Source organism: Pristiophorus japonicus, chromosome 12, assembly GCF_044704955.1.
Source record: "Pristiophorus japonicus isolate sPriJap1 chromosome 12, sPriJap1.hap1, whole genome shotgun sequence".
NCBI classification, from domain to species: domain Eukaryota; kingdom Metazoa; phylum Chordata; class Chondrichthyes; family Pristiophoridae; genus Pristiophorus; species Pristiophorus japonicus.
Window position 1 is genome coordinate 197,230,982 of NC_091988.1, and position 72,089 is coordinate 197,303,070.

Here is a 72,089-nt window from a genome sequence, read left to right on the forward strand (position 1 = left end):
AGATTCAAGACCCTCTGAGAGAAGAAATTCCTCCGCATTTTTGTTTTAAATGGGCGACCCCTTATTCTGAAACTATGCCCCCTAGTTCTAGATTCCCCCACGAGGAGAAACATCCTCTCTGCATCCAACCTGTCAAGCCCCCTCAGAATCTTATACGTTTCGATAAGATCACCTCTCAATCTTCTAAACTCCAATGAGTGCAGGCCCAACCTACTCAACCTTTCTTCAGCAGACAACCCCTTCATCTCAGGAATCAACCTCGTGAACCTTCTCTGAGCTGCCTCCAATGCAAGTATATCCCTCTTTAAGTCAGGAGACCAAAACTGTACGCAGTACTCTAGGTGTGGCCTCACCAATACCCTGTACAGTTGTAGCAGGACTTCTCTGCTTTTATACTCTATCCCCCTTGCAATAAAGGCCAACATTCCATTTGCCTTCCTGATTACTTGCTGTACCTGCATACTAACTGTTTCATGTACAAGGACCTCCAGATCCCTCTGTACCACAGCATTTTGTAATCTCTCTCCATTTAAATAATAATTAGCTTTTCTATTTTTCCTACCAAAGTGGATAACCTCACACTTTCCCACATTATACTCCCGAAGGTGGTGGTGAGCTGCCTTCTTGAACCGCTGCAGTCCATGTGGTGAAGGTGCTCCCACAGTGCTGTTAGGGAGGGAGTTCCAGGATTTTGAGCCAGCGGCGATGAAGGAACGGCCAATATATTTCCAAGTCGGGATGGTGTGTGACTTGGAGGGGAACTTTGAGGCGAAGATGTTCCCTTCTGTGTAGACTGTGCAGGGATGCACAAACTTCTCGGGCAACTGGTAAAATAGGAAATGAACAACTCCAGCTGCCCTTCCCCGTCGAGCTGCGAGGAGGATGCTATGAGGCTGCAGAGTGACTTGGATAGGTTAGGTGAGTCGACAAATGTATGGCAGATGAAGTATAATGTGGATAAATGTGAGGTTATCCACTTTGGTGGTAAAAACAGAGAGACAGACTATTATCTGAATGATGACAGATTAGGAAAAAGGGAGGTGCAACAAGACCTGGGTGTCATGGTACATCTGTCATTGAAGGTTGGCATGCAGGTACAGCAGGCGGTTAAGAAAGCAAATGGCATGTTGACCTTCATAGCGAGGGGATTTGAGTACAGGGGCAGGGAGGTGTTACTACAGTTGTACAGGGCCTTGGTGAGGCCACACCTGGAGTATTGTGTACAGTTTTGGTCTCCTAACTTGAGGAAGGACATTCTTGCTATTGAGGGAGTGCAGCGAAGGTTCACCAGACTGATTCCCGGGATGGCGGGACTGACATATCAAGAAAGACTGGATCAACTGGGCTTGTATTCACTGGAGTTCAGGAGAATGAGAGGGGACCTCATAGAAATGTTTAAAATTCTGACGGGTTTAGACAGGTTAGATGCAGGAAGAATGTTCCCAATGTTGGGGAAGTCCAGAACCAGGGGTCACAGTCTAAGGATAAGGGGTAAGCCATTTAGGACCGAGATGAGGAGAAACTTCTTCACCCAGAGAGTGGTGAACCTGTGGAATTCTCTACCACAGAAAGTAGTTGAGGCCAATTCACTAAATATATTCAAAAAGGAGTTAGATGTAGTCCTTACTACTAGGGGGATCAAGGGGTATGGTGAGAAAGCAGGAATGGGGTACTGAAGTTGCATGTTCAGCCATGAACTCATTGAATGGCGGTGCAGGCTAGAAGGGCCGAATGGCCTACTCCTGCACCTATTTTCTATGTTTCTATGACCCACCATTGGGCCATCAGCTGCCCAGGCCCCAGGCTTTCCTGCCTAAACCCTTCCACCTTCACCAATGTTCCCTCTCATTTTTGTTTCTGTGCGTGGCCCCTTTAATGGGCTGCATGGCCCATTCAAATCTTCGTGCATGCGCGGTTACTCCCGTGTAACAGGTGGTGAGCAGCCTGTGCGGGACCTCCAGACTATTGTGCAGCCACACAGCTTAGCGGGAACGTTGTTCTCCACCTCCCTCTCCTTTAACACCATTCTATTTGTCCAAGCTTTGTGTCACCCCTTCCCGATCGCCCCTTCTTTGTATCGGCATCCAGCTTTCTCACCTCGTCGCTGGGTCAGTATCCTCCAAACTCGGCTTTCATTCTGTTATGTATGCAATAAAGGTTCAAACTGAGTACTGTTTACTAAGCAAGGTACAACCTTGGCTCTGCTTTCTTTAGGCCCAAAGTGCCTGACTCTCAAATTGGCTGGCCTTTTATACCTGAGCAGCACCATGTGCGTGCTGCTCAGTGGCCTCCAACAATGGCGCCATCTGGTGGCTACATACAGCATGTACGTACATGACAATACCCCCCCTCTGAGATCTTATCACAGTCTTTCACAGGTTGCGACGGTCCGGTGCTTTGCGCTCCCGGGTTGACCGTCTCAGTTCGATTCCGGCCTTGGGTGAATGTGCGGAGTCTGTTGTGGCTGGGGGCTGGATGGCTGACTTGTTGGGGGTGGCAGTGGCCATGTCAGGAATTGCAAGTCCATTTTTATTGAACAGGTCCGTGATGGAAATTCCGGGTTCACTGATGACCCTTGAGTCCTCTGAAGGCTGCTGGTAGGTTGGTTGGTCGTCGACGGTTTCTTCGTCCGACTGCTCTGGTTCGTCTGTGTGCCTCAGCTTTGTCTGATCCATGTGTTTCCTGCAAGTTTGCCCATTCTTGAGCTTAATAACGAATACTTTGTTGCCCTCCTTGGCCATGACCGTACCAGCGATCCATTTGGGACCCTGACCCTAGTTCAACACATATACAAAATCATTAACAGAAATCTCGCGCGATCGTGTATCCTTGTTGACTTTGTCTTCTGTATTCAACATGATTATTTAAATCCGGGTGTACCAGAGATAGCTTGGTCTTAAGACCTCTTTTCATCATGAGTTCAGCAGGCGAGACCCCTATGAGTGCGTGGGGTCTTGTCCTGTAACTCAGCAGTATGCAGGACAAGCGGGTCTGCAGTGACCCTTGGGTTACTCTCCTCATGCTTTGCTTGATAATTTGTACCACACGTTCTGCTTGCCCGTTGGACGCGGGCTTGAACGGTGCTGACCTTACATGTTTTATACCATTAAGTTTCACAAACTCATGAAAGTCCTGACTGGTGAAGCACGACCCATTGTCACTCACCACTATGTCAGGCAGACCATGTGTCGCAAACATGACATTGAGATTCTCTATGGTTGCCGTGGACGTGCTGGATGACATGATTATGCATTCTATCCATTTCGGATAAGCGTCCACCACAACTAAAAACATCTTGCCCAGGAAGGGACCTGCAAAGTCTACATGGATCCTGGACCAAGGTTTGGATGGCCATGACCACAGACTCAGCGGCGATTCCGCTGGTGCTTTGCTGAGCTGCATGCAAGTGTTGCACTGATGCACGTATGCTTCCAGCTCAGAATCAATTCCTAGCCACCATACGTGGGACCTGGCGATGGCCTTCATCATCACTATACCCGGATATGTGCTGTGTAATTCACGCACAAACTTCTGTCTCCCTTTCTTAGGCGTTACAACTGAATTGGCCCACAATATGCAATCTGCTTGAATAGACAATTCATCCTTGCGACGAATGTACGGTTTGGCCTCCTCGCACATTTGCTTAGGTATGGCAGACCAATCCCCTTTGAGGATGCAACCCTTTACCACCGATAAAATCAGGTCCTGGCTGGTCCTGTTGAGCTGTGACAGGGGTTCCTTCACTCTCAAAAGCATCCATGATTAACATTAGATCCGCCGGTTGTGGCATTTCAACCTCCGGTGTGGGCAACGGCAACCGGCTCAAAGCATCGGCACAATTCCCTGTGCCAGCTCTGTGGTGGATGACATTATCATAGGCAGATAATGTCAGCGTCCACCTTTGGATGTGGGATGAAGCATTGGTATTGATATCTTTGCTCTCGGAAAACAATGAAATGAGCGGCTTGTGATCGGTCTCTAATTCGAACCTCAAACCGAACAGGTACTGATGTATCTTTTTAACACCATACACACATGCTAATGCTTCTTTTTTTACCATGCTGTAGGCTCTTTCTGCTTTAGACAAACTTTTGAATGCATATGCAACAGGTTGAAGTTTCCCCGACTCATTGGCTTGTTGGAGTACGCAACCAATTCCATATGACAATGCATCACAGGCCAAAACTAAATGTTTACATGGCTTATAATGTACCAGCAGCTTGTTCGAGCAAAGCAGATTGGTGGCTTTCTCGAAAGCTCTGTCTTGCGATGCGCCCCACACCCAGTTGTCGCCTTTTCTCAATAGTATGTGTAGTGGTTCTAGTAAGGTGCTCAATTTAGGTAGGAAGTTACCAAAGTAGTTGAGTAGACCCAGGAACGAACGCAGCTCCGTCACATTCTGCTGTTTGGGTGCATTCTTGATGGCTTTGGTTTTCACGTTAGAGGCAATTTTTCTCCTGAGGAATTTGATCTCCGGTGCCATGAAGACGCACTTCGAGCATTTCAGTTTGAGTCCCACTCTATCCAAACGCAATAGAACCTCTTCCAGGTTGTTCAGAAGTTCCTTGGAGTCACGACCGGTGATCAGGATGTCATCTTGGAACACGACGGTTCTGGGAACGGACTTCAATAGACCTTCCATATTCCTCTGGAATATTGCTGCAGCCGAGCGAATTCCGAAAGGGCACCTGTGGTAAATAAACAGTCCTTTGTGCGTGTTAATGTACGTAAGTCTCTTTGACATCTCGACCAACTCCTGTGTCATATAGGCCGACGTTAAGTCCCGTTTTGTGAACAACTTCCCTCCGGCTAGCATGGCAAACAAATCATCAGCCTTCGGTAATGGGTACTGATCTTGTTTCGAAACCCTGTTGATCGTAGCCTTGTAGTCTCCACAGGTTCTGACTGTGTCATCACTTTTCAGCACAGGAACAATGGGGTTGGCCCATTCATTAAATTCGACCGGTGATATGATCCCTTCACGCTGGAGTCTGTCCAATTCCAATTTCGACCTTCTCCCTCATCATATACGGCACTGCCCGAGCTTTATGATGGACGGGTCTTGCATCTGAGTCCACGTAGATCTGCACCTTGGCTCCCGCGAAGTTGCCGATACCCGGTTCGAACAGCGAGGGGAACTTGCTCAATACTTGGGCACATGTATCTTCCTCCGACTACAACGCCTTTATATCGTTCCAGTCGCATCTGATTTTCTCCAACCAGCTCCTGCCGAGCAGCGTTGGGCCATTGCCTGGAACAATCCACAGCGGTAACTCGTGAATCGCACCGTTATACGACACATTATGTGCACTGCCAATCACCTTTATCAGTTCTTTGGTGTACGTGCACAGCTTGGCGTTATCAGGGCTCAGCCTGGGCCTCACAGTCTTAGTATCCCACAGCTTATTAAATACCCTCTTGTTCATGATCGATTGACTCGCCCCCGTGTCCAGTTCCATAGATACTGGTATCCTGTTAAACTTCACATTAATTAAAATTGGTTTACTCTTGGCTATGAAAGAGTACAGTCCATACACTTCCTCCCCTGGCTTCTCGGATTGCGTATCCAGATCTGCGCTAGATCCTCCGTGTGGTGTGTCGCAGCACGCTTGCTCATCTGTGGACACTTGCGCTGGAGATGCCCCACTCTCAGACAACCTTTGCAACTATATTGCTTAAATCGGCACTGCTGGTGCCGATGATTTCCCCCACAACGCCAACACGGAGAAATCGGATACATTCCCGTTGGCGGACTTTGGGCAGCCACAGTTTTTGCGAACGCAGCCGGATAGGCCCTGCCATGTGCCGCTCTGCCGAACGCCGAATCAATTGCGTTTACCGTACTTGCCGAGGTTCGGTTCTTCACCGCTATTTGCTTTAGACTCCTGTCCGTCGTCGCACATGATTGAGCGATCTGGATGGCCCTTTTTAAATCCAACTCCTCCACCACCAGACGTTTGCACAGGATCACCTCGTGGTTGATACCGATAACAAAGAAGTCCCGCAGCATGTCTGCCAACACCGTCCCGAACTTGCACAGTCCCGCTAGACGTCTCAGGTCGACAATGAATTCCGCCGCGCTCTGGCCCTCCGATCGAACGTGTGTATAAAACCCGTATCTCGAGATGATGATGCCGTCGTCTGGCTTGAGGTGCTCCCATACCAATATACACAACTCCTCGTACGTTTTCTCCGTTGGATCACTAGGCATGAGTAGATTCTTTATCAGACCATAGATCTTTGAGCCGCACATAGTGAGGAACACGGCCCAGCCTGATCTGCATCATCGACCCCCTTCATTTTGTTGGCCACGAAGTACTGGTTCAAACGGCTCACAAAGTCTGCCCAATCTTCTCCCTCCACGAATCGCTCTAAAAATACAATCGTGCTCATTTTGCAAACAAAGGTTCTTGTATTCTCGTCGCCAAATGTTATGTATGCAATAAATGTACAAACTGAGTACTGTTTAACTGAACAAGTTACAACTTTGTTTCTGCTTTATTACGGCTCAAAGTGCCTGACTCACAAAATGGCTGGCCTTTTATACCAGAGCAGCACCATGTGCGTGCTGCTCAGTGGCCCCCAACAATGACACCATCTGGTGGCTACAAACAGCATGTACATACATGACAGTATTCAAGTTTTGTTTTTAATCCCAGCTCTTAATTCAAACCAATGCCCCAGAAAAGAGAGGAAAACTCACCAAACTTCACCACACAGACTGCAGCGGTTCAAGAAGAAGACACACCACCACTTTCTGAAGGACAACTAGGGATGGACAATAAATGGCAGTGACGCCCACATTCCGAGACTGAATTTACTACTTTAAAGGCACAGTAAAAATGAATGATGTTATTGATTAATGTGTGGGCACAACTGCTTGTTGAACAGACAGCAGACCTTACATCCTGAGATTGTCATCATCATCATGGGCAGTCCCTCGAAATGAGGATGACTTGCTTCCATGCTAACAAACGATGAGTTCACAGGTGTTTCAATGAAGGATCTAATATTCCAGGTCCTGAACCAAATCCTGAAGGGGTGGAAGATGCCTGTGGGTGGATTTTTTTAACATGCGATGGCCATTGCACACCAGCCACCACACGGGCTTGACAGAGCTGGGTCTTGGTCCAGTGGCAAGGATTAACCAGGACGACTGGAGACCTGCTCTGCTGCACGGACCTAGTGCGCACACATATCGCAGTGTGGGCTGGGCCCGTGCTGATCCATAGCCCCTGGCCCCAAACTCACGCCTCCCCGGGGCCCCGATCACATCCCTCTCACAGTCTCTCGCTGCTCCTGCTGTATCTGCCCACGCTCCAATCACCGACCTGGACCTTGATGGCGCCACTCTTTGCTGCCGTCGCCCTCCTGCACCAGCTCGCGCTGTACCTTGTAGTGGTACACCGCCACGCTGCCCATGGCCACTGCTCGTCGCTCCCTCCACGGCCCCGACCTGCCGCCGGTCGTCTCTCGCGTGTCGGGGCCTCCGTGCTGCCCATGGCCGCGTGGCTGAGATAGCACTACTATTGTAACTTACAGATACGGTTACGTCCCACAGCAATGTCCCAGTGTTCCTGTACAGGAAGCAGACTCTTTTCATTTTTTTTATCCTATTTGCCCTCTCTGTCTCACACTTACAGTCACCTGACACAGGAAACAGAATCAGTGTTTGTTCAGTCCAAAGTCATTTATCCTGAGCAGGTCTTGAGCCGTTCCTCCAATTCTAGCCTCTTGTGCACCCCCGATTTTCATCGGCCCACCATCGGCGGCCGTGCCTTCAGCTGCCTGGGTCCTAAACTCTGGAATTCCCTCCCTAAACCTCTCCACCTCTCTCTCCTCCTTAAAGACATTTCTTAAAACCTACCTCTTTACCCTGTTCTAATATCTGCTTAGGTGGCTCAGTGTCAAATTATGTTTCATAATGCTCCTGTGACACGCCTTGGGACAGTTTTACGACGTTAAAGGCGTTATATAAATACAAGCTGCTGTTGTTGTATCGGAAGAATTTTTAATAGTTGCCTAGAATTACTAAATTAAGAAAGACTTGCATTTCTATAGCTCCTTTCACGGCCACCAGACGTCTCAAAGCACTTTACAGTCAATGAAGTCATTTTGAAGTGTAGTCACTGTTGTAATGTGGGAAACGCAGCAGCCAATTTGCACACAGCAAGCTCCCACAAACAGAAATGTGATAATGACCAGATAATCTGTTTTTTGTTGTGTTGATTGAGTGATAAATATTGGCCAGGACACCGGGGTTAACTTTCCTGCTCTTCCTCGAAAAAGTGCCGTGGGATCTTTTACATTGACCTGAGAGGGCAGGCGGGGCCTCGGTTTAACATCTCATCCCAAAGACAGCACCTCCGACAATGCAGCACTCCCTCAGCGCTGCACTGGGGTGTCAAGTTCTCAAGTTCCTTTACGTGCTCAAGTGCCTGGAGTTGCATTTGAACCCACAACCTTCTGACTCGTGGGCGCGAGCACTACCCACTGAGCCACAGCGATTTTGACTCTCCCCAAGCTTTAACTTTGGCTTTGGAGGTATGAAAGTTTAGTATTAAACATGAACATGTAAATATTGACACAGCAGTTTGGAGTAACCTGCTAGAATCGGAGAACTCCATCCTCCGTGCACTACAAGAGCATTCGGAAAAACATTGGCAGGTTATGTGCCTGTTATCCCAAAATGCCCAGCAGAGGGCTCCACCAGCCCTCATGTCACTTCAGGCGGATTCTTGTAACGTATGCGGCTGAAAGTCGCCAGCAAATGTTATTTGTTTCTGTCTTGATATCTTGGACTGCAATTATACTGCCTCTGTCGTGTTCTCTGGTGAGCCTGCAGCACAGTTCCATGAGATCCCTTCCATGAGGCCACTCGGACTTGGAATATAAAGCTGTCCGTTTGGTATTCCAAACTGTCCCACAACATTCGCAGAGACTGGCCTAAACCTCTCCACCTCTCTTTCTTCCTTTAACTCGCTCCTTAAAATCTACCTCTTTGACCAAGCTTTTGGTCATCTGCCATAATTTCTTCTTATGTGGCTCGATGTTAAATTTATTGCTTTTGTCTTATAACACTGCTGTGAACCGCCTTGGGACATTTTATTATGTTGAAGGTGCTATATAAATAAAAGTTGTTGTTGTTGTTGTTGAGTCAGGGGGCCGTGGGTTCAAGTCCTGAGCTCAAAATCCAGACTGACACTCCCAGTGCCGTGCTGAGGGAGCGCTGCACTGTCGGAGGTGCCGTCTTTCGGATGAGACGTTAAACCGAGGCCCCGTCTGCCCTCTCAGGTGGACGTAAATGCCTCTGTTAGAATGGGCGAGGAGGGAATGTACACCAACATCACACGCTGTGATTTATAAAGTTACATTCCTGCTCCGAAGAAATGTTCAAGCTGCTTTAAACGGGACTTCAACAAATCCATGTGGCATCCATTCAAAGATATGGAGAAACAGTGTTGTCATGGGAACTCCATCACCTCCAAGTTCCACTCCAAGACACACACCATCCATGGGCGTACATCGCTGTCGTTTCAGCGTGACTGAGTCATTATAAGAACACAAGAAATAGGAGCAGGAGTCGGCCATTCGGCCCCTCGAGCCTGCTCCACCATTCAATAAGACCACAGCTGATCTTCTACCTCAACTCCACTTTCCCGCACGATCCCCATATCCCTCGATTACCCGAGAATCCAAAAATCTAGCGATCTCAGGCTTGGTAGACTGAGCCTCCACAGCCCTCTGGGGTAGAGAATTCCAAAGATTCACCACCCTCCGAGTGAAGACATTTCTTCTCAATCTCAGTCCTAAATGGCCGACTTCTTATCCTGAGACTGTGACCCCTGGGCATATCCTGGGACGCCCGACCTAACGCCATTGTGGGAACACCATCGCCACACGGGCTGCAGCGGTTCAGGGAGAAGGACTGACCACCAATGTTCCCCCTAATTTGGGTGCACGGCCCCTTTAAGGGGCTGCGTGGCCCATTCGCAGTTTCGCAAAATTTAACATGAGCATAGCTTAGACGGAACGTTGCTCATCACCACCTTCTGCGGGGCAACATGGAGAGGGCAATAAATGCCGGTCTTGTCAACACCTCCTCTATCACAAGTTGACATTGTTTTTTAATTAATTTTAATGTAAACTATGCAGTACTCAATAGTTTTTCTATGCACTCCCCCTGAAAGGATGTCAAACACACGGTTAATTGACTCAATGAGAAAAGTCCATATTTCATCATTGGTAAAGAGTTAAGATGATTGCTGTTTAAAATAGAATGATTAAAATCTTTTGAAACATACTCCAACATTGTTTGTTTAGTTTTATCAGAAAAACAAAGAGATCTTCATGGAAAAGTGTTTGGCAAAGTGAGTCTCTGCACCCGATGCATTTATATAGCGCCCTACACGATCACCGGACATCTCATAAGAACATAAGAAATAGGAGCAAGAGCCGGCTATTTGGCCCCTTGAGCCTGCTCCGCCATTCAATAAAATCATGGCTGATCTGATCATGGACTCAGCTCCACTTCCCCGCCCGCTCCCCATAACCCATGATTCCCTTATCCCTCAAAAATCTGTCTATCTCTGCCTTAAATATGTTCAATGACCCAATCTCCACAGCTCTCTGGGACAGAGAATTCCATAGATTTACAACCCTCTGAGAGAAGAAATTCCTCCTCATCTCAGTTTTAAATGGGCGGCCCCTTATTCCGAGACTATGCCCCCTAGTTTTAGTTTCCCCTACGAGTGGAAATATCCTCTCTGCATCCACCTTGTCGAGCCTCCTCATTATCTTAATGTCGTATCTTCGGAAAGCACACAACACACAACCTGTAAGATGGCTACAGGTTCCAGAATCTTCTGACCTGCTAGTCAGGTGACCTGCTCTTTATTAAACAGCACTAGCTGCAGTAACACAGGCATCCACAGTGTGGCGCTACAGGCATTACACTTCTCCCTCCTTAATGAAGAAGTTATTATGACAAACAATCATCATACATAACTTGCATGGTTATACATAACAAAGAATATGGACTTATTTTGCCATATTTACAAATCAAGCTTACCCACTTGTTTTCTGTTTCGAAGAGGATACCTTCGCTCTCGAACAGGACCTTCCAAACATGGTGTCAAATTTAAACTCATTCAAGGCTGATCCTGACGGAAGTTTTCCTCCAAGTTTTCCTTGATTTTCATTTGAACTCTCTCTAACTTCAGACTGTTTGTTTTCCTGACTCGAACTCAGACTTAAATTCTGACTTTCTCTTGAATTTGTTTCCACTATATTGGATGTAGGATATACTACTGGTGTATCAAAACTATCTGATGAGTCAGAAATAATTGAATCACTCCCACTCTCAACTACTTCCATGTCTGTGAGTAAAATATGATCAATGTGAACAAACCTAACCTGTCCATTATCAAACATCTTGACCAAATATGTGCGAGGACCACATATCTTCACCACTCTTCCTTGTAACCACTTTACCCATTTATGGTGATGGTTCTTCACTCTCACCTTCTGATTTAATTTCCAAAAGGATAACTTTCAGCAATTTCTAATGGAACGGGGCTGTAATATTCTAGCTTAGTTAGAATCTGTTTCAGAATTGTATCCTTTGGCTTGTCAGGCACAAGCAAATTTAATAGCGTTTCATACAACTCGGGCCCGGCCTTAGTTAAGAATATAGCTCTTTTTCGTTCCAACACCGCCCGGTTATTGTCTTCATTCCCGGGGGTTTTGATGATATTATTTGCAGTGAACAACATTTCTAGCCAATCCACATACGCTCTGAAACTTTCACGCTCATGTTGAAATGCCCCCAAATGCCCTATAATTCCCATAGGGGGGCAGCCATTTTTACTCTAGCAGTTTAACCAAGTGTGCTCGTAATTTATCTCGGATTTGTAGCTGTTTCCAAAAACAGGGAAGCTCTCAAAGTCTCTCTGTCGGCTGGTTGAATCCTTCACCAACAAAAATTTCAGCTTTATATTATCCGATTACATCACATTCTAGTCGCCAAATGTCATATCTTCGGAGAGCTGGCAACACACAACCTGTAAAATGGCTGCAGGTTCTGGAATCTTCTGACCTGCTGGTCAGGTGACCTGCTCTTTAAACCGCACTCGCTGCAGTAACACAGGCGTCCACAGTGTGGAGCTACAAACATTACACTTATATGTTTCGATAAGATCACCTCTCATTCTTTTGAACTCCAATGTGTATAGGCCCAACCTACTCAACCTATCTTCATAAGTCAATCCCCTCATGTCTGGAATCAACCTAGTGAACCTTCTCTGACCAGCCTCCAATGCAAGTATATCCTTCCTTAAATACGGAGACCAAAACTGTACGCAGTACTCCAGGTGTGGTCTCATCAATACCCTGTACAGTTGTAGCAGGACTTCTCTGCTTTTATACTCTATCCCCCTTGCAATAAAGGCCAACATTCCATTTGCCTTCCTGATTACTTGCTGTACCTGCATACTAGCTTTTTGTGTTTCATGCACAAGTCTCAAAGTGTTTTACAGCCTTGAAGTACTTTTGGAGTGCAGTCACTGTTGTAATGTAGGAAACGGGGCAGCCAAATTCCGCACAGCAAGCTCCCACAGGTGATGTTGATTGAGGGATAAATATTGCCAGGGATGCCGGGGGAGAACTCCCCTGCTCTTCTTCAAAATAGTGGCCGTGTGGGATCTTTTACCTGAGAGAGCAGACGGGGCCTCAGTTTAACGTCTCATCCGAAAGACGGCCCCTCCGACAGTGCAGCACTCCCTCAGCACTGCACTGGGAGCGTCAGCCTAGATTTATGTGCTCTGGAGTGGTAATCAGGGGCGTGAGTGTGACTCACCGAGCCACGGCTGACAGGCTGATTCTCAGTCTCCCCGGCACGGAAATGACCATGGCTTTTGGGATAGGAGCATAGGAACAGGAGGAGGCCATTCAGCCCCTCGAACCTGTTCTGCCATTCGACGAGATCGTGGCTGGTCTGCGACCTAACTCCATACACCCGCCTTTTGCCCATATCCCTTAATACCTTTGGCTAACAAAATGCTATCAATCTCGGATTTAAAATTAACAATCGATCAATTGCGGAAGAGAGTTCCAAACTTATACCACCCTTTGTGTGTGGAAGTGTTTCCTAATTTTACTCCTGAAAGGTCTGGCTCTAATTTTTAGACTGTGCCCCCGCCCCCCGCCCCCCCCTAGATGCTTTCCCTCCCCTGGTGGCAAAGGAAGAAATTCAAAAGGAAAAGCATTGCGGTGAAACAGTGGGAATAATGCAAACTGCGAGCGAACACTCTGCTGGATTGTGTTCTATTCTTGCTTAAACTCAGCCATCGTCTACTCCTCCCTCTCCAGTGCTCCAACTCTGGCTCCGCCCCCCCCCACCCCCCCGAGAGACTTTACACTGTAGCTTTGCAAACTGGCAGTCCTTCCACTGCTCTCCCTGCACTTGGGGCTCAGGGAAAGTGGCTCGATGAGTTTCAGTCGGTGACGAGTCCCGATCGGGCCAACGCACGCTGCAGAGGGGCGGCCGAGAGTCCTGGTGGGTAAAACAGCGACGGGGAAGTGTGGGGGGCTGGGGGGGGCACCAAGACCCCGGGAGGGGGGGGCGGGCGGATGGACAACAGCTGACAACAAACACACGTGCCGAGGAACTGACGTTGGGCTCAGCCGTCACGTGTCATGGGCAGCATCGGGCTGTATAAAGGGGGCCGGCCCGGCCCGTGTGTCCCGCAGACACGAGGATGAGGGAGCAGAGATGGCGTGAGAGCCTCAGCGGAGCAAACGTCACCGGCAGCGGGGAGACCTTCGGCCGTGGAGTAAAAGTCACAAGACCCAGTCCGGGGAACTGCAGACGGACGGAGTTAACCTGGACGCTGGGCTGTGTGAGTACGGTGTCTTGAACTTTTATTCCCACATTCAGCATTTTCCATGTTGTGCACCGTGCCAATCACTTCGGCAGTAAAAGTGAACCTTAAAGGCATAAAACGTTTAATGATTGCAACAAGCGCAATGTGTGGGAAGGTTGGAATCTGGCCTGGAGTGTGGTCTACTAGAGAGCGCGCTGTGTGTTTTTTTTATTTCCACAGTATTAACGGATTGACTCATTTTTTCCACCTTGTTGCGTTTGTGAGTGGTGCTGTTTAATGTCAGGACAGCTGAGAGGCGTGGCGGTGCGGGAGCGAGGGGGTGATTCTCTCACTGTGTCAGCCGTGGCTCAGTGGGTAGCTCATTGCTGTTTCAGCGACCTTGCCTCTGCGCAACTTGGCTGCTGCGTTTTTCCCCCGCATCACAACAGTGACTGCACTTCTAAAGTACTTCATTGGCTGTGAAGCGCTTTGGGACCGTCCGGTGGTGGTGACAGGCGCTACAGAAATGCAAGTCTTTCCTTTTTCACTGGGTAGCAAAGGTTTTAAACATGCCCTGCTTACACGTCCCTGAACAGTTTGGGTGCAGGCGCAGGAAGCCGCGACAAGTGCGATAAATGGAAGGCTCCCAAAAGTGAATGTTCGGAACTTTTTCGCAATGGCTGCAGCAACGTAACAGCACTTGTCAGAGAGGCGGGGAAACTCTTGCAATACTCCTGCAGGTATTTCGATGGTGGTCAGAGCATTACCTCCCTATCTCCTTCAGCCCCACAACCCACCGAGATGTCTGCGCTCCTCTAATTCTGCCCTCTTGAGCATCCCCGATTATAATTGCTCATCCATCGGTGGCTGTGCCTTCTGTTGCGTGGGCCCCAAGCTCTGGGACTCCCTCCCTGAACCTCTCCACCTCTCTCTTCTCCTTCAAGACGCTCCTTAAAACATACCTCTTTGACCAAGCTTTTGGTCACTTGCGCTAATTCCTACTTATGCGGCTCGGTGTCAAATTGTTATCGCATAACGCTCCTGTGAAGCGCCTTGGGACGTTTCACTATGTTTAAGGTGCTATATAAACACAAGTTGTTGTTGTTGTCATTGTATTTAACTCTGTGTGGAGCAGGATGAAGTCACCACGGCTCGGTTACATAGATCAGTGGAAAGGACACTCGAGCATGTCAGTTCTGAGCGAAACATTTGGTAATATCACACGATCACCTTGTCAGCAGAGAAATGAATTATTAAAATCTTGTCGCACAGGGTTATGTGCCATCGTTTTATTCAATAAGTCAGCGATGCGGAAACTGGAAATAAAAAGGGTTAGCTCTGTCTTTGTCTCTGGATTGAAATGGAACATCAGCGATGTCCTTTTAAACAGCAGAGCGGTGGTAGGAGCAGTCCACACTGACTTCCATCGGTCATACCCACAGCACTGACTACGGTTCTGCGACAAGGTAACCCAATGAATGGTGAGGGATATCCAGTGACTTACTCAGACTTCCAGAAGGCATTCAGTAAAGTTCCACATGTGAGACTTTTAAAGGTCTGAAAGAAAGAAAGACTTGGATTTATATAGCGCCTTTCATGACCACTTTATCGCTAATGAAGTACTTTTGGAGTCCAGTCACTGTTGTAATGTGGGAAATGCAGCAGCCAATTTGCACACAGCAAGCTCCCAAAAACAGCAATGTGATAATGACCCAGATAATCTGTTTTTGGTATGTTGATTGAGAGATAAATATTGGCCCAGGACACCTCCCCTGCTCTTCTTCAAAATAGTGCCATGGGATCTTTTATGTCCACCTGAGAGAGCAGACGGGGCCTCGGTTTAATGCCTTATCTGAAAGACAGCACCTCCGACCGTGCAGCACTCCCTCAGCACTGCACTGGGAGTGACAGCCTAGATTTGTGTGCTCAAGTCCCTGGAGTGGGATTTGAACCCACAACCTTTTGATTCAGAGGCGTGGGCGCTGCCCACTGAGCCACGGCTGACACTAGTGTGTGGAAATAACGGCAACTTTGGTCGCGTGTGGAAATTGTAATTAAGGTTGCTAACTGGATTGGCGATCGGACGTTGGGAATGGAGATAAATGGGAGAAACCTGTCCCATGGGCGGGGGTAGTGACTGTAAGTCTCAAAGAGGTCTGTGCTGGGCCCCACTGTCATTTACTTTATAGGCAATATAAGAAATATGCTGGAGACCCCAATTCAAAGAAATTTATCAGCATTCAAACAGAATGAAAGAGTGGCAGATGTGATTTAATGGGGGTGAATGTAAATTCATCATCATCATAGGCAGTCCCTCGAAGCGAGGATGACTTGCTTCCAAGCCAAAAAGGGATGAGTTCTCAGGTATTTCAATGAAGGACCTGATATTCCAGGTCCAGAACTACATCGTGAAGGGTGGAAGATGCCTGTGTGTGGATTTGCACACCAGCCACCACACGGGCTTGACAGAGCTAGGTCTTGGTCCAGTGGCAAGGATTAACCAGGACTAACTGGAGACAAGCTCTGCTGCACAGACCTAGCGCGCACACATATCGTAGTGTGGGCTGGCCCGTGCTGCCCCTGGGCCCTGGCCTCTTCTGGGCCCCAAACTCACGCCTCTCCTGGGCCTCGGTCACTTCCCTTTATGGACTCTTGTCGCTCCTTCGCCCCCTCCTGCTGTGCCTGCCCGCACTGCAATCAGAGACCTGGCTTCGTAGCCGTCGCCCTCCTGCATCAGCACGCGCTGCTCCCTGCAGTGGTATGCTGCCTGCACGCTGGAGAGGAGACACGGGGCGCAGTTACGTTACGAAGGGCTGCCCATCGGCAAAGGTGGGAAAGGAAGAGGATCGGATTCTGATCGCTGCCCAGTCAGTCAATGTGAAGCTATTCTCAGTAAAGCAAATCAAGTAATGTCACGCGAGCATTTGGTAATAAGTCAAAAGCTGAGAAAGAAAGCAAAAATGAAAGAGAGAGAAAGAGATAAAGAAAGAAATATAGAGAGAACGAGATAAAGAAAGAAAGAGAGAGAGAAAGAAAGAAAAAAGAAAGAGAGAAAGAGAGAGGGAGAGAGAAAAAAAGAAAGAGAAAGAGAGCGAGAGAGAAAGAGAAAGAGAGAAAGAAACACAGAAACTAACTTGCATTTATATAGCACCTTTCACAACCTCAGACCATCCCAAAACACTTTACAGCCAATGTTTAGTTTTGAAGTGTAGATATGAAGGTTGGGTGACAATAGTCCGAATGATTTCAGGACGATGAGAGTGTCACTCGGAGCAACATTCATCATCGAAGAAAAGATTAGCAGGGGACACGATTCAACTTTTTAAGTAATAACCGGAATTGACAATTTGGGTTCAACCAGGGCATTTAAGTCGCTGGAATGGAGCCATCTTGTAGTCTGAGTGTGTTGTGATGTTGTGGAGAATATACCACAGACAGAACTACAGGATATTGAACAGAATAAGTAAGCCTCTAACTGGAATACAAATGAGAAAGGGTTATTTTTTTTCCTCGAGTGTAGATGATGTGTGTAATCACCCGCTCACCCATCAGCCCTGTGCTCGCTGACCTACATTGGTTCCCGGTCTGGCAACACATCGATTTTAAAATTCTCATCCTTGTTTTCAAATGCCTTAATGGCCCTCGCAGCTCCCTATCTCTGTAACCTCCTCCAGCCCTACAACTAACGTTGCCTATAAGTTGCATGGCCACACGGCAGCCAGCTGTCTGCCGGTCCTGCGCAGCCCAGGAATGGCTTTTTCAATGTCAAGTTTTGTACATGTGCACAACGGCTTAAAGGGGCCATGCACCCCCCCCCCCACCAAAAAAATATGAGGGAACATTGCCCACTATCTTCCGAGATCTCTGCGCTCCTCCAATTCTGCCCTCTTGCACATCACCGAGATTCATCGTTCCACCATTGGCGGCCATGCCTTCAGCTTTCTAGACACTTACAGTGTCAGCTGTGACTCAGCGGGTAGCACTCTCGCCCTCCGAGTCAGAAGGTTGTAGGTTCAGAGACTTGAGCACAGAAATCCAGGCTGACACTCCCAGTGCAGTGTTGAGGGAGTGCTGCACTGTCGGAGGTGCCGTCTTTTGGATGAGACGTTAATCCGAGGCCCTGTCTGCTCTCTCAGGTGGATGTAAAAGATCCCACGGCACTATTTCGAAGAAGAGCAAGGGGTGTTATCCCCGGTGTAATGGCCATTATTTATCCCTCAATCAACATAACAAAAACAGATTATCTGGTCATTATCACATTGCTGTTTGTGGGAGCTCGCTGTGCGCAAGCTGACTGCCGCGTTTCCCACATTACAACAGTGACTACACTCCAAAAGTATTTCATTGGCTACAAAACGCTTTGGGACATCCGGTGGTCATGAAAGGCGCTATATAAATCCAAGTCTTTCTTTCTTCTTTCTAGACCCGAAGCTCTGGAATCCCCTCCCTAAACCTCTCTGCCTCTCTCTCCTCCTTTAAGAGGCTCCTGAAAACCTACCTCTTTGACCAAGCTTTTGCTTAGCTGTCCTAATTTCTCCTGATGGAGTTCGGTGTCAAATTTTGTTTGATAATCGCTCCTGTGATGCACCTTGGGATGATTTACTACAAGAAAAATGCTGGGTTGTTGTTCGTGTTGAACAGTCTTTCAGCAAGAGCAATTAATGCAATTCTGATCACCTCATTTAACATTAGCTGGATTAAGCTACACTAGACCAGTATCCCATGTTCAGCTTGAGTGACCAGAGGCATCTAATGCAATGGTAGACCAGTCAACCCCAAATTCTATGGGGCCGATTTTCATCAAAGCCTCCGCCCGCCCAAGTGCCGACCAAAGTGCCGCCGATGGCCACCGAGGTACCAGACGGCGGGATATTCATGGCCGAGGTCCCTCGAAGGTCGACGGGTGGCAAATGGACAACGTACGCCGCCAATCTGGGCGGCAGTGGGCGGCAGGTCTCATTCTCGGCGGCAGAGGCTGAAAAAAAAGAACATCAGTAAATATTTTTAAAACCATCAGAAGATTTTCAGGGGACCCCATGCAGGTACGTCGTTGTGGAAAAAAAAATATATAAAATGTTCACTTACCTTTTTTTCGCGTTCTTCAGACTCACCGTCGGGGACAGACCAGCCTCCAGCCAGCGTTCCCACCCCCCCCCGGTTCTGCCGCCGAGTCCCGCCGACTCCCGCCCGCAGGAATCTGGGAGCTCGGGGGGGGGGGGACGGGAGCTCTGTCGCGCCACTCGGCCGTCCGCTGACGTCGGCAGGCGGTTCCCGGCGGCTCTCCGCTCCCGCCCGCTCCAGGCCACCCCGCAAGTGGCAGTGGGCGGGGTCTTCAGGAGGAATGTCAGCGGCAGCGGGCGGCAGTAGGCAGTGAGTTGATCAATTTCGGCCCCCCCCCCGTGGGTCTACAACGCTGGACCTTCTCTGCCGGTGAAGCCATTTATACCGAGGAGTGCCGCCAACAATAGGGCCGCCAGCAATCGTTTAGCCAGCCGCGCCGCTTTAATATGGAAACATGGAACGGTCGAGCTTTCTGGGTCGAATGGCCTTTTCTTCGACTTGGAGGTAGCACTCTCTCGCCCTCTGAGTCAGAAGGTTGTGGGTTCCAGTCCAACTCCAGGGACTTGAGCACATAAATCTAGGCTGACACTCCCAGTGCAGTGCTGAGGGAGTGCTGCACTGTCGGAGGTGCCGTCTTTCGGATGAGACATTAAACCGAGGCCCCGTCTGCCCCCTCAGGTGGACGTAAAAGATCCCATGGCACTATTTCGAAGAAGAGCAGGGGAGTTATCCCCGGTGTCCTGGCCAATATTTATCCTTCAATCAACATAACAAAAAAAAAACTGATTATCTGGTCATTATCACATTGCTGGTTGTGGGAGCTTGTTGTGAATAAATTGGCTGCTGCATTTCCCACATTACAACCTTTGACTACACTTTCATTGGCTGTAATGTGCTTTGGGATGTCCTGGGGTTATGAAAGGCGCTATATAAATGCAAGTTCTTTCTTCTTTTTTTCTCTGCAGTAAAATGTTCTGCTGACACTTGAGTGTGGTACAACTGTGTGTGTGCCAGAACCGAACCTTAGTCTCTTTCAGAAAATAGTATATGAGTAATTGGACACATGACGCGGGGGGAGTGCAGCTCGGGAGGAACAAGTGACTTTGGATCTATGGTTCCCAAAACTCTCCCCCACTGGGGTTGTAATGTATTTGCTTCACGGGTTCTTTGCTTAAGAATTCATAGCAACACATTGCTATTAAGAACTAGTTGGTTTATTAGCAAAAGGTTTAACAATCACACTACACATTACCGGTTCATCCACCAGGCTCACAACCACCTGCCTCATCGTGGATCCCCCGAACCCAACTGGCTGGGGTTTTATTGAGTCTTGTGAACATCACGTGAACTGGCTAAGCCACTCACAACTCAACAGCTCTACAACTATTTTGGTAGAACCTAAATCAAGTGCCCCCTGATTAAAGGGGGGGCACTAAAACCGACAAAATAAACCAATTAAACTTTAAACATTAAGGATCAAATTAAAGTTTGGTTGCCGGGGGTGATGATGCACTCCAGTCCCTCCGGCGCCCACCTCTCGTGGAAGGCCGCGAGCGTACCGGTGGACACCGCGTGCTCCATCTCCAGGGACACCCCGGCTCGGATGTAACCGCGGAAGAGAGGCAGGCGGTCGGGCTGAACGACCCCCTGTGAGCATGCTCACCAGTGCATACATTACCGGGGTTTATCCTCGCCTCGTGTCTGGCTCTGTTGTGGACTCAGTGATCTCGAAGATGTCTGTAGAAAGGTTAATATGTAGCAGCAGGAGGAGTCCGATGAATTTTTTTTAAAGCTATGTAGATAGATCTGTCGAAAAGGGATTACTTTTGTTTGTGGTGGTGATTTTGGTTGAAAGCGGCTCGTGCTCGGAACCTGCCAGTTGGGTTTAAATATTTATTGTTTAACAGGCGGAAATCTTTGCCCCTGTGAGCGGGCGCAGGGGTTTGCTGCTGTGATTGGCGGGGGGACAATAGGTCAGTATATGAGGTATATGAGGTGCGGCGAATGTTTGTGGCGGAGGAGCAGCGAGAGATCGTGGCGGAGGAGCGGCGAGAGATCGGGGCGGAGGAGCGGCGAGAGATCGTGGCGGAGGAGCGGCGAGAGATCGTGGCGGAGGAATGGCGAGAGATCGTGGCGGAGGAGCGGCGAGAGATCGTGGCGGAGGAGCGGCGAGAGATCGGGGCGGAGGTGCAGCGAGAGATCGTGGCGGAGGAGCGGCGAGAGATCGTGGCGGAGGAGCGGCGAGAGATCGGGGCGGAGGAGCGGTGAGAGATCGTGGCGGAGGAGCGGCGAGAGATCGGGGCGGAGGAGCGGCGAGAGATCGTGGCGGAGGATCGGTGAGAGATCGGGGCGGAGGAGCGGCGAGAGATCGGGGCGGAGGAGCGGCGAATGAGGGTACGGGGCCCAGAAGAGCCGAGGGCCCAGGGGCAGCACGGGCCCAGCCCACACTGTGATATGTGAGCGCACCAGGTCCGTGCAGCAGAGCAGGTCTCCAGTCGTCCTGGTTAACCCTTGCCCCTGGACCAAGACCTAGCTCTGTCAAGCCCGTGTGGTGGCTGGTGTGCAACGGCCACCCCATGTTAAAAAAATCCACCCACAGGCATCTTCCACCCTTCAACTGGAGTTCAGGACTGGGACATCGGGTCCTCCATTGAAACATCTGTGAACTCTTGTGGAAGCAAGTCATCCTCGCTCGAGGGACCGCCTCTGATGATGATGATTGCTGTAACTGGTCAACAACTCCAGCATCGTTGTACCAGGCTGGAAAAAGGTGAACGAGATGAGCCTGGGTCTTTTTTGGTCCGGTAACTCCAATGTCAATGGCTTCAGGAGAGGAGATGGGAAAATTAAATGCAATTGTAAATCTGCGGAATTCGCTGCTTCAGAGATCTGTTAAAGCCGTGACATTGAATAAATTTAAGACAGAGATAGACAGTTTATTAACCGATAAGGGAATAAGGGGTTATGGGGAGCGGGCAGGGAAGAGAACCTGAGTCCATGATTAGATCAGCCATGATATTGAATGGCGGAGCAGGCTCGAGGGGCCGTATGGCCTACTCCTGCTCCTAATTCTTATGTTAAAGAGAGAATGTAGCAGATCAAATGGCAAAAATTGGTGGGAAAATGATTCGGTTTAAAGGTGGGGATCCTCTGTCTGTGTGAGGAGACCGTTGAGCTGCAATGTTATTGGTCAAATCACCTATTTTCTTCTCTTCTCCCTTATTCTTTCCAGCCTCGCTAAGATGACTCTGAACACGCAGAGGGGCAACGGCCATGCCACACTGCACAGACGTGCCAGCTCACCCGTGCCCTCTACCCACCAGCACGGGCACCCTCGTGCCCACCCAGTCCGCAGCCTCACCACGGAGCGGGAGCTTTGGGCCCGCCCCGCCCAGCCGCAGAGACCCAGCCTCGGCCACTCGCTCTCCTGCCAGCCCGCTGAGTGGGAGCGTGGCGGCTGGTCCTCCGACTCGCCGGAATCCGACGCCTCCAGCGACTCCGGCTGCGGACTCTGCCGGGTGCTGCTGCTCGGCGATTCGGCAGTGGGGAAGTCCAGCCTGGCCAACATCTTCGGCGGGGTCCAGGATACTCATGGCGAGCACGCAGGAGGTAGGAATGGGAACGGAGGGAGCAGGAGTAGGCCCTCCAGTCCCTCGAGGGAACACCGGAACAGGAGTAGGCCCTTCAGCCCCGCGGGGGATATAGGGATAGGAGTAGTCCATTCAGCCCCTCGGGGGATATAGGACAGGAGTAGTCCATTCAGCCCCTCGGTTGATATAGGGACAGGAGTAGTCCATTCAGCACCTCGGGGGATATAGGGACAGGAGTAGTCCATTCAGCCCCTCGAGGGAACGTAGGAACAGGAGTAGGCCATTCAGCACCTCGGGGGATATAGGGACAGGAGTAGTCCATTCAGCACCTCGGGGGATATAGGGACAGGAGTAGTCCATTCAGCACCTCAGGGGATATAGGGACAGGAGTAGGCCATTCAGCCCCTCGAGGGAACGTAGGAACAGGAGTAGGCCATTCAGCCCCTCGGGGGATATAGTAACAGGAGTAGTCCATTCAGCCCCTCGGTTGATATAGGGACAGGAGTAAGCCATTCAGCCCCTCGGGGGATATAGTAACAGGAGTAGTCCATTCAGCCCCTCGGTTGATATAGGGACAGGAGTAGGCCATTCAGCCCCTCGGGGGATATAGTAACAGGAGTAGTCCATTCAGCCCCTCGGTTGATATAGGGACAGGAGTAGGCCCTTCAGCTCCTCGGGGGAACGTAGGAACAAGAGTAGGCCATTCAGCCCCTCGGGGGATATAGGGACAGGAGTAGGCCATTCAGCCCCTCGGGGGATATAGGGACAGGAGTAGGCCATTCAGCCCCTCGGGGGATATAGGGACAGGAGTAGGCCATTCAGCTCCTCGGGGGAACGTAGGAACAGGAGTAGGCCATTCATCCCCTCGGGGGATATAAGGACTGGAGTAGGCCATTCAGCCCCTCAGGAGGATGTAGGAACAGGAGTGGGCCATTCATCCCCTCGAGGGAACATAAGAACAGGAGCAGACCATTCAGCCCCTTGAGGATACATAAGAGGAGGCCGTTCAGCTCCTCGAGGATACGTAGGAACAGGAGTAGGCCATTCAGCCCCTTGGGGGATATAGGAACAAGAGCAGACCATTCAGCCCCTCGGGGATACACAGGAGGAGGCCATTCAGCCCCTCGGGGATACACAGGAGGAGGCCGTTCAGCCCCTCGGGGATATACAGGAGGAGGCCATTCAGCCCCTCGGGGATACACAGGAGGAGGCCATTCAGCTCCTCAAGGATACACAGGAGGAGGCCATTCAGCCCCTCGGGGAAACACAGGAGGAGGCCATTCAGCCCCTCAAGGATACACAGGAGGAGGCCATTCAGCCCCTCAGGGATACACAGGAGGAGGCCGTTCAGCCCCTCGGGGATACACAGGAGGAGGCCATTCAGCCCCTCAAGGATACACAGGAGGAGGCCGTTCAGCCCCTCGGGGATACACAGGAGGAGGCCGTTCAGCCCCTCGGGGATACACAGGAGGAGGCCATTCAGCCCCTCAAGGATACACAGGAGGAGGCCATTCAGTCCCTCAAGGATACACAGGAGGAGGCCATTCAGCCCCACAGACCTGCTGCACCATTCTATTAGATAAACGTTTATCTGTATCAACTCCATTTACCTGCCTTTCCTCCACATCCCTCAATACCTTTACCCAACAAAAATTATCGATCTCAGTCTTGAAAATTCCAGCGTCCACAGCTCTCTAAGGGGGAAAGTTCCAGACTCCCAGCACCCTTTTTGTGAAGAAGTGCTTCCTGACATCACCCCTGAACGGCCTGGCTCCAATTTTAAGGTGACGCCCCCTTGTTCTGGACTCCCCACCGGAGGGAATAGTTTCTCTCTCTCCACCCTCCCAACTCCATCAAATAGATCACCCTTCAATCTTCTAACCTCGAGGGAACACAAGACTAGTCTGTGCATCTGTTCCTCATTATTTAACCCCCTTTGAGCTGCCGGTATCATTCTGGTGACTCTGCGCTAGACGCACTCCACAGTCTATATATATGTATATATTTTTGGTATTTTTACATCCCTCATTGTCCATGTCAATCAATTGATGGCAAAAGCCTATAACTCCATTCCTCATATTCCCAAATGGCCTTATTGTGCAGGGTGTGTTATGTTATTTATTGGTGTCAAAACAAAACTCTACATAATAGTGTTGTGTTTACTTCAGTTCGTAAACAGCTGTTTGCATTTATTTAGTGCCTGCTGTAGCTAACTGGCCCCCGGCATTTCACAGTGGGGTGGGGGGGGGGGGGGGTCAGAGCCAAACACAGGGAGGAGGGGGCATTGGGGAAACTGGCCAACAGCACGGTCACAGGGGGCAGGTTTAGGATGTTAGAAGGTTGGGGAGGGGTGCGGGGTTATGGAGACAAGGCAGGGGGTGTCTGCAATATTTCACAGTCATCCCTCCCCTTTACAAATATCCGCTGGATGCCACTTGCCATTGAGGAATTTGCAGGGCCGCTTAATGTGGCTGAGGCCTTGTCTGAAAACACTTTTGGCGCGTACTTTCCCAATTTTAACTTCAGGTTAAGAGGGGCCGAATGGCCTGTCCTGCTCCTATTCCTTATGGTTCTCGCACCATTCCTGAGCTGTGGTGCCCAGAACTGACGAGGTTAAATGAGAGATTGAAGGAGCATAAACATGAGAGCACAGGAGAACAGTCGAGCGAGGCTATAAGAGAGAACAGAAAGGGGTGTAAAAGGAAAGCAAGGAACGTTGAATGGAAGAACCGGTAAAAGAAGCAGATGGAACTAGAAAGGTGAAACATCATCATCGTCATAGGCAGGCCCTCGGAATCGAGGAAGACTTGCTTCCACTCTTAAAATGAGTCCTTAGGTGGCTGAGCAGTCCAATATGAGAACCACAGTCCCTGTCATAGGTGGGATACTCGTTGAGGGTAAGGGTGGGTGAGGAGTCTGGTTTGCCGCATGCTCCTTCCGCTGCCTGCGCTTGATTTCTGCATGCTCTCAGCGATGAGACTCGAGGTGTTCAGCGCCCTCCCGGATGCACTTCCTCCACTTAGGGCGGTCTTTGGCCAGGAACTCCCAGGTGTCAGTGGGGATGTTGTACTTTATCAGGGAGGCTTTGAGGGTGTCCTTATAACGTTTCCTCTGCCCACCTTTGGCTCATTTGCTGTGAAGGAGTTCCGAGTAGAGCGCTTGCTTTGGGAGTCTCGTGTCAGGCATTCGAACGGTGTGGACAATGCGGACAAAGCCAAGAAAGAAACACAAAGCAGGCAAAACAAAACCTAGAATGAGTTAAGGAGACAGGGGATGAGGGTTGGCAAACTGAAGCAGAGGTGGAACTTTATAAATCACTGGTTAGGCCTCAGCTGGAGTATTGTCGACAATCACACAAACTAGGGCTGTATTCCCTGGAATTTAGAAAGTTAAGGGGTGATCTGAAGGAAGTTTTCAGGATATTAAGGGGAACAGATAGGATAGATAGAGAGAAACTATTCCCACTGGTTGGGGAGTCTAGGACTAGGGGGCATAGTCTAAAAATTAGAGCCAGACCTTTCAGGAGTGAAATTAGGAAACACTTCTACACACAAAGGGCAGTAGAGGTTTGGAACTCTCTTCCACAAACGGCCTGTTCCGACCTTCCAGGCACCTCACTTCAGGAAAGACGTAAAAGCCTTAGAAAGGTGACCTCATCCTTGACCCGGATGTGTGCGCGGTAGTTGCACATTGTTAGCTGGACACTAGATGGCACCCTGGTGGGAGTAACCACATTGTAGCAATCACACTCCAAGGTCTTTTCTTGTATTAGGAACATCGGAACAGGAAGAGGCCAGTCGGCCCCTCGAGCCATTCATTGAGATCAGGGCTGATCTGCGACCTAACTCCATATACCCGCCTTTGGCCCATGTCCCTCAATACCTTTCGCTAACAGATAGCCATCAATCTCCAATTTAACATTTACAATTGGTCTAGCATCAATTGACGTCTGTGGAAAAGAGTCCCTTTGTGTGTAGAAGTGTTCCCTAATTTCACTCCTGAAAGATCTGGCTCTAATTTTTAGGCTAAGTCCCCTAGTCCCAGACTTCCCAACAGGTGGAAATAGACCCTATATGTTCCCCTTAATATCAAGAAAACTTCGATCAAATCTAACCTGCTAACTTCCAGGGAATACAACCCTAATTTGTGTAAACTCTCCTTGTAACTTAACCCTGGCAGTCTGGGTACCATTCTGGTAAACCGACGCTGCACTCCCTCCAAGGCCAATATATCCTTCCTAAGGTGTTGTGCCCAGAACTGCTCACAGTGCTGCAGGTGTGGTCTAACCAGGGCTTTGTATAGCTGCAGCATAACTTCTACCCCACTGTACTCTAGTCCTTGTTTATTGTTATTCTTTGACGGGAAGATTCTCAAGGGTCTGGAAGTAAAACAGTTAGTTATTACCACACAGAGATGAGCAGTCCTAACTCAACCAAACTCACACTGCCAACCCCAATCCAATGGAACTGTCACTAGCAACCTTGACCCAACTTACCTAATTCCAATTGACAATTCATTAACTATCAGAGTGGGGATCCTTTCTCTAAAAAAAGAGTGGACCGAGGGGTGAATCATAGAATCATAGAGTAATTGAATCATAGAGCGGTTACAGCACAGAAGGAGGCCATTCGGCCCGTCGAGCCCATGCCGGCTCTCTGCAAAAGCTAGTCTCACTCCCCCGCCATTTCCCGTACCCCTACAAAATATTTTATTTCAGGTACTTATCCAATTCCCTTTTGATTGAGTCTGCCTCCACCACCCTCTCAGGCCATGCATTCCAGATCCTAACCACTCGCTGCGTAAAATAGTCGCCTTTTCTCATGTCACCTTTGGTTCTTCTGCCAATCACCTTAAATTTGTGTCCTCTGGTTCTCAACCCTTCCACCAATGGGAACAGTTTCTCTCGATCTACTCTGTCCAGGCCCCTCATGATTTTGAACACCTCCATCAAATCTCCTCTCATTCCTCTCTGCTCCGTGGAGAACAACCCCAGCTTCTTTTCAGGTTGGAAATCGGTGGTTAGTGGTGTGCCACAGGGATCGGTGCTGGGACCACAACTGCTACAATATACATAGATAACCTGGAAGAGGGGACAGAGTGTAGTGTAACAAAATTTGCAGATGACACAAAGATTAGTGGGAAAGTGGGTTGTGTAGAGGACACAGAGAGGCTGCAAAGAGATTTAGATAGGTTAAGCGAATAGGCTAAGGTTTGGCAGATGGAATACAATGTCGGAAAGTGTGAGATCATCCACCTTGGGGAAAAAAAACAAAAAAAGGGAATACGATTTGAATGGGAGAAATTACAACATGCTGCGGTGCAGAGGGACCTGGGGGTCCTTGTGCATGAATCCCAAAAAGTTAGTTTGCAGGTGCAGCAGGTAATCAGGAAGGCGAATGGAATGTTGGCCTTCATTGCGAGAGGGATGGAGTACAAAAGCAGGGAGGTCCTTCTGCAACTGTAAAGGGTATTGGTGAGGTCGCACCTGGAGTACTGCGTGCAGTTTTGGTCACCTTACTTAAGGAAGGATATACTAGCTTTGGAGGGGGTACAGAGAGATTCACTAGGCTGATTCCGGAGATGAGGGGGTTACCTTATGATGATAGATTGAGTAGACTGGGTCTTTACTCGTAGGGGTGATCTTATAGAAACATTTAAAATAATGAAAGGGATAGACAAGATAGAGGCAGAGAGGTTGTTTCCACTGGTCAGGGAGACTAGAACTAGGGGGCACAGCCTCAAAATACGGGGGAGCCAATTTAAAACCGAGTTGAGAAGGAATTTCTTCTCCCAGAGGGTTGTGAATCTGTGGAATTCTCTGCCCAAGGAAGCAGTTGAGGTTAGCTCATTGAATGTATTCAAGTCACAGATAGATCGATTTTTAACTAATAAGGGAATTAAGGGTTATGGGGAGCGGGCGGGTAAGTGGAGCTGAGTCCACGGCCAGATCAGCCATGATCTTGTTGAATGGCGGAGCAGGCTCGAGGGGCTAGATGGCCTACTCCTGTTCCTAATTCTTATGTTCTTATGTTCTCCAGTCTATCCATGTAACTGAGGTCCCTCATCCCTAGAACCACAGTGTCCCAGTGGATCCAACCCTGTCCCACTCACTCCCATTGTATGGAATTCCGTTAAATAAGTCCACTTCCTATTTCATCATCATTATCATAGACAATCCCTCGAAGTGAGGAAGACTTGCTTCCACGCCAAAAAAGGATGAGTTCACAGGTGTTTCAATGAAGGACCTAATATTCCGGATCCTGAACTACATCCTGAAGGGTGGAAGATGCCTATGCGTGGATTTTTTTAACGTGTGGTGACCGTTGCACACTAGCCACCACACGGGCTTGACAGAGCTAGGTCTTGGTCCAGTGGCAAGGGTTAACCAAGACAACTGGAGACCTGCTCTGCTGCACGGACCTAGTGCGCGCACATATCGCAGTGTGGGCTGGCCCGTGCCTCTGGCCCCGAACTCACGCCTGCCCTGGGCCCCGATCACATCCCTCCACAGTCTCTCGCCACTCCTGCTGTGTCTGCCCACGCTCCAATCACCGACCTGGACCTTGATGACATCACTCTTCGCTGCCGTCGCCCTCCTGCACCAGCGCGCGCTGTGACCTTGCAGTGGAATGACTCCACATTGCTCCCGGGGCCTCCACGCTGCTCCCAGGGCCTCCTCACTACCCCCGGGGCCTCCTCGCTGCTCCCGGGGCCTCCTCACAACTCCCGGGGCCTGCACACTGCTCCCGGGGCCTCCTCACTACTCCCGGGGCCTCCTCACTACTCCCGGGGCCTGCACGCTGCTCCCGGGGCCTCCTCACTGCTCCCGGGGCCTCCTCACAACTCCCGGGGCCTCCTCACTACTCCCGGGGCCTCCTCACTGCTCCCGGGGCCTCCTCACAACTCCCGGGGCCTCCTCACTAGTCCCGGGGCCTCCTCACTACTCCCGGGGCCTCCTCACTAGTCCCGGGGCCTCCTCACTACTCCCGGGGCCTGCACGCTGCTCCCGGGGCTTCTAGCTGCTCCCGGGGCCTCCTCGCTGCTCCCGGGGCCTGCACACTGCTCCCGGGGCCTCCTCACAATTCCCGGGGCCTCCTCACTACTCCCAGGGCCTGCATGCTGCTCCCGGGGCCTCCACGTTGCTCCCGGGGCCTCCTCGCTGCTCCCGGGGCCTCCTCGCTACTCCCGGGGCCTCCTCGCTACTCCCGGGGCCTCCTCGCTGCTCCCGGGGCCTCCTCGCTGCTCCCGGGGCCTCCTCGCTGCTCCCGGGGCCTGCACGCTGCTCCCGGAGCCTCTCACTGCTCCCGGGGCCTCCTCGCTGCTCCCGGGGCCTCCTCACTACTCCCAGGGCCTGCACGCTGCTCCCGGAGCCTCTCGCTGCTCCCGGGGCCTCCTCACTACTCCCGGGGCCTCCTCACTACTCCCAGGGCCTGCACGCTGCTCCCGGGGCCTCCTCACTACTCCCAGGGCCTGCACGCTGCTCCCGGGCCTCCTCGCTGCTCCCGGGGCCTCCTCGCTGCTCCCGGGGCCTCCTCGCTGCTCCCGGGCCGCAGCTCTGCTCCTTTTATGGCCCCGACCTGCCGCTGCTGTTCTTGCACAGGTTGGGGCCTCCACGCTGCTCCTATTTACAACAACAACAACTTGCATTTATATAGCGCCGTTAACAGAGTCAAACTTTCCAAGTAACTGAAGTCCTAATAGCAATTTAACAGAGGCCATTAAGATTATGAAGGTGTTTGATAGGGTAGACGTAGAGAGGGTGTTTCCCCTTGTGAAGGAATCCAAAAGTAGGGGACATAAATATGAGATAGTCACGAATAAATCAAGTAAGGAATTCGGGAGAAACTCCTTTATCCAGTGAGTGGTGAGAATGTGGAACTCACTACCACAGGGAGTGGTTGAGGCGAATAGTATCGATGTATTTAATGGGAAGCTGGATAAACATATGGGGGAGAAAGAAATAGAAGTAAATGGTGATAGGGTGGGAGGAGGCTCGAGTGGGGCATAAATGCCAACATGGGTCGAATGGCCTGCTTCTGTGCTGTAATTTCTGCACTATGTAAAAACCATTTGCTTCAAGCAGAGCAGAGAGAAAGTCAGTGAGGCAATGGAGGAAATGACTAGACAGACAGAAATAAGGGCGAATAAACAAGATGGATATATATATATTTATATACAGACTGTATATAGTTTCTATAAATATAACCTGCTGATACCGCTGATGACTGTTCAGGGTGGAGGATTGAAATGTGAAGAATTTAACCTTCAACATTCCTGAAGATAGGAATAACTGGAATATATATATGTACCCACTACATCGACCAAATGGCCATTCTGCATCTGTGAGCCTAGCCATTGAGTGTTGTGGGCTATCCAACCATGGGGGGAATCACAGCTGAGCCTGATTCTGTCCTTATCAATCTCCAAGAATGTGTGCGTATGTATGTGTATAAATAGATAAATAGATGAATCTGAATGGGCCCCGCAGCCCAAAAGACTGAGCAGGGTCATTGATTGAGAGACAGAGAGTCGTACAACAACAGCAGCAATAAGTTATATTCATATCGCCTTTAACGTAGAAAAAACCCCATTTCAAAACGCTTCACAGTGGCGTAATTAAACAATGGACTCCGCAACAAGGAAGGAGGTGCTGGGAGGGTTGAGCATAAGTTCAGTGGGTTTTAAGGAGGGTCTTTAGGGAGGAGAGGGGATTGACAAGGTGGATGCAGAGAGGATGTTTCCACTGATGGGGGAGACTAGAACTAGAGGGGATAATCTTAGAATAAGGGGCCACCCATTTAAAACTGAGATGAGGAGGAATTTCTTCTCTCAGAGGGTTGTAAATCTGTGGAATTCGCTGCCTCAGAGAGCTGTGGAAGCTGGGACATTGAATAAGTTTAAGACAGAGATAGACAGTTTCTTAACCGATAAGGGGATAAGGGGTTATGGGGAGCGGGCAGGGAAGTGGAGCTGAGTCCATGATCGGATCAGCCATGATCGTATTAAATAGCTGAGCAGGCTCGAGGGGCCGTATGACCTACTCCTGTTCCTATTTCTTATGTTCTTACGTTCTTATGAGAGGGAGGTCGAGAGACGTCAAAAGGTTCAAGGGAGGGAGTTTCAGAGTGTGGGGCCCAAGTGGCTGAAGGTACGCACACCGGATCGGGCAAAGAGAAGTGACAGCAAAAGAGTGACAGCCAGTGGCTCAGTTGGTCGCACCCTCGCCTCTGAGTCCAGAAGGTTGTGGGTTCAAGTCCCACTCCAGGGACTTGAGCATAGAAATCTACGTTGACACTCCAGTGCAATGCTGGGGGGGTGCCGCACTGTCGGAGGTGCTGTCTTTCGGATGAGATGTTAAACCGAGGCCTAATCTGCCCTCTCAGGTAGACGTAAAAGATCCCATGGCACTATTTCGAAGAAGAGCAGGAGAGTTATCCCCAGTGTCCTGGGGCCAATATTTATCCCTCAATCAACTTAACAAAAACAGATGATCTGGTCATTATCACATTGCTGTTTGTGGGAGCTTGCTGTGTGCAAATTGGATGTTGCGTTCCCAATGTTACACCAGTGAGTACACTTAAAACAGTACTCAATTGGCTGTAAAGTGCTTTGGAACGTCCGGTGGTTGTGAAAGGCGCTATATAAATGCAAGTTTTTTTTTAATTGAGGAAAAAAAGCTGCGAGGAATAACAAAGTGGGAGAGCTTTATTCGGCTGCATACTTGATGAAATCTGCTGTTGTTTTGCACAGTACAGAAGGTCAGGGCTTTGCTTTGAACTCAAGACTTCGGGAAAACTGAAACTGGGAGCAACAAGGCAATTAATAACTGCTGGGGCCCTTTTCCAGCCTAATTTCGGGCTGTCGTTATGGAAAATGTTTGACTGCATTCGGTTAACTTTAGACAGAAGATGCATTCCGTATTAATGAGCCTTGCCATTGGACAGTCCCACAGGGAAATGTAGAATTCTAGCAATGTGCTTCTTTGTGTTAAGCACAAATAATTCCTCGCTTTGGAAAATAAATGCTTTGGAGATTTGCTTCCCGATGAAGCAAATAAAAATAACACTCTGCAGATATCAGAAATGTTTCCTTTTCGCTTAAAAGACTTAAAACCTATGGCTGTTTGCTCGTTTGTAACGGGGCAAAGAGAGAGAATTACAAAAGGGTAACTTGTGGTAATCGAACATGACAAGTCAAACTCCTGACTTACAGAAAGACTTGCATTTAGATAGCGCCTTTCACGACCACCAGACGTCTCAAAGCGCTTTACAGCCAATGAAGTAATTTTGGAGTGCAGTCACTGTTGTAATGTGGGAAACGCGGCAGCCAATTTGCGCACAGCAAGCTCCCACACACAGCAATGTGATAATGGCCAGATAATTTGTTTTTGTTATGTTGATTGAGGGATAAATATTGGCCCAGGACACCAGGGATAACTTCCCTTCTCTTCTTCGAAATAGTGCCCTGGGATCTTTTACACCCACCTGAGAGAGCAGATGGGGCCTCGGTTTAACGTCTCATCTGAAAGACAGCACCTCCAACAGTGCAGCACTCCCTCAGCACTGCCCTGGGAGTATCAGCCTAGATTTTGAGTGCTCAAGTCTCTGCAGTGGGACTTGAACCCACAACCTTATGACTCAGAGGTGAGAGTGCTGCCCACTGAGCCACAGCTGATACTACTAATCGAACACAATGAGTCAAACTCCCCATGAGTATCCTGCCTTACAGGTGAGACCATACAGCGCAGAAGGAAGCCATTCGGCCCATCGTATCGGTGCTGCCACTTTGGCAGAGCTATCCAGTTAATCCCGTTCCCCCTGCTCTTTCCCCATAGCCCTATATTCTTTTTCCCTCCAAGAATTTATCCAATTCCCCGATTAAAAGTTACAATTGAATCTGCTTCCACCGCCCTTTCAGGCAGCGCGTTCCAGAAAACAACAACTCACTGCGTAAAACAAAAGGTTTCTTCATGTTACCTCGGGTTCTTTTATCTTAAAGATCAGAAGGTAATGAAACACAGAAGGGTATATGGAGGTGTAACAGCGTGAAACACTAGCCAGTAAGACCCAGGTTTGGCTCCGGCTGGCCATCAGTATCCGATGTGAAATGAGTTTGACTAATCTCAACCCAGCCCGCTCTGGAACTCCCTCCCTGAACCTCTCCACCTCCCCACCTCTCTCTCCTCCTTTAAGATATTCCTTAAAACCTACCTCTTTGATCAAAACATGATTCTTTGGCTCGGTGTCAAATTTTATTTGATGATCACTCCTGTGAAGTGCTTTGGGAAATGTTGTCACTTTGAAGGCATTATATGGGATGAAACATAGAAATATAGAAAATAGGTGCAGGAGTAGGCCATTCAGCCCTTCAGCCTGCACCACCAGTCAATATGGCTGATCATTCACCTCAGTACCCCTTTCCTGCTTTCTCTCCATACCCCTTGATCCCTTTAGCCTTAAGGGCCACACCTAACTCTCTTTTGAATATATCTAACAAACTGGCTTCAACAACTTTTTGTGGTAGAGAATTCCACAGGTTCACCACTCTCTGAGTGAAGAAGTTTCTCCTCAGCTCGGTCCTAAATGGTTTACCCCTTATCCTTAGACTGTGACCCTTGGTTCTGGACTTCCCCAACATTGGGAACATTCTTCCTGCATCTAACCTGTCTAAACCCGTCAGAATTTTATATGTTTCTATGAGATCCCTCTCATTCTTCTAAATTCCAGTGAATATAAGCCTAGTCGATCCAGTCTTTCTTCATATGTCAGTCCTGCCATCCCGGGAATCAGTCTGGTGAACCTTCGCTGCACTCCCTCAATAGCAAGAATGTCCTTCCTCAGATTAGGAGACCAAAACTGTACACAATATTCAAGGTGTGGCCTCACCAAGGCCCTGTACAACTGCAGCAAGACCTCCCTGGTCCTATACTCAAATCCTCAATCTATGAAGGCCAACATGCCATTTGCCTTCTTCACCGCCTGCTGTACCTGCATGCCAAATTTCAATGACTGATGTACAATGACACCCAGGTCTCGTTGCACCTCCCCTTTTCCTAATCTGTCACCATTCAGATAATATTCTGCCTTCCTGTTTTTGCCACCCAAGTGGATAACCTCACATTTATCCACATTATACTGCATCTGCCATGCATTTGCCCACTCACCTAATCAGTCCAAGTCACCCTGCAGCCTCTTAGCATCCTCCTCACAGCTCATGCTGCCACCCAGCTTAGTGGTAGCATTGTTGTTATGTTGCTGGACCAATGATCCAGAGACCTGAGTTCAAATCCCACCACGGCAGCTAGAGGAATTTAAATTCCGTTAATGAAATAAATCTGGACTATATAGCTCATATCAGTATTGGTGAGCACCTCGAGTCTCATCGCCGAGAGCATGCAGAAACCAAGCGCATGCGGCAGACCTGTCCCACCCACCCTTTCCCTGAACGACTGTCTGTCCCACCTGTGACAGGGACCGTGGTTCTTGCATTGGACTGTTCGGTCACCTAAGAACTCATTTTTAGAGTGGAAGCAAGTCTTCCTCGATTCCGAGGGACTGCCTATGATGATGGTGAATGATGATCATGAAACTATCGGATTGTCATAAAAACCCAGCTGGTTCACTAATGTCCTTTAGGGAGGGAAATCTGCCGCCCTTACCCGGTCTGGCCGATGTGTGACTCCAGACCCACTGCAATGTGGTTGACTCTTAACTTCCCTCTGAAATGGCTCACCACCACCTTCTCGAGGGATGGGCAATAAATGCCTGCCTTGCCAGCGATGCCCACATGAATAAAGATAAATAAATGCAAGTTGTTGTTGTCATAATTGGGCATATATCCACAATGCAAAAGCGTCCTCAATTTGCAAGTAGTTTAAGGGAGCCCACAGGGACGGCTGGAGAGGAGAGTGGACACGTCAGTCTGTGGGACCCCCCCACTCTGAGGTGATTGCTGGGGCAGAATGCAGGGAGCTCTACTCTGCCTCTCCGAACCTTGTATCTGACCTGAGATCGCTTGAGCTGGGGGCCAGAAATAGAGAGAATAAATTCCCTTTGCAGCGCTAGCACAGGTCCCGCTGCTGAGCACAGAAATATTTATAAGATGGCTAAAGATACCCCCAGGTTATCGCAGACGCCAACCCATCTTAAGCGCCAGCTCACATCCCAAGGCATGCAAGACCGAGTCGTTAGCTGACATCAAACCCAGGGTCAAGGCCAATTTATTGGCAGCCTCACCCACCGTTGCGTCAGAACTTGGCTGTGCCGCAGGCAACTGGGACATCGAGCGCCATCGGGGGCTGCAGCAGGGGTTGTGGCCTGACAACACCAGCAGGTTGAGCGTCCTTTGGCCGCGAGGGTCTGTCGGTACTGCCCCAATAACTGCTGCTTCCTCACACAGCAACAACCTGCATTTATATAGCGCCTTTAACGTAGTAAAAAAACATCCCCAGGCCCTTCGCAGGAATGATTATCAAAACAGAATTTGACACCGGGCCGCATAAGGAGATATTGGACAGGTGGCCACTAGCTTGGTCAAAGAGGTAGCTTTTCAGCAGCAGCAGAGGGAGAGGTAGAGAGGCGGAGAGGGAGGGAGTTGCGAAAGCTTAAGGGCCTTGGCAGCTGAAGGTAGGGCTGCCAATGTTGGAGGGATGAAAATCAGAGATAGAAAGACTTGCATCTATATAGCGCCTTTCACAACCACCGGATGTCTAAAAGCACTTTAGAGCTAATGAAGTACTTTTTGGAGTGTAATTACTGTTTTTGTTATGCTGATTGAGGGATAAATATTGGCCAGGACACCAGGGATAACTCCCCTGCTCTTCTTCAAAATAGTGCCATGGGATCTTTTACCTTATTTGAGAGAGCAGACAGGGGCTTCGGTTTAATGTCTCATCTGGAAGACAGCACCGTCCGACAGTGCAGCACTCCCTCAGCACTGCACTGGGAGCGTCAGCCTAGATTTATGTGCTCATGTCTCTGGACGTGGGGCTTGAACCCACAACCTTCTGACTCAGAGGTGAGTGTGCTACCTACTGAGCCATAGCACAAGAGGGCAGGATTAGAGGAGCACAGAGCATTACAGAGATAGAGAGTAAGTGATTGACAAAGCAGATGCAAGCCATACTCAGCCCTTCTCTCAGCACTGCACTGGGAGTGACAGCCCAGATTTTGTACTTAAGTCTGTGGAGTGGGATTTGAACCCATCACCTTCTGAGTCAGGGGAGAGGATACAACTAACAAAGCCACAGCCACTCAGTAACCCCAGGCACTGAAGCAATTCCTCAATACTTGGCTATTAGGGCCAGACCTAAGGTAGGGTTCCCAACTCTGGTTGAACATATTCGTGAAGGTTTCATCACATGACCGCCTGCCTCCAACCACCCCGCCCCCACACACTACCGCCATTGGTCGTCCAGCATTGATTTCCTCTCCCTGTCCTGAATAAACAACACCTGTCATATGTCACCCATCCCCCCACCCGACCCCATCACCGACTCCACCCGACCCCACCCCGACCTCATCCCTGACCCCACCCCGACCCCATCACTGACTCCACCTGACCCTACCCCGAGCACACCATGATCCCATCACCGACTCCACCCGACCCCACCCCATCCCCACCCCGACCCCATCACCGACTCCACCCGACCCCACCCCATCCCCACCCCGACCCCATCACCGACTCCACATGACCCCACCACAACCCCATCACCGACTCCACATGACCCCACCACAACCCCATCACCGACTCCACATGACCCCACCACAACCCCATCACCGACTCCACCCGACCCCACCCCGACCTCATCCCTGACCCCACCCCGACCCCATCACTGACTCCACCTGACCCTACCCCGAGCACACCATGATCCCTTCACCGACTCCACCCGACCCCACCCCATCCCCACCCCGACCTCATCCCTGACCCCACCCCGACCCCATCACTGACTCCACCTGACCCTACCCCGAGCACACCATGATCCCTTCACCGACTCCACCCGACCCCACCTCGACCCCATCACTGACTCCACCTGACCCCACCCCGAGCCCACCATGACCCCTTCACTGACTCCACCCAACCCACCCCATCCCCACCACCGATACCTCTGAGTCAGAAGGTTATAGGTTCAAGTCCCACTCCAGAGACCTGAGCACAATTATTCAGGCCCCCAACACTCCAGTGCAGTACTGAGGGAGTGTTGCACTGTCGGAGGTGCCTTCTTTCAAATGAGTCGTTAAATCGAGGCCTCGTCTGCTCTCTCAGGTGGACATAAAAGATCCCGCAGCACTATTTCGAAGAAGAGCAGAGAAGTTAATCCAGATGTCCTGGCCAATATTCCTCTCTCAATCAATATCACTAAAACTGGGTCATTGAATATATTTATGGAGGTGATAGACAGATTTTTGAACGATAAGGGAGTCAAGGGTTATGGGGAGCGGGCAGGGAAGTGGAATTGAGGCCAAGATCAGATCAGCCATGATCTTATTGAATGGTGGAGCAGGCTCAAGGGGCCAAATGGCCTACTCCTGCTCCTATTTCTTATGTAAACAGATTATGTGGTCATTATCACATTGCTCTTTGTGGGAGCTTGCTGTGCGCAAATTGGCTGCCGTGTTTTCTACATTACAACAGTGACTACACTCCAAAAAGTACTTAATTGGCTGCAAAGCGCTTTAGGAAGTCCAGTGGCTGTTAAAGGCACTATATAAATGCACATCTTTCTTTCTGGCCTCCAAGACCAGGTGGTCATGGCTACGGGTCATCGAACCTATCCACTCTGCACATGTGCAAACGTGAGGTGTGAGGTTACAAGACTATGCGGGTGAGTAGCCCCAGAACCAGGCCACGAGATGGCTGCAAGATTCACTGTGTCTTTCACCCACGGGGAAGAATTACATTTGTTTTCCACAATGTTCCTTGTTCCAGATTTAGCCTTCATTATTCTGTGTTGCACCTTTATTTCAGAGGACACGTATGAACGGACTCTAACTGTTGATGGAGAAGATACAACCTTAATAGTAATGGATACGTGGGGGACTGAGGTAACGTCATTTGCTTTCTTTTTAATTCATTATCGGGTGTATGGGCGTGGTAGGCAAGGCCGGCATTTATTGCCCATCCCCTAATTGCCCTTGAGAAGGTGGTGGTGAGCCGTCTTCTTGAACCGCTGCAGTCCGTGTGGTGAAGGTGCTCCCACAGTGCTGTTAGGGAGGGAGTTCCAGGATTGTGACCCAGCGACGATGAAGGAACGGCCGATATATTTCCAAGTCAGGAGGAATTGGCAGTGGTGCTCACCTGTGGCAATGCAATGGGGTCCCTGCCTCGCAGATGCAACGCGGGTGGGGTTTGATTGAGTAGACAGGGAGAAACTGCAGTTGTACAGGGCCTTGGTGAGGCCTCACCTGGAATATTGTGTTCCGTTTTGGTCTCCTAACCTGAGGAAGGACGTTCTTGCTATTGAGGGAGTGCAACGAAGGTTCACCAGACTGATGGCAGGACTGACATATGAGGAGAGACTGGATCGACTGGGCCTTTATTCACTGGAGTTTAGAAGAATGAGAGGAGATCTCATAGAAATATATAAAATTCTGACGGGATTGAACAGGTTAGAGGCAGGAAGAATATTCCCGATACTGGGAAGTCCAGAATCAGGTGTCACAGTCTAAGGATAAGGGGTAAACCATTTAGGACTGCGATGAGGAGAAACTTATTCACTCAGAGAGTTGTTAACCTGTGGAATTCTCTACCGCAGAGAGTTGTTGATGCCAGTTCGTTAGATATATTCAAGAGGGAGTTAGATATGGCCCTTACAGCTAAAGGGATCAAGGGGTATGGAGAGAAAGCAGGAAAGGGGTACTGTGGGAATGATCAGTCATGATCTTATTTAATGGTGGTGCAGCTATTTTCTATGTTTCTATGTTTCCACTGATGTGTGAGTCGGTAACCAGAGGACACAGATTTCAGAAAATTGGCAAAAGAACCAGAGGGGGAGATCAGGAGATGTATTTTTGTAACGCAGCGAGATGTTGTGATCTGGAACGCGGTGGGAGCAGGTTCAATCGTAACTTTCGAAAGGGGATTAGGATAAATTGCCGGATGTGTGATTACCTCCTGATCCTTTCCCTCCCCAGGGTGTCGAGCCATGGGTCCAGGATTACTGTATGCAAGTGGGCAACGCCTACATCATCGTCTACTCCATCACTGACCGCACCAGCTTCAACAGCGCGTCAGAGCTCCGCATCCAGCTGCGGAGGATGCGGCAAGCTGAAAACATCCCCATCATCTTGGTGGGGAACAAGAGCGACCTGGTGCGGTGCCGGGAGGTCTCGGTCGAGGGTAGGTTGTGCATCCGGTCTGTGCACGCTAAGACACAGAGCCGTCACCAGGGCTGAAGAGGTGCTCACTTCCCCTGTCTCACCTCAACTCAACACTCTTGCGGAATCCGCTCAACTCTGCATACGCTCATGCTCCAAGCGTGATTTGGTTAAACAATACGATTGCGATTGTGTAACCACTTCCCACTTATTCCAATCGTACAGAATAGAATCATAGAATGGTTACAGCACGGAAAGTCATTCAGCCCGTTGAGCCCGTGCCAACTCTCTGCCAGTCCCACTGCCCCACCCTTTCCCCGTAGCCCCTGCAGTTTTTCTTCCTTTAGCTACTTATCCAAATCCCTTTTGAAAGCCACGATTGAGTCTGCCTCCACCACCCTTTCCAGATCCTGACCACTCGCTGCGTAAAACAGTTTCCCCTCATGTCGCCTTTGGTTCTTCAGCCAATCACCTTAAATCTGTGTCCTCTGGTTCTCGACCCTTCCGCCAATGGGAACAGTTTCTCTCGATCTACTCTGTGCAGACCCCTCATGATTTTGAACACCTCCATCAAATCTGCTCCAAGGAGAACAACCCCAGCTTCTCCAGTCTATCCACATATCTGAGGTCCCTCATCCCTGGAACCATGGAGTTCTAACACAGTGGATCCAACCCCGTCCCACTCACTCCCATCGCATGGAATTCCATTAAATAAATCCACTTCCTATTTACAACAACAACAACTAGCATTTATTCAGCGCCTTTAGCATAGTAAAACGTTCCAAGTGGCTTCAGAGGAGCTTTATCAAACAAAATTTGACTTCGAGCTATATAAGCAACTATTAGGACTTAAAGCTTGGTCAGAGAGGTAGGTTTAATGTGCATATTAATGGAGGAGAGAGAGGTAGAGAAACAGAGAGGTTTACAGAGGAAATTCCAGAGCTTTGGGCCACGGTAGCTGAACTCCATTGCAGAATTTTAATCACTCCCATTGTATAGAGCTCCAGTGGACCCAACCACTTCACCAGTCACTTCTAGTGCATAGCATTTAGGGTACGGTAGTGTATGGTTATGTTCCTGGGCTAGTAATCCAACAGACCTGGACTAGTAATCCAGTAGAACACCAGTTCAACTCTCACCATGGCAGTTTGACAATTTGAGTTCAATGACTAAAAAGCTGGTCTAAGTAAAAGTGACCATAAAGTTGTCAGATTGTCATAAAATCCCAACTGGCTCACTAATGTTCCTTGGGGAAGGAACCCTGCTGTCCTTTGCGACTCCAGACCCACGCAAATGTGGTTGGCTCTTAACTACCCTGTGAGGTGGCCGGGCGAGATACTCGGTCGATGAAAAGACCTCCATCCCCTCCACAGTGCAAGGGATGGGCAATAAATGCCGGCTTCTCGGCCTTTTGGCTAAGATCATGCGTAACTGACCTGACAGGGGAGTACCCATGACCCCAACGTGGTTCTCCCTGGATCAGGAAGGTGGTTCTCCTATGCTTTTTGGAAACAGGAGGTGGGTGGGGTGGCTTGACCCATCCACCTCCACGGAGGTGTGTGGGGTGGCTTGACCCATCCACCTCCATGGGCACGAACCTGGTATTGCAGTACTTCCAGGAACGGTGCAGTGGCTCTCGGCCTTTTGGCTAAGAGCATTGGCGCAGAATGATCCTTGATGTGTGCAAGGTGACCTCTGGCGTTTGTGATTTGACAAAGAATTGGAAAGATTGGCAACGAATAAATAAAAAGAATTTTTTAATTCCGGCCTTGCCAGCGACGCCCACATTGGAAGAATGATTTGTTTTTAAAGTTCGTTGGACCCGATCGCCATCCTGTTGTGTGGGAGCCCTGTTGCTCGACTATTTCCCACTCACACCTATTCGATGAAGCAAATATCATGGTGGTGGGGGGGGGGGGCGAAATTGGGATCGTTTGTGCCCGTTGGGGGGGGGGGGGGCGCAGACGACTTTACACACCCGGGCACGGCGCTGCTAACGACTCCCGCTAAATTCTGCGGGAGTTTAGCGGCGGCGGTAACCGGTGGCGCCCGACGACATCACCGTGCGCAGCGACCCGTTATCGCCCCGCAGCAAAGATTGGTGCATGCCTCACCCCCCCCCCCCCCCCCCCCAAAGCTGCGCCGTGCGATGCCAGCAACAGGCGGCCGGCCGCTCGCGGGATGCTGGTTAAAGGGGAAGTGGCATGCAAGGAGAAACAATTGTCAGACTTACCGGTCACGGCCCGTTGCAGCCTCAATCAGGCAGCCCGGCTCTCCACGTGCGTGCTGGGCTGATGTCACCGCCCCCCCCCCCCCGGTGGTCCAGATAGGGACCTGCAGAGTTTGTAGCTTGGGGCCCTCCCTTTAATGAAGGGGAGGGGCCCTCCCTCTACGCGTTCCTGCGCTAAGCATCCCAGCGTGCAGCGCTGCGCCCCTCTCCCTGTTATTCCGTCCCGCTCGCGCCCCACAGAGCAAGTGGAACGGAGGATTCTGTGCTCCATTTCCTCTTGGGGTGGGGGGCGGTAATCCCAATATCACGAGCGGGGCGGAACTTCCATGCCCGTGCAGGAACTCCCATTTCGTGGTTGTTACTGCCCCCAAACGGAGCGCTACACAATCTCCTCCCCCCACACCCCACACACAAATACTTCCCAATTATCCACGTAATACTCTCAATCCACCTTCCACACCCAGGGTCGTGTTTGAATATCTTTGATACAGAATTCCGATTCAGTGTCTGGATCTATGGTTAAATGCACCACAGCACAAGGGTTTGACATTTTTTTCCCCCTTCAGTCCCTTGGTCCAAGCCAGCCCAGTAATCCGTTTATTAATCTTTAACGTTGGCATTTTCTCATACCACGCAACAACATATTATCTGCAGGGATCTGGTTGGGCAAAAGCCACTATTTGCTCACGAGGGCTGAACTTTTCCATTTGTCAGTAACTAGGATGCTCCCTGAACCCAGATAGACAAAAATAGTCCAGTTCTAACTGGGAGGCCTCTAGCTCTTGGCTGGAAACACTGCAGTTGCTCATCTATTGACATCATAAACCAGGAATTTAAACACAGAGTTCGAAGCTCAGCTTTCCCTCAAAGAGTTGGACATCTTGCAAACCAGGATTACTGAACAAGGAAAACTTAACCATTGATGTCAGAACTATGCTTGTGATCTGAAGTTATGCAGACCAGTTTGAAGAAGAGGCCGTTCATTATCTGACTGGTTTCATGCAGCATCTGGGAAGCTGTGCTGATTTTTTAAATGTATGTCGTCTAGGGTGGGGCATTCTCGCATTCTCGCATTTCGATCTCTTCCTTCTTGCCCTGGATGTTGTGGCTCAGTAGATAGCACTCTCACCTCACGGGACAGAAAGGTTGTGGATTTCACGTCCCACTCCAAGAAACTTGAGCACAGAACCTAGGCTGACACTCCCAGTGCTAAGGGAGTGCTACACTGTCGGAGGTGCCGTCTTTCGAATGAGATGTCTTCCCTCTCAGGTGGAAGTAAAAGATCCCATGGCCCTATTTTGAAGAAGAGCAGGGGAGTCAGTGAAAATATGCCAGTTTCCAATTCCATCTGAGTGATAACGAATCACTTGCCCCAATTAATAATTATGATTTTTTTTTTCAATTGGGCTCATTGACTTTGATTTTGTGCGATAAAATAAAACAATTGACTTCCTCTCCAAGTCACACACCATCCTGGCTTGGAAATATATCGGCCATTCCTTCATCGTCGCTGGGTCAAAGTCCTGGAACTCCCTCCCTAACAGCACTGTGGGAGCACCTTCACCACACGGACTGCAGCGGTTCAAGAAGGCGGCTCACCACCACCTTCTCAAGGGGCAATTGGGGATGGGCAATAAATGCCGGCCTTGCCAGCGACGGCCACATCCCAGGAACTAATAAAAAATAAATAAAAATCGGGAGAGATGTAAAACGGGTTGCCGATTTGCATTCACTTGTTTTTTGCTGGGCCAGAAAACTGGCCCCCATTGAATGGTAAATGGCATCTGGTTTACTGTTAGAGATTTTTGATATCATCAGAATGCCTTGATTTTATCACAGCCTATTAAGCTCTCCAGATTACCTAACATTTTCCATGTGCCTTATTTTACATAAAATAGGTACATGAATATTATTGAAGCCCTCATTCAGAAAGACTCATTTTCACATTTCTCCTACCAAGGTACAGCCTATATCCCTCTACACCACTCCCCCAGGGTGTCAGCTGTGGCTCAGTGGGTAGCACTCTTGCCTCTGGGTCAGAAGGTTGTGGGTTCAAGTCTTGCTCCAGGGAGTTGAGCACATGAATCTAGGCTGACATTCCCAGTGCAGTGCTGCATTGCTTGGAGGTGCTGTCTTTCAGATGGCTTGTTAAACCGAGGCCCTGTCTGCTCTCTCAGGTGGATGTAAAAGATCCCAAGGTGCTATTTTGAAAAAGAGCAGGGGAGTTCTCCCTGGTGTCCTGGCCAATATTTATCACTAAAACAGATTATCTGGTCATTATCACATTGTTGTTTGTGGGAGCTTGTTGTGTGCAACTTGGCTGCTGCGTTTCCCACATTACAACAGTGACTATGGGCTCAATTTTCCCAAAGCATTTTTTGACATACTTGAAGAGTTACGCCTGATTTTTTGGGGGGGCCTAAGGACGCAAAAAAAAGTGTTGTAAGTTTCCCCGTTAGATCTCTTCATTTTGGCGTGGCCTAACCCGAGGGGGGTGGAGCCTTGATCTGCGGCAAAAAGATCGGGCTGCCGCGGTAACCAGGGACACAATGCGAGCTGAGGCTGCAAAGTGAAGCATACAGCCAGCTCCCAACACAGTAAAAGAATTGAAAAACACATAGCACCAACTTACCTCCAATCCTGCCAGAAGGCTGTCTGGTCTTCTCGGTCACTGGTTCGGGTCTCTCTCTCTCCTGTGTGTGTGTGAGCCGGGGACCGAGAATAGGACCGGATAACCTTCGGGTGGGGTTGGAGGTAAGTTGCTGCAATGTTTTTTTCAGTGCGCCCGGGCATCTGCTGCGCCGATTTCCTTACCCGCGCCGATTTCCTTAATTCTAGGGAAGGTTTTTCTTGGCAGGCCACATACGCTGGCCTAGTCAGAACTGGAGTAACTCTCAGCTGGCCAAGCGTCCCTAAATGGCCAGAAGTCGGGTAGGTGGCTGGTTACGCCGCCTTTGGCCGAAAAAAAAACTGTCACTTAAAAAATTCGTAACTAATTGATTGGGGAAACTGGGGATTTTTAAGTTAGGCCAGAAAAAGCAACCTGCTCCAAAAAAAACGGCACAAATACTGGGGAAAATTGAGCCCGTTGTTTCAAGAGTGTTCCATAGGTTGTAAAGTGTTTTTGGGATGGTTGTGAAGGGCGCTATAGAAATGCAAGTCTTTCCTTTCTTTCACAATCCATCTCCTTTTTGAATTCTTCACCCACCCAAGTCTGCCTTCTTCAATTGTCAGCTATACCTCCGGCCAACAGTGGGGGGGGTATGATTGACGCAGGGCCCTGTGGATAATGTCTCTTGTCCAGTTGACGTGCCTTCCTTACAAATCCTACTCCACGCGCTGACTGGGATACAAACCGGCGGCTCTTGAATATTTCACTCAACGCAACGGGGCTTTAAAACAACAAAAACCACAACTGGCCGTGGCCCTGACCCCGTGTTTTGTATTTTCTGTTGCAGAGGGCCGGGCCTGCGCTGTTGTGTTCGACTGCAAGTTCATCGAGACCTCCGCCGCTCTGCACCACAACGTGAGGGAGCTTTTCGAAGGCATCGTGCGGCAGATACGACTGCGGAAGGACAGCAAGGAGGCCAATGAGAGGCGAATGGCCAGCCACAAGAGGAGGGAAAGCATCACCAAGAAAGCCCGGCGCTTTCTGGACAAGTTCGTAGCGAAAAACAACAAGAAGATGGCCTTAAAAGTCAGGTCAAAATCCTGTCACGACCTTTCAGTGTTGTAACTAGAAGCCCCAGTAAACCAGCCACCAATGGAGGAGGGGGGGTGTATGGGGAGGGACAGTAACCACGACTGGCGGTTGAAGTCAGGACCAAGTTCCATTCATTTATATTCCTAATCCAGCGTCTCTGGTCAGTGGCTGCGTGGCAGCAATGTGGCCAGGTGCCTGCTTCACCCCAATGGAGAAAGCCTGACTTGCTAAAGATGGGTAAAACCCTTTGAGCCATGGTGGCTAACAGGGATGGACTTCTGCAACATCTCCATGCACCTCCCCCGTGTTAAAAAGGGGAAGAATTGATCAACAAACATTACGGACGTGATGCATGAACCAAGCAACAAAAAAAAAACTGTATATTGTAATTTGTGGAGAGAATTGTGCCGACGCGTGCTCGGACAAACCAGGACGTTGGAGATATTTCCTTACTGCTTGGTACAAGTCTGAGTCCAGAAGGTAACTGAGCCCCAAAGCCCACCTACCAATTGGTGCCTTCGCATTTGATACCAAAGACTAAAACCCAAGCTGATGTATCTTTATTACTGCACTGTTTACAGGGTCAGGATTTTGAAGTGTTTTTTTGTGGGGGGGGCGCGGGGGGAAAGGTGGAGGTTGGGAATGTTATAAGATCCATAATAAATGTTGTCTCAGAATATCTAGTTTAGATAACACTTTAAGGAATTACAGAGGATTACACAGGATATACGGCACAGAAACAGGCCATTCGGCCCAACCAGTCCATGCCGGCGTTAATGCTCCACTCGAGCCTCCTCCCGTCTTTCCTCATCTAAATCTATCAGCATAACCCTCTATTTCCTTCTCCCTCATATGCTTGTCTAGCCTCCCCTTAAATGCATCGATACTATTCGCTTCAACCACTCCCTGTGGTAGTGAGTTCCACATTCTCACCACTCTCTGGGTAAAGAAGTTTATTCTGAATTCCCCATTGGATTTCTCGGTGACTATCTTATATTGATGGCCTCGAGTTATGCTCTTCCCCACAAGTGGAAACACTCTCTCTGTATCCACTCTATCAAAACCTTTCATAAGACCTCTATTCGGTCACCCCTCAGCCTTCTTTTTTCAAGAGAAAAGAGACCCGGCCTGTTCATCTTTTCGTGATATGTATACCTTCGCATTTTTGGTATCATCCTTGTAAATCTTCTCTGCACCCTCCCCTGTGCCTCTATGTCCTTTTTTATAATATGGCGACCGGAACTGTGCACAGAACTCTAAGTGTGGTCTAACCAAGGTTTGATACAGGTTTAAGCACAACTTCCCTAAGAATTAGAGCCTTATACTTCTGGCACAGACACGACGGACTGAATGGCCTCCTTCTGTGCTTTAAATATCTAGGGTTTTTTTTAAGTTTAGGTTAATGGTAGATCACATTTAAATAGTGTAAATATTATTTTAATTAATCTCATGGGTGTAATCAGAACATAAAAACATAAGAAATAGGATCAGGAGTCGGCCCTATGGTCCCTCGAGACTGCTCCGCCATTCAATACAATCGGGGCTGAACATTGACCTCAACCCTAATCTCCATGTCCCTTGGCTCCCCTAGACTCCAAAATTCTATCCATCTCAACATCTAATCACAGTGATGGACTCCAGCTCTCTGAGGGAGTGTCCTATACCGGAAGAAAGGTCTTGTCATGCAATAAATAAGCCTTAAATCAGTTGTCTTACCACATTCTGGAGATCCCAGCGCCCCGTGCAACATCAGTCCAGCATGAGGAGTGTTGGGACCACCAGAAGGAGCCTTGGTGATTGTGAACGATAAGTCCATTGTCAGCCAATCCACGAGATGGAACATCACTTGGGACTATAGTCTTCCGCCAGTGGTGCGGGGGGCAGTGGGAAGGACAGCGATGGCAAGAGAAGACATAACGTAGTGGCCGAATCAACCTGCCTCTCTCCAGAGAGAAATGTCCGACACTAACCTGCCTCCCCGCCTGAAGAAGGCTGGAAGGTGGGTGAGAAACCCATGTGTTGTAGGAGGTAGAATCGGAGGACAGGGTTCTACTTTGATGAGTCCATTCCAGCGCGAGGAACACCGCTCTCAGCTGAGTAGCTCTGATTGTCGTGGAAAGCGAAACCCTCACAACAATCGGTGCCTCTCAACTCAAATTTGTGGAACCCCTTGAAAGAAAGAATTACGATAGGCTGCAGACAATGGGAGAAGGGCAGAAATTGCCCCTCATAACCAACCACCTTCCCAGAATACCTGGCCTCTTACCCTCTCTTGATCTTTTCATTGGGAACCGCTGGCATGGCGTGGGCCATCTCAGTTTCTCCACTCCCCCTCACTCACTCTAATCCACCTCCCGCTGAACTTGCAGCACTCCGTTCTCCCAGCTCCAACCCTGACATTGGCGTGAAACCCGCTGACAAGGGCGGAGCTGTTGTTGTTTGGCGAACCGAGCTCTGCCTCCCCGACACCTCCCCCCGCCTCCCCCTGGAACACGACCCCACCACTGAAAACCAAGCCCTTTCCCAGACTGTCACTGACCTCATGTCCTCTGGAGATCTTCACTCTCACGGCCTCCAACCTTAGAGTCCCCTCCACACCCCAAAGCCCACATTGCTCATCCCAGAAGTATCTAACGTGTTCAGCCAGATTTACAGCCTTCTGGATTCTACATCGAGTTCAACAATTTCAGACCATAAACTCTGACCATATTTTTTTCCCTTTTTTATTTACAAACCCCCGCGATTTTTTTCTCCTTCCCACGGCAGCTGGTAATGATGCCGCCATTCCCACCCCATGTAGACTCATCTTTTGTTTCCTAACTTGTCCCATTACCATCTCATTTTTGCCCATCATCCCTTTTGTCTCTCTAATCTCTCCTGCCTTCCACCCAATCACTGACCTTCCCTTTTCCTCCCTCCCCCTTTCCCTGCCCCTTGCACATCCTTAAGAATCTGATACACCTCAAACTTTTCCAGTTCTGCCGAAGGGTCATTGACCCGAAACGTTAACTCTGTTTCTCTCTTCACAGATGCTGCCTGACCCGCTGAGTAGTTCCAGCATTTTTCTGTTTTTATTTCAGATTCCAGCATCCGCAGGATTTTGCTTCTGTCATAGCTTGTCAATCTCTCTCCTGAAATTATCCTCCGAATGAGAATCCTCAGCTTAAATAGAAGTCATTGCGAGGTTTGAATGCTGTGTACAGTTTTGATTTCCTAATCTGAGGAAGGACATTCTTGCTATTGAGGGAGTGCAGCGAAGGTTCACCAGACTGATTCCCGGGATAGCAGGACTGACATATGAAGAAAGACTGGATCGACTAGGCTTATATTCACTGGAATTTAGAAGAATGAGAGGGGATCTCATAGAAACATATAAAATTCTGACAGGATTGGACAGGTTAGATGCAGGAAGATTGTTCCCGATGTTGGGGAAGTCCAGAACCAGGGGTCACAGTCTAAGGATAAGGGGTAAGCCATTTAGGTTCGAGCTGAGGAGAAACTTCTTCACCCAGAGAATTGTGAACCTGTGAAATTCTCTACCACAGAAAGTTGTTGAGGCCAGTTTGTTAGATATATTCAAAAGGGAGTTTGATGTGGCCCTTATGGCTAGAGGGATCAAGGGGTATGGAGAGAAATCAGGAATGGGGTACTGAGGTGAATGATCAGCCATGATCTTATTGAATGGCGGTGCAGGCTCGAAGGGCCGAATGGCCTACTCCTGCACCTATTTTCTATGTTTCTATGTTTTGTCATGGAAAGTTCAACAGACTTGACTTGTATTGACGACAATAACAACAACTTGCATTTATATAGCGCCTTTCATGCGGAAAAACATCCCACAGCTCTTCACTGAGGCGTAAATTTTTAAAAAGAAATAGATATTAGCGGGTGTAACCAAAGGCTTGGTCAAAGACTGTGATGTAATTCAGCTGTGAAAGCCAACTGTGAGGCAGGTTATTGACCTACGGCCTGATTTTAACTCAGGGCGCGGGACCAGGGATACAGAGGCTGAAGCGGGCGACGATCCTTCTGGCCTACGGTGTAAGGACCGGGAGATTTTAACTCTCGGGCCTCATTAGCACGCTCTGGTACTGACCCGCCCGGAGCCAGCGGGAATGTCATCAGAGCTGCGGGTGGGGGGGCGGGTGGGGTTCATCATGGTGGAGGTCACCGCCAGCCAGGGGTCACCCCCACCCCACCCTCCCAGAAACACTCTCTGGAAATGTCAGTGAGAAATGGGGGTGGGTTTGGGAAAGTCCACGATCAGGGAACGAGGGGGAAGCCCAGGGCAGGGAAGCCCAAGATGTCCTTGTGGGGCAACTAGGCCATTTGAGTTAGGACCCCCGGCCCTCAGGGACAGGTGGCCGTCCCGTGCCTCAGTTCAGACAGGTTAAGAGGGGCGTGGCAGGGCTGTGACGGAAACCCTCCCACCATCTTAAACCCCACCCCTACCCGCGCCGATCCCACCATGTGTGGAGGGGTGGAGGCGGGGCTTAAATATCCTCTTAAGCTCCTGACCAGAAAGGTTTCCTTCAATGCATACCATGAATGGAGGTGGCATCATCAGCCGAAGTCCCTGCGCCCGATCATCGTGCAGTTGTTGCAACTGGAAATTGCTCATGTGTGAATATTAGATGAGGACCGCGTTGGACAGTCTCCATGTTTGCTCAGTGTCCAGAATGGCAGGTGGAGATTGGCCATTTGGTGAAGGCTGTCAGCGTCCACGGGACCTTGTGTAGCGACACCAGCCAGTGTCCTTGGTTTCTTTTTACTGAACAAGGAGAAATATATCCAAAAACTTGTCCTCAACAAAACTCGGCTGCCCCGTGTCCTAACTCGCACCAAATCCCGCTCACCCATCACCCCCTGCGCTCGTTGACCTACATTGGCTCCCGGTTAAGCAACGCCTCAATTTCAAAATTCATCCTTGTTTTTCAAATCCCTCGCCCCTCCCTATTTCTGTAACCTCCTCCAGCCCCACAACCCTCCAAAATCTCTGCACTCCTCCAATTCTGACCTCTTGTGCATCCCCGATTTTAATCGCTCCACTATTGGTGGCCATGCCTTCAACTGCCTGGGCCCCAAGCTCTGGAATTCCCTCCCTAAACCTCCCCGCCTCTCCGCCTCTCTCTCCTCCATTAAAATGCTCCTTAAAACCTACCTTTTTGACCAAGCTTTTGGTCACTTGTCCTAAAGGGCCGAAAATTGCGGTCAGAGGCTTCCTTCGTACGTATGCCTCCAACCAGAAAAAAATCTATGAAACTACCTGGTGGTCCCGGAGGAACGTAGGATTGCAGTCCGAGGCCTTCATTCGCTGTGCAGCGCACGGGAACATGTCTTCCACGGATGGACACATCTGCTGGAGTCACGTGGGCCTGAACCACCAATCACGATGCAGTGTTCTCATTGATAAAAATGAGAACACCATTTGTACAGGCTCCCATTACTATCAATGAGAAAAAACCCTAAAATAGAAACATAGCACAATAAATTTTAAAAAACACCTCACATATTTAAAATTCATTGAAATTAAATGTAATTAAATGTTTTAGAAAAATAAATATTTTTGGGAATTCTTTTTTTATGTGTTTTAATAGGGTTAAAAATAAACTTATCTTAATGGACAGGGTTTTTAAAATCAATGTTTAAATTTAATTTTTCTATGTTTTAAAAGTGTTACGCTGGTAAAAGTAAGTGATGCGCCTGCTTTTACCAGGCGTAAAAGTTTGAAGGACATTCACTGGTCATGAGTTGGGCAAATAGCCCAATCTCTCCCGCACGGATGTCCCTCCTATGGGGATGCGGAGAACCTGTCTGAAGAAATTTTGACAGATCGGAAAAACTGGTCCTTGGCACATGCACATCGCACCCCGAAAACCGGCTTTTGCGCCCAGCGAGGCCGCAATTCTCGGCCTAATATCTCCCTAGGTGGCTCGGTGTCAAATGTTGTTTGATAATCGCTCCTGTGGAGCGCCCTGGGACATTTTACTACGTTAAAGGTGCTGTATAAAAGTAAGTTGTTGCTATTGTTGAAATAAGGGAGAGTGAAAGGTTGAAGCCTTCCTAGGTTGAAAAATATCTTTGGATCATAGCTTTACCAAGGGACGTCGTTGGCATTTGATTGGCAAAGAGAAACTGTCGGTGGTGTAAATACAGTTACCAGAGCTGGAGGTGGAGCAGGAGCAGACCAGGATCGGCAGCAGAGAACAGGCCTCAGCTGCACAGATTAGTCATTTGAATTTTAAATGTTTTTTTATGTGCAACCAGATATTGCACAATTGATATTCCTGTGACAGCGCGCCTGCCAATGCTGATTATGGTGCACTGCCCCTTTAACTGGTGAATTCTTTTGACACTACATAGCTTAAAGAGGCACCAACTTTATCAAATGTAACAGTGTTCGGCAACACTGGTTTTATTTTCCAGCCTTGTCCAAGCACTGTTAGCAGGGTGTCTCAATTTGGGCCAAAATACATCAGGCCATTGCAAGGGCACAGTTAGGGTTAGCTGTGAAAGCTGGGACATTGAATAAATTTAAGACAGAAATAGACAGTTTCTTAAACGATAAGGGGATAAGGGGTTATGGGGAGCGGGCGGGGAAGTGGAGCTGAGTCCATGATCAGGTCAGCCATGATCGTATTGAATGGTGGAGCAGGCTCGAGGGGCCGTATGACCTACTCCTGCTCCTATTTCTTATGTTCTTATGTAAAATGACACCTCGCTGCCCACTGTCTGCATCGACCGAGATGGTGCCTTTGAATATTAGTGTCCAGAAAAATAGAGCAAAAAACATGTTAGTTATTTGAATCGTCAAGCACTGTAAAATAGAAATGTAAAATACTTCAGCTGAAAACCAAAGATGGACGATGATTATAGATTAGAACGATAGAATCTTACAGCGCAGAAGGAGGCCATTCTGCCTGCTGTGTCTGTCGGCTCTTGGAAAGAGCTGTCCACCTAGTCCCATTCCCCACGCTCTTTCCCCATAGCCTTGCAATTTTTTTTCCAATCAAGTATTTATCCAATTCCCTGCTGAAAATTACAATTGAATCTGCTCCCACCCCCCGTTCCTGATCACAACAACTCACTGCGTAAAACAATGTTCCCTCATGTTGCCTCTGGTTCTTTTGCCAATCACCTTAAATCTGCGACCTCTGATTACTGACCCTTCTTTGCTTGACCTAACAACATCCCACAGCATTCCCCAGTCAACGAAGCACTTTTGAAGTGTAGTCACTGTTCAAATGTAGACGAACATGGCAGCCAATTTGTGCACAGCAACGGTATCACAAAAAGCAATCGGTAATTGTATAAATGACCAGATAATCATTTTCTGGTGGCGCTGGATAAATATTGGCCAGCACATCGGGAGAACTCCCCTGCTCATCTTGGAATTGTGCCATGTGATCTGATGCCCATTGACTCAGTTTAACATCTCATCTAAAAGATGTTTTTTTTTCAATTGTTTGCATCTGTTTGTAACTAGATGTTTGTACTGCTACAGGCAAGAGGAGTTCAGACCCTGTCTCTAAAGATTTGCCCCACCGTTAGTACCTACATTACTTAATTGAACCATTAAAACCATTTACGTAAAAGTATTAGCCAACTTTTTTGTCCATTTGTTTGCAAATAAACAGTAAGAAAGAAAGAATGCATTTATATAGCGCCTTTCACAACCTCATGACCTCCTAAAGTGCTTCACAGCCAATGAAGTTCTTTTGGAGTGTAGTCACTGTTGTAATGTAGGAAACGCGGCAGCCAATTTGCGCACAGCAAGCTCCCACAAAGAGCAATGCGATAATGATCAGATAATCTGTTTTTTGTGATGTTGATTGAGGGATAAATATTGGCCCCAGGACACCGGGGATAACTCCCCTGCTCTTCTTCAAAATAGTGCCACGGGATTTTTTTAGGTCCACCTGAGAGGGCAGACGGGACCTCGGTTTAATGTCTCATCCGAAAGTCGGCACCTCCGACAGTGCAGCACTCCCTCAGTGACGGCCTAGATTTGTATGCTCAAGTCTCTGGAGTGGGACTTGAGCCATCTGACCGAGAGGCGAGAGTGCTACCACTTAGCCACGGCTGACACTGATGTACATTGCATTGGGTCAAGTCTTTCTGCTGCTTGCAAGTTTGGTCATTGAGCTCTTCTCCCTTCTTAAACAGAAGTAGAATTCACCTTTTTCACAAAGATTTAAATATTTATTGGCAAAACCAATGTAAATATAACAGTACTGTGTTCAGCAAAATTCTATGCCCTGATCTGGGGACTGGGCGGGAAAGTGGAGTTGAGGTCGATGATCAGACATGATCTTATTGAATGGCGGAGCAGGCTCGAGGGGCGAATGGCCGACTCCTGCTCCTAATTCTCATGTTCAGCGCAATTCTTTCAGGTAACCAACGGGTGAGTTACAATTGTAATTCGTCCACCAGCTGCTTGTGTTAAACTCTGCTACCCCATGTCCTAACTAGATCCAAGTCCCGTTCACCCATCACCCCCTGTGCTCGCTGACCTACATTCGTTCCTTGACTGGCAACGCCTCGATTTTAAAAATTCTCATCCTTGTTTTCAAACTCCCTCCATGGCCTCGTCTCAGACTTGCCCAATAGCAATGCCCTACCACCACTACTTTATGGTTTTTTGCTTCTTGTGTTTGGCTCCGGTTCCCTTTCTCAATTTACATTGTTCGTAGTAACAGCTGAGATCATCACCCAGAAAAATCTTCCTGCATTGGTGTCAGCCTTGACTCTCTCGCCTCTAAATCTGACTAAAAACAAATGAGCTGGTCCTTATCGCATTGCTGTGTGTGGGAGCTTGCTGTGCGCAAATTGGCTGCTGCGTTTCCCACATTACAACAGTGACGACACTCCAAAATCATTCCATTGGCTGTAAAGCTGTGAAAGATGCTATATAAATGCAAGTTCTTTCTCTTGTGACAGCTTGTGATGTACCAGGCTGTTCTAGATGCCTGAGTCCAGTACCACAGCACCGACAATTACTCATCATCAACTCCCTAATCCAAGGATTCATCGAGGAGTTTTTATGGAGGTGTCGACTGAGAGGCTGAACATCCCCTTCCTGGATAGTGAGTGACAAGTGGTGCGGACTGCCCGACCCTCCAACTAGCACCTCTTATCGGCACAAATCCACCTCACACCGTGGTCCTCGGCCTTCAGCATGGTCCAAAAGAAGTCCTTCCACCACTACAACAACAACTTGCCCTTGTTGTAGTAAAACTTCCCAAGACGCTTCATAGGAGTGATTGTGAAACAAAATGTGACACCAAGCCGCTGAAGGAGGTATTAGGACAGGTGGCCAAAAGCTAGGTAGGTTTTAAGGAGCATCTTAAAGGAGCAGGCTTTGTGGCTGTAATCCAATTCTGGGATTTCAGGGGACTGGGTAAGCTGCAGCTGAAATCAAAGACTAGTGTTCTTTGTGTCGTTCTCCGACAGCCACTCACCGTTGCTTATGCTGAGATTTGGAGAAGATATGATAGATCTTTTATTGGCCGCCATTTCTCTTGATATCACTGTCTAGCGCCGAGGGACGTGGGTTCTGAGGGTAGCGAGCTGTGATGTAGGATGTTACCCGGAAAAATCAGATACAGAGCAATTCATCAGAAAAGATTATTAAAACTAATTCTTGGAACTACTAAGCTTAGCTGATCCATCGCTTTATAATGGATCAACCCCAATTGTTCACCTTGTCTCCATAATCCCTCGATTTCTTTATTGTCCAGTTTTAAATCCACTGATACAGTCAATGGCAACCCCTTGGTTATCGTATTCCATAACGCTGTCACTCTTTGGTGAAAACTGATTTCCTCTCTCATATTGGGTTGCCGACTCTGGTTGAATATATTCCTGGAGGTTTCATCACATGACCTATCCCCGCGCTCCCGCCATTGGTCACCCAATGTGTCCATCCTCGCAGCGCCCCGCCTTCTCGCGGCCAATCGGAGAGCGAATAACACCCTTCATTGCCCGATTGAATGATGCTTGACTGTCAATCAAACTGCCTTTATCCCCCTCCCCCCCATATCCAATAATTTAAGAACCTGTAATGTATTTGCTTCATGGGTTCTTTGCTTAAGAATTCATAAGAACATTAGAATTTGGAGCAGGAGGAGGCCATTTGGCCCTTCGAGCCGGCTCCGCCATTCAATGAGATCATGGCTGATCTGATCCTGGCCTCAACTCCACATCCCTGCCCACTCCCCAGAACCCTTGACTCCCTAGCGTTCAAAAATCTGTCTATCTCCACCTTAAATATATTCAATGACCCAGCCTTCACAGCTCCCTGAGGTAGAGGATTCCAAAGATTCACAACCCTCTGAAAAAATAAATTCCTCCTCATCTCCATTTTAAATGGGCGACCCCTTATTCTGAAACTATGCCCCCTAGTTCTAGATTCCCCCACGAGGGGAAACATCCTCCCTGCATCAACCCTGTCAAGCCCCCTCAGAATCTTATATGTTTCAATAAGATCACCTCTCATAACAACACATTGCTGTTAAGAACTAGTTGGTTTATTAACAAAGGTTTAACAATCACACTACACATTACCAGTTCATCCACTAGGCTCACAACTGCATACCTCATCGTGGATGACCTAGACCCAACTGGCTGGGGTTTTATTGAGTCTTGTAAACATCACGTGACTAGCGAAGCCACTCACAATGCAACAGCTCCACAAACCTGTGAGCATTCTCACGCGTGCAGACATTACAGAACCAATAAACAAAAGTGTTCAACAAAAATGAAAGAAACATTTTTTTGTTTAATGCTCCTTGTAATTTTTTTCTCCTGGGTGTTGCTCGCTACAGTATCCAGGAGATTAATCTTCAATCCCTGTAGACTCCGGGGCAATCCTGATGGGTTGGCGACCCCTATAGACCTAAATGCCTCACTTTTACATAAATCCCCTGGTACTTGAGGGTTATATTTTCTTGTAACGGATGTGTGTGTATTGAATAAACTGTATGTATCCTGATGCTAGCTGATGGGTTTCCATTGAGCTTGATGGTGTGGAGGCCCATGGAAAGGTTGCAGAAAGACAGTGTAATGTACAGCATTTTCTATCCGCTTTACGCATCATTTTTGCAGGTTGAAAGCCCTGAATTTTGAATCTACTTCTGTAATATAGTACTCCATAGAAACATAGAAACATAGAAAATAGGTGCAGGAGTAGGCCATTCGGCCATTCGGCCCTTCGAGCCTGCACCACCGTTCAATGAGTTCATGGCTGAACATGTAACTTCAGTACCCCTTGTATTGTATTGTAGATTTAACTTTTTCAATAAAAAAGTTTTTAAAAAATTCAATATATTGTAACTTGGTTTGTGTTTCAGTGGCATCACATTGTTAGTGTTCCGGCTTTATCCCAGCACTTGCCTTCATGTTTACCTTAAACCCCAGCTTCCAGAAGCAGACCCAGTCCCTTAGGGACAAAAAACCTGGGCTGGAAATTCGGTATGGCCCGCTTTGAGGCTGTGATGGTGCCTGGGCGCTATCTTTAGCGCCGGGCGATGACTGCCGCCTCACAGTGGGATATTCAGTGGTGTTGCCCACGGGGAGAGTGGAGCTCTAAGGGAAATGTTCCACACTCCTCCTCGGGCGCTAACGGAGCGATAGCGCAGGAGGCCGACCCAAATCTTTGGCGCTGGGATGCCGGCATCCTCGCGCCTGAAGGTGGAAAAAAAAAATCCTGCTGAAAATTTAGATAAACTTCACCCACATTTCCCCATTACTGCAACAAATAAATAACAGTGGCAGCACTAAAATTTCAGCTCTTACCTTGCACGCCGGACGATATCACCTCGGGATCGTCGCCGGACCGACTGCTTTCCCCCTCCTCCCGCTGGTTGCAGCGCCAGGCGCTACTGCAGGGAAAAGACTCAATTTTGCAAACGCGGGGCTACAGGGGGCGTTGCGCACTCGGTGACGTCACCCAGTGGGCGGGGCTAGCGAGCGCAGCGCAAACTGTCAGCACCGCCGCTAAACCTTCGCTGAAGTTCGCAGCAGGCGCTGACAGCGCGGCGCTCGGGTGGGAGGTGCTTAACGGCCTCTCACCGCCCCCGGATTTAAGCTGAATTGCAGTAAATCACTTACTGCAGACTGTGAGATGCCCAGCAAGTCCTTCCGCCCCCCCGCCCCCTGCCCTCTCCTCCACCATGGATTGAAAATAATGCCATCTGACCAATGCATACAGGCTAAAAAAAACTTAGTCAGATTTATCTATTGTTGAAATGATATACAGAAGCAGAAAGCTGAGTACGCACACTGGATTCCAATACCTGTCCCATTAGGCTGGCAAGTTCGAGGTGTTCATCCTGATATCTCACTGCTAGTGCAAGTGAATTGTTGGGCCCATAAATTAGATATCGCTCGGAAATCAGCACTTTCAGGACACATGATGGAAAGCTGCAGTACTTTACTTGCATGGCAAATCACGCTACCCGTGATAAGTGTGCAAACCTGGAGCGAGCGTCCAAGGATGTCCCACCATGACAAGTCACTCGCCCACTCGCTGTAATAAGTTAAGCAAATCCAATAACAGGCTCAATAATGCTGTCAAGCGTCTTATTCCCCACGATGGTGAGGGCGGTTTTCCATGACATTTACAAAAACATTAAGCAATGCTAGCACGGCACTTTGGTTACACTACTAACAACGCTCTATTGCCAGCAACAGCAAGTTGTAGCAGTCTTCATACAAAAGAAGTGTGTGTTTCAGTTGCCTCAAACTATGTTTTTTTTTAATTCGTAGCCAATCTTTCCAATTCTTTGTCAAATCACAAACGCCAGAGGTCACCTTACACACATCAAGGATCACTCTGCGCCAATGCTCTTAGCCAAAAGGCCTAGAGCCACTGCACCGTTCCTGGAAGTACTGCAATACCAGGTTCGTGCCATGGAGGTGGATGGGTCAGGCCCCCCACACACCTCCGTGGAGGTGGATGGGTCAAGCCACCCCACTCAAACTATGTTATGTTGTTCCCCATCTCTCCCGGGGATAGGGCAATAGGTTTCCAGGCCGACACACTGCGGCTGCCAGTACTGAAGGAGTGCTGTACTGTCAGAGGTGCCAGCTTTTGGATGAGACATTAAACCGAGGCCCCGTCTGCTCTCTCAGGTGGATATAAAAGATCCCATGGCACTATTTCAAAAAAGAGCAGGGAAGTTCTCCCCAGTGTCCTGAACCAATATTTATCCCACAATCAACATCACAAAAACAGATTATCCGGTCATTATCACATTGTTGTTTGTGGGAGCTTGCTGTGCGCAAATTGGCCGCCGCGTTTCCCACATTACAACAGTGACTACACTTCAAAATTACTTCATTGGCTGTAAAGTGCCTTGGGACATTCTGAGGTCGCGAAAGGCGCTATATAAATGTAAGTTTGAATGCTTACTCACAGGGGTGAAAATTCAGTCGCACCTCTGATGTGGCATTAACCCGGGCGGGGCGGTAAATTTTGCGCCGGCAAATGGTTTTCGTCTCCAGCCGCAAAATTCACCGGCTGGGCCCTGAGTGTGGGGCGGAGCGCTAAGGGAGATGTTCCACATGTCTGTTAGGGCGCTAGGCCAGCTGAGCAACTGGAAATCCCGAGCTAAACAGCCGGCCTCGGAGCGCCCTGAGAGAGGCTTCCATGGAAATAAAATACCTGAAAGAAAAGCACCAGAAACATTCCTAATCCCTTACTGATGCCACATCAACATAAGTCACAAAAATAAAACAGTCACACTTACTTACCTCAGGTCGACATTCCTTCCTTCACTGCGACGAGTACAGCTCAGACCACCAGCATTCCCAGGCAGTCCCACTAGGGCGCGCTGCTGGACGCTAGGGATTGTGCTCGAAACAAATATCAAGACCAGGGGGCGTTGCACACCGGCTCACCTCTCCCGGGCGGTACTGCTCCGCGCCCCCCGCAAACCCGGCACCGAACATCCCAGCCGGGCGCTGGAAGCTGGCTGCCCGCCCGGAAGTGATTTCTGCCGCCATTGCCATCCTTCCAGGGCGCAAACAGAGGCGGCAACCGGCCAAAAATCCAGCCCACAGTGTGTGAAATGAAACGCGTTTGTTGCTACTGAACGCTTTGCACCACAGAATCTATAACGTGGTTACAAGGGCACACGGAATACTTTCCTTTATTAACCGAGGCATAGAATACAAGAGCAGGGAGGTTATGCTCGAACTGTGTGCAGCTCTGGTCACCATATTACAGGAAAGATGTGATTGCCTACTAGAGAGGGTACAGAGGAGATTTACCAGGATGTTGCCTGGACTGGAGAATTTTAGCGATGAGGAAAGATTGGATAGGCTGGGTTTGTTTTCTTTGGAACAGACGAGGCTGAGGGGAGACCTTATTGAGGTGTATAAAATTATGAGGGGCCTGGATAGAGTGGATAGGAAGGACCTATTTCCCCTAGCAGAGGGGTCAACAATCAGATTTAAAGTAGTTGGTAGAAGGATCAGAGGAAAACATCTTTCACCCAGAGGGTGGGGGTCTGGAACTCACTGCCTGAAAAGGTGATAGAGGCAGAAACCCTCATCACATTTTAAAAAGTACTTGGATGTGCACTTGAAGAGCCGTAACCTGCAGGACTACGGACCAAGAGCTGGAAGGTGGGATTAGGCTGGGTAGCTCTTTGTCATCCGGCACGGGCACGATGGGCCGAATGGCCTCCTTCCATGTCGTCATTTTTCTCTGATTCTCTGATTCTATGAATGTGAAAATAAAATGTATTTCAAACATCAATGAAAGTATTTTTTTTAAATCCCTTGGCTGCCCAATAAAATGTAATAGGATCTGGGTCAGTAACATGTCGTTATTCATCCTCTGTTGCTTGTTTGTTCTGTGGACTCAATTGGTAATTTGAGTATTCTTGGCAGCTCCTCAGCTTAATTCAGCACCCAGAGAGAAACAAAGGATTTCTTACACCACTACCGAATGCCAAAGAGTGATGTGATCTATTGAAAGGTCATCCTGTGTGCGATGTGCACGTATATTCGCTGACACCGAGACCAGCATCGCAAAATCACAAGTTGGTCTGGATCAGGAACGCTCCCCGGCCCATTTGATCTCATCCTTTCCAAAAAAGCAATCCTCCCGTCATCCCTTTACACCAATCTGGCTGATCCTTAAATGTCAGCCGTGGCTCCGTGGGTAGCACATTTGTCTTGGAGTCAGAATGTTGTGGGTTCAAGTCCCACTCCAGAGACTTGAGCACATAAATCTAGGCTGACACTCCCAGTGCAGAACTGAGGGAGTGCTGCACTGTCGGAGGTGCTGTCTTTTGGATGAGACGTTAAACCGAGGCCCCGTCTGCTCTCTCAGGTGGACGTAAAAGATCCCATGGCACTATTTTGAAGAAGAGCAGGGGAGTTATCCCCGGTGTCCTGGGGCCAATATTTATCCCTCAATCAACATCACAAAAAACAGATTATCTGGTCATTATCACATTGCTGTGTGTGGGAGCTTGCTGTGCACAAAATTGGCTGCCGCGTTTCCCACATTACAACAGTGACTACACTTCAAAAGTACTTCATTGTCTGTAAAGTGCTTTGAGACAGCCAGTGGTCGTGACAGGCGCTATATAAATGCAAGTCTTTCTTTCTTTCTGTAAATTGATTTGTGCCATTCTTCAATCATCTCTTTCAGCAACTCTTTTCGCCTCTGGAACACCCTCTGTGTAAAGAAATATTTTCTGGCATCGGTCTTAAACTTCCCTTCACAACCTTGAACCTAGGCCCTCTTGTTCTTCTGCCTTGGCTAATCTAGGAGTATGGTTCTGGCTGCGCGCATAGAATAGAAAGTTCTGACCAACATCCTAACACTCGATTGAATCCTGGGATGAGAGGGTTGTCCTATGAGGAGAGATTGAGTAGATTGGGCCCATACTCTCTGGAGTTTAGAAGAATGAGAGGTGATCTCATTGAAACATACAAGATTCTAGAAACATAGAAACATAGAAAATAGGTGCAGGAGTAGGCCATTCAGCCCTTCTAGCCTGCACCGCCATTCAATGAGTTCATGGCTGAACATGCAACTTCAGTACCCCATTCCTGCTTTCTCGCCATACCCCTTGATCCCCCGAGTAGTAAGGACTTCATCTAACTCCCTTTTGAATATATTTAGTAAATTGGCCTCAACTACTTTCTGTGGTAGAGAATTCCACAGGTTCACCACTCTCTGGGTGAAGAAGTTTCTCCTCATCTCGGTCCTAAATGGCTTACCCCTTATCCTTAGACTGATAGAAACTGAGGGGGATTGACAGGGTAGATGCTGAGAGGTTGTTTCCCCTGGCTGGAGAGTCTAGAACTAGGGTTAGATGTCTCAGGATAAGGGGTCGGCCTTTGAAGACTGAGATGAGGAGGAATTTCTTCACTCAGAGGATGGTGAATCTTTGGAATTTTCTACCCCAGAGGCCTGTGGATGCTCAGTCATTGAGTATATTCAAGGCTGAGATCCATAGATTTTTGGACTCTACAGGAATTAAGGGATATGGGGATCGGGCAGGAAAGTGGAGTTGAGTTCCAAGGTCGGCCATCATCATCATCATAGGCAGTCCCTCGGAGTCGAGGAAGACTTGCTTCCACTCTAAAAGTGAGTTCTCAGGTGACTGAACAGTCCAATACGGGAATTACAGTCTCTGTCACAGGTGGGACAGACAATGGTTGAAGGAAAGTGTGGGTGGGGAGTCTGGTTTGCCGCACGCTCCTTCCGCTGCCTGCGCTTGGTTTCTGCATGCTCTCGGCGACGAGACTCGAGGTGCTCAGCGCCCTCCCGGATGCTCTTCCTCCATTTTGGGCGATTTTGGGCCAGGGACTCCCAGGTGCGGCTGGGGATGTTGCACTTTATCAAGGTGGTTTTGAGGGTGTCCTTGAAATGTTTCCTCTGCTCACCTGGGGCTCACTTGCAGTGTAGGAGTTCCGAGTAGAGCACTTGCTTTGGGAATTTCGTGTCGGACATGCGGACAATGTGGCCCGCCCAACGGAGCTGATCCAGTGTGGTCAGTGCTTCGATGCTGGTGATGTTAGCCTGATCGAGAACACTGACGTTGATGCGTCTGTCCTGTCAATGGATTTAAAGGATCTTGCGGAGACAGCACTGCTGGTAGTTCTCCAGCGTTTTCAGATGTCTGCTGTATATGGTCCATATCTCTGAGCCATTTAGGAGGGCGGGCATCACTACAGCCCTGTAGACCATAAGCTTGGTGCCAGATTTGAGGTCCTGGTCTTCAAACACTCTCTTCCTCAGGCGACCGAAGGCTGCGCTGGCACACTGGAGGCAGTGTTGGATCTCGTCATCAATGTCTGCTCTTGCTGACAGTAGGCTCCCAAAGTATGGAAAATGGTCCACGTTGTCCAAGGCCTCCTCGTGGATTTTGATAATCAGTGGGGGCGGGCAGTGCAGTGTGGCAGGGTAAGGTTGGTAGAGGACCTTTGTCTTACGGATGTTTAGCGTACGCCTCGGTGAAGGTGTTGACGATGGCTTGGAGTTCGGCCTCCGAGTGTGCGCAGACGCAAACGTTGTCTGCGTACTGTAGTTCAATGACAGAGGATGGGACGACCTTAGATTTGGCCTGGAGGTGGCGGAGGTTGAACAGATTTCCATTGGTTCTATAATTAGCTCCACTCTAGCAGGGACCTTGCTACGGGCGAGATGAAGCATTGCAGCGAGGAATAGCGAAAAGAGTGTTGGTGCGATGACGCAACTCTGCTTGACCCCGGTCCAAACGTGGATTGGGTCTGTGGTGGATCCATTGGTCAGGATCACGGTTTACATGTCATCGTGCAGCAGGCAGAGGGCAGCCGAAACGGAGGAGGACGCTGCATAATCCCTCACGGTTGACAGTGTCGAAGGCTTTTGTCAGGTCAAAGAAGGCCATGTACAAGGGATGGTTCTGTTACCTGCATTTCTCTTGTAGTTGTCACGGGGTGAAGATCATGTCTATTGTGCCTCTTAGTGGACGGAATCCGCATTTTGTCTCTGGGAGGAGCTCTTCAACCAAAGGAAGAAGGCGATTGAGGAGGATTCTTGCGATGACTTTTCCAGTGGCACACAGCAGGGTGATTCCTCTGCAGTTACTGCAGTCAGACTTATCACCTTTCTTGAAGATGGTCATGATTACTGTGTCTTTGAGATCTCCTGGCATGATCTCCTCCTTCCAGATGAGAGAGATGAGGTCATGGATACACGCTAGTCGTGCGTCTCTGCCATGTGTTTCTACGGGGATTCCATCTGCTCCTGACGACTTGTTCTTCAGTTGTTGGACGGCCTTTTCAACCTCGTGCCGGGCTGGGGTTGTGCTGAGATGGTGGTGGGTAGCATGCTGTGGGATGGAGTGGAGGACACTCACGTCGAAGAAAGAGTCTCGGTTGTATAGTTACTGTTAGGGGGCCTATAGACTACGCCCACCAGCGACTTTTTCCCCTTATTATTCCTTATCTCCACCCAAACTGATTCAACATCTTGATCATTTGAGCCAATATCGTTTCTCACTAACGCATTGATCTCATCCTTTATTAACAGAGCTACCCCACCTCCTTTTCCTTTCTATCTGTCCTTCCGAATTGTCAAATACCCCTGAATATTTAATTCCCTGGTCACCTTGCAACCATGTCTCTGTAATGGCTATCAGATCATACCCATTTGATCCTATTTGTGCCGTCAACTCATCTATTTTGTTACGAATGCTACATGCATTCAGATAAAGAGCTTTTAAATTTGTTTTTTTTACCATTTTTTCCTGCTTTGACCCCACTTACTGATGCACCTTTATGTTTATACATTCTGTCCCTTCCTGGCACGCTCTGGCTTTCATTTTCCCCAGTGCTACCCTGACCTAGTGCCTCCTTATTCTTTGACTATGTTAATTTTCATTCACCTGAACCCACCAGCCGCCCCCGCCCCCCACTAATTAGCTTAAAGCCCTCTCTACAGTCCTAGTTATTTGATTCGCCAGGACCCTAGTCCCAGCACGGTCTAAGTAGAGTCCGTCCGTAAGGAACAGCTCCCTCTCACCCCAGTACTGGAGCCAGAGGCCCAGCAACCTGTAAAGTCCTGTCCCCTCAGTACAGATTCACACGAGGCATGTAGTGAAGTCAAGCTCACTCTGGACCTGCACCTTTATTTCACAGCTCTGGAATGCTGCACTTGCCTGAGACCTGTCCTTATATACCTGTCTCTTGCAAGTGCACCCCTAGTGGTAAGGTATGCTGGTGGTTACAGGTCATGTCTTATTACAGTCATGTATAGCATGTTAGGATACAGTTATATATAATAATGTAAGATACATGACATCACCCTTTGGCCCCTTTGAAAGTGCCCACACCTGGCTGAAAGAGATGTTCAAATCGCTTTATAACTGTTGAGCAGGAGGTCCGTTCCTCTAATGACATGGCATCGACATCATCCCATTTCCAGTTTAGTTTTGCCAGCCAGCTTCTTCCCAGCAGTGCTGGGGGGTCTCCGGGGACAATCCACAGGGGAAGTCGGTTCACTGTCCCTTTGTGTGTGACAGAGAGCGTGGCGCTGCCGAGGATTGGTCCGATTTCTTTGGTATAGGTCCTTAGTTTGGTGTCGATCCTTGTGAGTTTTGGTCTGTCTCTTTTATGCGGCCACAGTTGTTCAAATTGTTGAGCGCCCATGAGAGATTGACTCGCTCCCGTATCCAGCTCCAGGTTGACAGATATCCCGTTGAGTAGGACCCTCATCATTATAGGAGGCGTCCTGTTGTAGGAGCAGCGGCCATTGATCGTGTTGACCCGCTATAAATCGGTGTCCCGGGCACTGTCCCCACCATCTTCTGGTCCGCTTTCCGACCCATCCGATTCGTATACCAGCCGAGCTGCCGTTTTTTTGCACATGCGGGCCAAATGCCCTGTATATTCACAATTTCTGCAAACAGCCTGCTGAAATTGACACCCGCTTGACGAGTGCCCATCCCCACACCTCCAGCACAGACCTGTCCCATTGTTCAAAGTGTTCCCAAAGAATGAGCTGCTTCTGGCTGATCTCTCTTGAGCTTCTCTCAGTTTGTAGTTGATTGCTCGCATTGTGGGTTGATGAGGTGTGAACGGCCGTTCCTGTGGCCCTTGATGGCTTCTGCCTGCTGTCGAGAGCCTGTTCTCCCGGTTTTGTCTGTGTGTGGGGGTAGCAGCTTGTTTAGTGCTGTGAACTTCTTGTTCCGATATTTCGTTAGTTGTCGTACCTGCATTGTAAATCAACCTCGTTTCTTCTTTCCCTACCAAGAATGTCTGTGCAACCAGTGCTGCTGCCTCTAAGGTCAGGTTCTTGGTCTCTATGAGCTTTTGGAATATGCCTGCGTGGCCCATTCCTTCAATGAAAAAGTCTTTCAGTATTTCTCTCCTCAGTTCATCGGAGAACTCACATAAACTAGCCAACCTCCGAAGTTCCGCCACAAAGCGGGTATGCTCTGGCCCACACAGCGTCTGTAGTTGTAGACCCTGTGTCTGGCCATGTGTAGGCTGCTCGCTGGCTTCAGGTGGTCTCTTACCAGTGTGCTCAATTCTTCAAATGACTTGCTTGCTGGTTTCTCGGGTGCCAACAGATCCTTCATTAAAGCGTATGTTTTCGAGCCATAGCTGGTCAAGAGATGGGCTCTTCTCTTGTCTGCCTTATCGTCGCCTAACCAATCTTTGGTTACAAAGCTTTGCTGGAACCTTTCTATAAAGTCCTCCCAATTGTCTCCCACATTGTACTTTTCATCTGACCCGTTATTCGCCATTCTGTGGATTCTGTAATCCCGTAACTCGTCGCCACTGTAAAGTCCTGTCCCCTCAGTACAGATACACACGAGGCATGTAGTGAAGTCAAGGTCACTCTGGACCTGCACCTTTATTTCACAGCTCTGGAATGCTGCACTTTCTTGAGACCTGTCCTTATCTACCTGTCTCTTGCAAGTGCACCCCTGGTGGTAAGGTATGCTGGTGGTTACAGGTCATATCTTATTACAGTCATGTATAGCATGTTAGGATACAGTTATATATCATAATGTAAGATACATGACAGAACCAAAACCCATTTCTCCCACACCAGTCTTTGAGTCACATGTTTAATTCTCTGATCTTATTTACTCTATGCAAATTTGCTCGTGGGTTCAGGTAGTAACCCAGAGATTATTACCTTTGTGGTTCTGCTTTTTAATTTGGCCCCAAGCTGCTCATAATCCCTCAGCACAACCTTTCTCTTTGTCCTATCTATGTCGTTGGTACCCATTCATTCATCATTCATAGGTGGTCCCTCGAACGAGGATGACTTGCTTCCACAAGAGTTCACAGATGTTTCAATGAAGGACCCGATGTTCCAGTCCTGAACTCCAGTTGAGGGGGTGGAAGATGCCTGTGCGTGGATTTTTTTTAACGTGTGGTGACCGTTGCACACCAGCCACCACACGGGCTTGACAGAGCTAGGTCTTGGTCCAGTGGCAAGGGTTAACCAAGACGACTGGAGACCTGCTCTGCTGCACGGGCTAGTGCGCACACATATCGCAGTGTGGGCTGGCCCGTGCTGCCCTGGGCCCTCGCCTCTTCTGGACACTGTACCCTCATTTGCCGCACCTCCGCCACGATCTCCTGCCGCTCCTCCGCCACAAACATTCGCCGCTCCTCCGCCACAAAAACACTCGCCGCACCTCCACCACGATCTCCCGTCGCACCTCCGCACCAAACATTCGCCAAAACTCCATCACAATCACCCACCACATCTCAGCCAAGTGGACCACAACAACTGGATCTTCCCCCTTCCATGCAAGTTCCTCTCCAGCCCAGAGGAGATGACCTTAACCCTGCCACCATGCAGGCAACACAGCCTTCGGGACTCACGCCCTCAGCTGCAGAGAACTGTATCTATTCCCCTAACTATACTGTCCCCTACCACACAACGTTTCTTTTTACCCATCCCCGCTTGAATGGCCCCCTGTACCATGGCGCTGTGGTCAGTTTGCTCATCCTCCCTGCAGTCCCTGCTCTCATCCACACAGGGAGCAAGAGCCTAGAGCCTGTTGGACAAGGGCAAGGACCGAGGCTCCTCCATCACTACCTCCTGAGTCCCCGTACCTTCCTCACTCATAGTCACACCCTCCTGTCCCTGACCACGGATCGAATTTGTATTAATTAATCTAATTGGGTGACCAAAAGCATGGTCAAAGAGGTAAGTTTTAAGGAGCGTCTTAAAGGAGGAAAGAGAGGAAGAGAGGTAGCGAGGTTGAGGAAGGGAGATCCAAAGCTTAGGGCCCAGGCTGCTGAAGGCGCGGCCACCGATGGTGGGGTGATGAAAATCGGGGATGCTAAGAGGCCAGAATTGGAGGAGCGCAGAGCTGGAGGAGATAGGGAGGGGCGAGGCCATGGAGGGATTTGAAAACAAGGATGAGAATTTTAAAGCCAAAGTATTGCTGGATCCAGTGGGGATGGGAGAAATTTAGAACTCAGCAGAGGAGGACAAAGGGTTTGATTAGGGCAGGGAAAATGGAGTACGAGAAGAAGCTTGCAGGGAACATTAAGACGGATTGCAAAAGTTTCTATAGATATGTAAAGAGAAAAAGGTTAGTAAAGACAAACGTAGGTCCCCTGCAGTCAGAATCAGGGGAAGTCATAACGGGAAACAAAGAAATGGCGGACCAATTGAACAAGTACTTTGGTTCGGTATTCACGAAGGAGGACACGAACAACCTTCCGGTTATAAAAGGGGTCGGGGGATCTAGTAAGGAGGAGGAACTGAGGGAAATCCTTATTAGCCGGGAAATTGTGTTGGGGAAATTGATGGGATTGAAGGCCGATAAATCCCCAGGGCCTGATGGACTGCATCCCAGAGTACTTAAGGAGGTGGCCTTGGAAATAGTGGATGCGTTGACAGTCATTTTCCAACATTCCATTGACTCTGGATCAGTTCCTATAGAGTGGAGGGTAGCCAATGTAACCCCACTTTTTAAAAAAGGAGGGAGAGAGAAAACAGGGAATTATAGACCGGTCAGCCTGACATCGGTAGTGGGTAAAATGATGGAATCAATTATTAAGGATGTCATAGCAGTGCATTTGGAAAGAGGTGACATAATAGGTCCAAGTCAGCATGGATTTGTGGAAGGGAAATCATGCTTGACAAATCTTCTGGAATTTTTTGAGGATGTTTCCAGTAGAGTGGACAAGGGAGAACCAGTTGATGTGGTATATTTGGACTTTCAGAAGGCCTTCGACAAGGTCCCACACAAGAGATTGATGTGCAAAGTTAGAGCACATGGGATTGGGGGTAGTGTACTGACATGGATTGAGAACTGGTTGTCAGACAGGAAGCAAAGAGTAGGAGTAAATGGGGACTTTTCAGAATGGCAGGCAGTGACTAGTGGGGTACCGCAAGGTTCTGTGCTGGGGCCCCAGCTGTTTACACTGTACATTAATGATTTAGATGAGGGGATTAAATGTAGTATCTCCAAATTTGCGGATGACACTAAGTTGGGTGGCAGTGTGAGCTGCGAGGAGGATGCTGTGAGGCTGCAGAGCGACTTGGATAGGTTAGGTGAGTGGGCAAATGCATGGCAGATGAAGTATAATGTGGATAAATGTGAGGTTATCCACTTTGGTGGTAAAAACAGAGAGACAGAATATTATCTGAATGGTGACAGATTAGGAAAAGGGGAGGTGCAAAGAGACCTGGGTGTCATGGTACATCAGTCATTGAAGGTTGGCATGCAGGTGCAGCAGGCGGTTAAGAAAGCAAATGGCATGTTGGCCTTCATAGCAAGGGGATTTGAGTACAGGGGCAGGGAGGTGTTGCTACAGTTGTACAGGGCATTGGTGAGGCCACACCTGGAGTATTGTGTACAGTTTTGGTCTCCTAACCTGAGGAAGGACATTCTTGCTATTGAGGGAGTGCAGCGAAGGTTCACCAGACTGATTCCCGGGATGGCGGGACTGACCTATCAAGAAAGACTGGATCAACTGGGCTTGTATTCACTGGAGTTCAGAAGAATGAGAGGGGACCTCATAGAAACATTTAAAATTCTGACGGGGTTAGACAGGTTAGATGCAGGAAGAATGTTCCCAATGTTGGGGAAGTCCAGAACCAGAGGTCACAGTCTAAGGATAAGGGGTAAGCCATTTAGGACCGAGATGCGGAGGAACTTCTTCACCCAGAGAGTGGTGAACCTGTGGAATTCTCTACCACAGAAAGTTGTTGAGGCCAATTCACTAAATATATTCAAAAAGGAGTTAGATGAGGTCCTTACTACTAGGGGGATCAAGGGGTATGGCGAGAAAGCAGGAATGGGGTACTGAAGTTGAATGTTCAGCCATGAACTCATTGAATGGCGGTGCAGGCTAGAAGGGCCGAATGGCCTACTCCTGCATCTATTTTCTATGTTTCTATGTTTCTATAATGTAGGTCCGCGAGCACAGGGGTGATAGGTGAACGGGACTTGGTGTGAGTTCGGAGTTTTGATTGAGCTCAAATTCACGGAGGCTGGCAATGGGAGGCCAGCCAGGAGAGCATCTAGAGGTAACAAAGGAGTGGATGAGGGTTTCAGCAGCAGATGGACTGCACACAAGGGCTAATAAGTACCAATCATCATTACAGCACCCAAAGTTCATGAGGAAATTCACTGAAGATTTACGTTTATCAAAAACGATGAAGGACCCTAACCCACTGTGGAAACTGTAAACAATTCTCACTCATGCATTAAAGGGATAATTATCCTTTATGATTAAATCCATTTTAATGGAATGTCGCTGTTGGGCAACAGAGCTCCATGTGAACATTCCTTAAGTTATCTTCATCATAGGCAGTCCCTCGGAATCGAGGAAGGCTTGCTTCCACCCCTGTAGTGAGTTCTTTGGTGGCTGAACAATCCAATACAAGAGCCACAGACTCTGTTACAGGTGAGGCAGATAATCGTTGAAGGAAAGGATGGGTGGGACAGGTTTGCCGCACGCTCCTTCCGCTGTCTGCGCTTGATTCCTGCATGCTCTCGGCGTTGAGACTCGAGGTGCTCAGCGCCCTCTCAGGTGCACTTCCTCCACTCTGGGCGGTCTTGGGCCAGGGACTCCCAGGTGTCAGTGGGGATGTTGCACTTTATCAGGGAGGCTTTGAGGGTGTCCTTGTAGTGTTTCCGCTGCCCACCTTTGGCTCGTTTGCCGTGAAGGAGTTCCGAGTAGAGCGCTTGCTTTGGGAGTCTCGTGTCTGGCAATGCGAACAATGTGGCCTGTTCAGCGGAACCGATCGAGTGTGATCAGTGCTTCAATGCTGGGGATGTTAGCCTGAATGAGGACGGTAAGTAAACCCTGTTTAAATAAGACTGACTCAATAAAGCCAACCACTGTCATTGGCGCAGTGATACTTTTTTTGTTCCTTGCTGTCAACTCAAAAGGTGTTATAAATGTTATCTGTGTTTATTTTTAGGAACAAGGGCACTAACCACATGATGAGAGTCTGAAGAGATCATGAAGGCCAAGTTACTAAGAATAACCTGCCGCAAAGTGTGTGACCAGGTTCGAGCGATATCACACGCTATCGCCACTTTCCCCAGATAGACAGTATCGGACTGTCCTCTTAAAGGGCCGGTGCACCTGGGTTGGCCTTGGCAGTACCATTTTGAGATCCCGTCACCATCAAGCTGTTGATTGAAAGGTTGACATACCTGCGGTGAGTATGTACACCACCCAGTGAGGTACTGAGCCCAACAGTGTACGAAAGTCTCAGATTTGATGCCTCAGCGGTGCACAGGTTCAATTTAACATGAGGTAATTTTAGGATTGGTGTCAGAAAGTTCTTCTTCATGGAGACAGTGATCAACATGTGGAAAGAGCGTCCAATTAGAATGGTGGAGGTGAAACGCAAGGATCGTTTAAGGATCATTTCGAAGCAGCAGTGCGGTGACAGCAGGGTCAGTCTGGACTTTTCCAACGCTCTCCTGGCCGGCCTCCCATCTTCCACCCTGCATAAACTTCAGCTCATCCGAAACTCTGCTGCCCTGAATCCTAACTCGCACCAAGTCCCGCTCACCCATCACCCCTGTGCTCGCTGCCCGTGCCCTAACTCGCACCAAGTCCCACTCACCCATCACCCCTGTGCACTCTGCCCGTGCCCTAACTCGCACCAAGTCCCACTCACCCATCACCCCTGTGCTCGCTGCTCGTGCCCTAACTCACACCAAGTCCCGCTCACCCATCACCCCTGTGCTCGCTACCCATGTCCTAACTCGCACCAAGTCCTGCTCACCCATCACCCCCTGTGCTCTCTGCCCGTGCCCTAACTCACACCAAGTCCCGCTCACCCATCACCCCTGTGCTCTCTGCCCGTGCCCTAAC

At 49.1% G+C, this 72,089-nt stretch overlaps 1 protein-coding gene and 1 non-coding gene across 2 annotated transcripts; both read left to right on the top strand.

Annotated features, from left to right (window-relative positions):
* Positions 1–13,620: 13,620 nt before the first annotated feature.
* rem1 (RAS (RAD and GEM)-like GTP-binding 1) lies at positions 13,621–57,085 on the top strand. Its single transcript, XM_070896389.1, has 5 exons — positions 13,621–13,898; positions 22,156–22,532; positions 38,480–38,556; positions 39,646–39,850; positions 45,517–57,085. The coding sequence occupies exons 2-5, from the start codon at positions 22,166–22,168 to the stop codon at positions 45,792–45,794; spliced, it is 927 nt and encodes a 308-aa protein (XP_070752490.1). The 5' UTR covers positions 13,621–13,898; positions 22,156–22,165; the 3' UTR covers positions 45,795–57,085.
* On the top strand, positions 41,224–41,421 carry LOC139277821 (U2 spliceosomal RNA). Its single transcript, XR_011596145.1, has one exon. It is a non-coding gene; the product is annotated as a U2 spliceosomal RNA (small nuclear RNA).
* Positions 57,086–72,089: the final 15,004 nt, after the last annotated feature.

Excerpts from the sequence above, each read along its gene's own strand:
- rem1 (XM_070896389.1), top strand. The coding sequence starts at position 22,166 with ATGACTCTGAACACGCAGAGGGGCAACGGCCATGCCACACTGCACAGA. Across the intron at positions 22,533-38,479 it reads TCATGGCGAGCACGCAGGAG|AGGACACGTATGAACGGACT; the intron begins GTAGGAATGGGA and ends CCTTTATTTCAG. Across the intron at positions 38,557-39,645 it reads TGGATACGTGGGGGACTGAG|GGTGTCGAGCCATGGGTCCA; the intron begins GTAACGTCATTT and ends TTCCCTCCCCAG.